The 60,948-nt window shown below is 38.5% G+C and overlaps 1 protein-coding gene across 1 annotated transcript; it reads right to left on the bottom strand.

Moving 5' to 3' along the window:
- Nucleotides 1-15,563: 15,563 nt before the first annotated feature.
- Nucleotides 15,564-55,273, bottom strand: LOC149796140 (calcium-activated chloride channel regulator 2-like). Its single transcript, XM_089966056.1, has 8 exons — nucleotides 54,727-55,273; nucleotides 53,594-53,876; nucleotides 42,296-42,585; nucleotides 41,624-41,866; nucleotides 24,616-24,805; nucleotides 23,475-23,606; nucleotides 21,247-21,480; nucleotides 15,564-20,553 (listed from the first exon to the last, which is right to left on the bottom strand). Exons 1-8 carry the CDS (start codon nucleotides 54,919-54,921, stop codon nucleotides 20,276-20,278), a joined length of 1,845 nt encoding a protein of 614 aa, XP_089822182.1. The 5' UTR covers nucleotides 54,922-55,273; the 3' UTR covers nucleotides 15,564-20,275.
- Between the last annotated feature and the right edge of the window lie 5,675 nt (nucleotides 55,274-60,948).

The raw sequence follows: 60,948 nt of genomic DNA on the forward strand, positions 1-60,948 counted from the left end.
GTTGCGACTCTTACCGCGATATCAGAAAATTTATTTATCATCAACAGCAAATTTATGCTTACATAAGCGAGCATCGACGACCGTAAATGCGTATACTGTGCTGATTCTCCGTCAAGGTAGCTAATCACGGTACCTAACTTCGCTCCGTCGATGATAACATTCTCTCTGTTGCAGAATATTCCTCGTGATACCGTATCGGCGATTATAAAATCCATCTCGGCGTCGTTGATAAATAATCTAGCGTGTCGGTGTTTATGATCAACGGATCCACCTTGAGTAAATTTACCAATTATCTTTCTTCCTATATCTTTCGCGTTGTCACAGTCCGTCGGCAACCACACATTAGTTTGTTTCCTATACGATATAATCGCCTCGCTCACTGTCAACGATACTAACATCGATGAATCTAGCATATATCTCAATAACACCGTAGGAACCCAACGACGCTGAGAGAAATGCCTACCAAACCAAATATAGCAAATTTTATGTAAATTTTCTGCAAACTCGAACGAAGTAACATAAGCGAATCCGGTCATGGCAAAATCAGGCAACGGTCCGTTAATCGCTACTCTTGTCATCTCGCTGGTAGGATGGCCGAATTTAGCAAAATAATCGGCACAATCGCCATATCCAAGGAAACTTCCAGGATAACACGCGCTCATGTCAACGGAGATCATATCTTCAAAATAATACTTGGTATTCCACAATCCGCCATGGCCGTATTCGATACAGCTAAGTTGAATATCAGTGAGAAATTCGTTCCTTGTAGGCTTCCACGAGTTTTTTTCTCTAGCAGCGTGAGCGGCCACAGATGGAACTGTAAAGCAATTCGTTAGCAACTGATCGGGATTCGACGAATATTTCACCGCGAGTTTTCTCATCGACTCGTGTAATATTTCCCCCCGGTAAATATCGCCGCATGGCAAAATAAACTGATCGTATTTTTCTTCACTCGAGAATAACCATGTCGATATTGGATCAGATGCGCTTAATTTTTTGATAAATCTAAACATGGCATCGGAATTGTCCTTCGCAGAAAATTCCGTAGAATTTTCCGCCGTGGAATTTTCCACGGGATAAAATTTAACCACACGATCTCGTGGAAATATCATTACCGACTGCGACCACGCATGTGAATTATGATCGGCAATCTCGATTGGTGCTCCTCGGGATTTATACGGCGATGAATATAATATTTCTCCCGATAGCGTTTTCACCGTAATAGGAAACTTAAGTTTTTTGCTCAACGCAGCTACATCGTCCACAGATGCACCATCAGCGACAGTTTTTGCCCACGCGTTAATTTTATTCAACCTCAACTGGGTCAGACCAGATCCGCGTCGGGCGTTTTTCATATGTTCGATAACACGCTCAGCCACGCAATTTATCATCGGCGACTCTTTCATCGCAGGTAGATTTTTCATATCCGGGTTATTATTTAGCCGATAAATACCATAAACAACAGCGCTAGATGGATATGCCCTGGCATAATAGGGACCATCGATTCCAAGTAACAATCCATGCTTAGAGTTTTTATCGAGAACAACATTTTTCTTACCGCCACGCACTGGATCTCGTTTATCGCGAATAATCCAAGTATCGTCGGGCATTTGTGCGATAAATTTTATTCCAAAGATAAATCGTTCTTCGGAATGTTCGTTTTTTATGTGCTCGATTATTTTCTTGGCTCGCTCCAGATTCATCGTGGCATCAACAGAATTTGTTTTCCAAGTCGACCAAGTGTGAACCGCTCCATCATCGAAAAACTCTCTCTTGGCTCGATCAACTTCAGGTATAATATATTCTGCTTCATCAAGATCAAATGCGTCCATAATTATATTTTAGACATATGTTTAAATTATAATAATGCATTGCAAGTGGATATTAATCGGTTCAACAAAATTTTGTGATAAATCCTGCAGAGGCGATTATTGCGGCGCTCACATACATGCGATTCGACGCGGCAGTAAAGGACCACAACGTTGCTTAATTTGTCAAGTTGGCACGCGAGGGAAAACTCGGTTGTGTTTGGCCTGCGGAGGAAAGAATTATCGAGAATTACGGCGATATTATGAAAAAAGATCCTCGTCGGTGATAACCTGCGAAGAAGATTATATTAATCGATTCAAGGCAAATAACGATTTAGACAAATAGATTATCATATATGGATCTGAAATCAACGATTCCAAAATCAACAATTACATGCGAGTTTAAATCTCATCCAACGATCGAGGGATACGAAGCGTCGTCTGATGGTGTCGTTAGGCATATCAAAACGAAAAATCAAGTCGGTAATGTTGATAAATTTGGTTACATAGCACATAATTTTAGTGGAGTAAATTATCTTTGTCACAGGTTTATATACGAATGTTTTCATGGGCCAATAAAAATCGGCCTGGTTATCGATCATATCGACGGAGATAAGCTTAATAACAAACTGTCCAATCTTCGCGCGGTAACTCCGAGTGAAAATTTAAAATTTGGTAATACCGGTGGCAGACGGCGACCAGCTAAGGCAGTTAAATCAGTAAATCGAGAAACAAACAAGGAACTTGTGTTTCCGTCGATGCATGCGGCTGCAAGATATTTCAGTGTTAATAAAGCCTCAGTAATACGTGCGGCAGAAAAAATAATCAGCGGAACATTTTCTTACAAATTCGGCGTGTGGATCGAGTTTTATTATATTCCGATAATTTCAGACTAAAAATAAGGATCGAAGATTCTTCAGGATTTTTGAAAATTAATTGAATATTATAAAAATTATATAATGAACGAAGAAAACGTAAATAACATCATCGAGGCCATCGAGGATTTAAAAAAGAAAAATGTAAATTTATCCTCAGATTTGGACACAAGTAAAATCCGGTCCGAATTTGAGACGATTGTCCAGGGAAAGCTCGAATACAGGTACACGCTACCGTCCGAATACAAGTTTATAAAGAAAATCCAGATTGCGATGTATCAGTCACTTGCGACTGTCAGCGATGATCAAATCGAGGATTTTGTTAAATTATCGACGCTGGTAGAAAAAGTTAGATCGAGTTTATCTGATGAATACGAGTCAAGAAAAATTACTAGCTCGCGCGTCAGGCAGCTAAAAAGGCTGGTCGATGAAAGCAGAATCGAAGATTCTTGAATTAGCGTCAAAGATTCTTAAGATTCTCAAAATTAGCGTCAAAGATTCTGAAGATTTTATCACAAAAAAAAACAAAAATTTCTGATTTTTATTATTTTTTTTAATATTTTACTGAAATTGCACAATTTTCTTATTTCTGACTACCATTTACCCCAGCAGATTTACTAAATTATATAAATTACTCAATTTGACGGGTATTTACCCCAGCAGATTCACGAAATTATATAAATTACTCGATTTGACGGGTATTTACCCCATCAAAAACATAAAATTACACAAATTTCTTAATTTCCCTGATTTTTATTATTTTATTTTTTTATTATTTACTAAATTAATTTATTTACTGAAATTGTACAATTTTCTTAATTTTGACGGGTATTTACCCCATCAAAAACATAAAATTATATAAATTACTCAATTTGACGGGTATTTACCCCAGCAGATTTACGAAATTATATAAATTGCACTATTTGACGGGTATTTACCCCATCAAAATTAAAATTTTTTACTAATTTTGAAAAATTTCCTGGTTTTTATTTATTTTTTTGGTTATTTTTCTCTGGCGGGCAGATTTAAGAATCTTAAGAATCTTTAGAATCTTCGATTCCAATTCCAATTCTACGATCTTACCAGCAAATTGATACTCAGTGTTTCTCCGCGTATATCAAGCAAATTTCCATTCTGATCCGTCAGTTTGAAATTTATCTTCGATAATAATCGATTGTGACATCGCAGATAAAACGGATTTACTGGCTCCTTTATTATCAAAAAACCCGGAGAGGCGCTAGGTGAAAACGAATATAAGATAAATCCCTGCTGTGCCTGCTCTGACACAGACGAATCCACGTTGTAGCTGTTTTCAACGACGTCCGCGTGAAGGTAAATCGCGATAACCTCCGTTATATTGACGATACCCGGCGAGATATGCCGCCCTTGCCCGGCAGGATCATTATTGTGTTTGAGAATCGATTCTGATTGTATTTTTTTAGTCCACGCGGCATGTAATTTCGGAAATAAATCATCGATGGTATCAGTGACGGATTTTCTCATTTCATCAACATCATAATCGGGAAATTTGAAATTTGGTAGCGTTTCCTCGGTTAATCCAAATACTCTCATGAATTTTTGTTATTCTCCTGAATTTCTGATCAACGTGAAGCTGCTAATAGGAAGAACATAATCGGCAATTGATATATCGTCGATTATCGCCCGAATGAACATACCGTGATAATATTCAATATCATTCGCGAGTTGATTTAAAATCTTCACGCGTCCGATAATTTCGCTACATAAGCCTGATTTATTTAAGATGCATTCATGAAAGGATTCCCGCAGTAAATTTAAATGTAATTTATGTGCTTGCTTAAATTCGTTGATGGTTCTTCCTATCGAGGTGCCTTCTATAGGGAATATTATCCTGTTAATATTGGTAGCGTCGAAGATTTTCGTGTCGGGGGAATTTTAGGAAGAACCAACCACGAGAGAATTCTTTCGTCCCTGAAAGTAAAAGCGAACATCACCAAGTTAAATTTATGGATATTCATGAGACTAATGGCATTGTGGATCAGAGGCTTGTGTTTGATATCTCCGTACCATCCTTCGTCGGTGATAAAATCTGATTTTTTTGGTTCCGGTTGCTCTGGAGGAGCTTCTTCGTGCCAACCTGGAATAATAAAATCAGATTTTTCTGGTTTTGCCAGAGGTGCGATTTCGGGCCAACCTAGAACTGTCCTAATCGATGACTGGTAAATATCGACGATATATGGCGATTTTACTTCGATTATCGATGACAGCGTTGGATCGTGCGAGGATATTTTTATTCCTGGAGTAGCATCGCCGGTTATATTTGATATTCTACTGGTAAGTTCCTTATCTAGTTGCTCAATTTCGTAACTGCCTGTTGGTATGCCAACGACGATCCAATCGGGAGCTCCATCGGGGCGGTTTTTATTGGCAAAAACAAGCGAATTATTCGATGATAATCTACCAAATGATTTCGATCTAACATTGGGCCAGCTATTATAGACGCGTAACTGTGACAGCGCAATTTCCTTGACGCTAATTGGTATTGGAAAATCGATACTAAATTCTGGTCTGGTTGAGCTTGCCGATATCAGCGTTGTTATCGGCGGTGTCGTGTTTGTCACGATTTGAGCTAGTTCGGACATTATTGATATTCATTTGTTCAATCTCGGAGTAGATATTTACCATCACGGAAAATTCTAGATCGGATATAACGCCATCGTTGAGACTCTCAGAAAGCAACGATGATAATTTCGAATACGCCTCGTTGACCTGGGATAATTTACTCGTGTATAGAGACAATTTTTCATTCGTGCATGAGGATATTTTTTTTGCGATAATATTGAGAACACCAGCGATTGTTGTTGTCGACGAGATTATTATCGTTGCTACGATTGGTGCGATTGTTGTTACCGCGGATAAGATTATACCTACGCCGGCGATTATTGCACTTACCGCGTACACAGCAACATCGATGGCAATTAATCTACGCTGGTATTTTTTTATTTTTACCTGATACTCGTCGAGGAGCTTTTTTAACGAATCCTGCCATGAACGCGCCTGATTGTATCGGTAGTCCGATGCGGTCATTTATTAGTTACCTATCTCAACAATTATCCATCCGGTTTGGCGCCACCTATCTCAACAATTACAGTCGATTCGGATTTACCAACTGTGGTCCATACCGATAAATATTCGAAAATTACAAAATATACAACCGGTCCTGTGGTGGTTCTATCTGGCGGTGATAGCGTAAATGTTTCCGTGGCATTTTCATCCATGGAAATAATAAAAAATCCGCGATAATATTCGTGAATTTTGTGGGCACCTGCTGTTACGCTGAAATTTATCGCCGAGATAATATATACTCGATATACACCCTGAATTGACGCGGTAAAGCCAAATACGTTATTTTCAGGTGTCCAAGTAAGATTCTGTGTCCTAAACACAAATGGTACATGGCAAGGGAGATTTTTTGTTACCACCTGATCTGGCACGTAAAAACGCGCCAATTTTGGAAGATTCAATGGCGATATTTTTGTGTTAATATCGCTAATTTTTGTAGATGCGTCGAGAAGTTTCGCGTTAATATCCTCGTTAATTTTAGTAATTTCAATTTCAATTTTACTAAGTTCCTCGTTGATTTTATCGATGAGATAGTCGTATAATTTCTTATCGATCTTTTGACGCGCCAATTCACGTACCACGTTAATTTCCTCGTTGATTTTAGTAATATCCTCGTTGATTTTTTTCGTTTTCTCGCTGACATCATCGTGCGATGTTTTATCGCTTTTCTGACCCATCGCGGTATTTATTTTGGTAATATCGGCGAGAATATTAGTAATATCCTCGTTGATTTTTCTTACTTTATCGCTAAGATCGTCATGCGATGCTTGATCGGCTTTTTTCTTTGCTAGTTCGTTTGCGGCGGAGGAAGTATCGCTGGATGTTTTTATATCTTCCTCGATTTTTTTACTAAATTTAGTTAAGGTATCGTCGAGTTTTTTAAGATCGTTATTTAGCCTGTTAAGTCTTTTTGTCACTCTGTCCTGAAGATCGTCGTGTAATGTTTTATCGGCCTTTAGAAGCAACGTTGCTGATAGCTCGTTGTCCTTTTTTTCCACATCCGCGATATTAGCCTTCAGGGGTAACTTCGCTATAATATCGGCGATATCAGCGATGGATTTTGATACCGAATCTGACAGGCTAGTAAATTGATTAATGCGATCGTTATATTCGTCTCGCTTGATTATATCAGTTATTTTGACGTTGCTTGTTTGTAATCTTCCTTCGCGGCTCTGAAAAACAGCAACTTCGCCAGGATCTACCTCTGACAACGACAGAAGATTATTAATATCATCTCTGGTGGCGAATTTTGATAGATCGACGTCAGCTACTTCTGCTTCCTTCTTCCTGTAGATAAATCTACCGTAAATATCAACCATGATATTTATCTATGGCATATTCAAATACGATTCTATGATACGGACCGGATGATTTTGAAATTGCGTCGAGGACATCAATTGATTCTGGGCCGCATATCGGTGGATCCATTAACGTCTGCGTCGGAAGTGTCGAGTACCAAATTGGAATATTTAACTTTGACACGTAATCGATAAATTCTTTTGGTGGAGCTAGTCCGTACGAGTCAAAGTAAACAACTTCGCGAGGATTAATCGCGTAGGCGACCCAGTGTGTGCCAGGACCGGTATTTGAATCGAGATTTATTATTCCTGTCTCGGTGGGGTTTGGTTTTTCTGGTAGTTGATCCCGCATAAATACGCCTCTGAAAAATTTTATTTTTTTATTTTTTGCTTCGTTGAATAAATCTAAATTTGAATAGGCCGTGCTAATCTTAGGCCGGATCCGTACGGGGGGCGTCTTAGATAAAGGCCGCTTCCCTTTTTTTTACCATATCGCCCTCCCATTACTTTGTGTACTAGTTTGTCGCCTACAGCTCCGGCCGCACCTAATCCTATCGCTTTTGCAATTGCCGGAAGAGCCCCGGATAATAATCCAGGAATAGCAGCTAGGAAAGGGAAAATTCCGCCCGTTTTGACCATGTCTCTGATGGCACCTATACTAAGATTCACATGAACGCCGGAATTCGCTGATTTGGCTTTGGTGAAACGTTCACGTTGACCCCTAGTTAGCGATAGTTTGTTACGACCGCCCTGAATTTGATCGTTTTTCAAGGTTAATTTCAAACCGCATCGCTTTGATATCGCTGATTGGAGCTTTTTCATCTGACCCGGGGTCAGAGTTACGCTGACGTGTTCGTATGGCATATTAATAATCGTTTAATCTAAATTTAGAAATCTTCGATTTTAAAGTTACATTTTCTCGACAGGAGCGTCAATGACTCTCATTCTGCCACTAATTCCCTCCAAGATCATTGTTCTATCGCTGAGAATCACCGCGATTGCTTTATATAAATTATTTCCCGTGCGAATTCTTGCTTTGAAATGGATATCAACGACAGATTGCTTTACCAGATCAAGATGCTCCAGGGGAAAGTAATAGATAGGATAAAATTTATTAAAATCTAGCTGCGATATTTGCAATCCGGTATCGATATTTTGATCACGACCCATGAAACTTAACAAGCGATGATATGCGCGGGCCGTCGAATAATTGGCAAAATCAATCGATATTTCCTTGGATGGTTCTTGTTGGCCATTTACTCTCAGAGACACATTCGTTGCGTGTATACTATCAAATATCATGTGGCTGTACATTTGATGATACCTTCGCGTGTGCAAAAAAGCGATAAAGATATGCCTAGGTGCAGAGGTACCTTGCTGAGATGCAATACGCCAGGTAAAATCACCATCAATATCGGTATTTGTGGAATCTGTTGTTGTTGTCAGCCATGACATGACAGATTTACCGCCTTGGTTCATAAATGACAATAATTTTTCTTCTTCGATTATTGATGGGGTTATCGCTGGCATCCACAAGGTAAATTTGAGTAATTTTACCTGGCCGCCATTATTCGCGGCATCATTGGCATGTGGCAAATTAGTAGCGGGATCAATAGTACCTTGTCGCCAGATAGCATCATCGCTATTTCCTTTTCTGACAAACGTTACGGTATGTTTCGCTCCGTAGATAATTTTCCTGAAATGCCTACAAAATCCGAATATATGGGATAACGGAATAGCACAAGAGAATCTTCTGCGACCTCCTTCTAGCATAAGTTTTCGCGTGGCAAATCCGAGATTATAATCAGGATTAGTATTAATAATCATATCTTCGACGTCAGCGTCAGCATTATTAGCGTGATTTCTCGGTCTCCTGACGGTATACTGGTTATGATCAGCGTTATTAGAATTATCTTTGGCGAACATCATACTAGGGCCAGCTGATCTAGTAAAATCATCCGAGTATCTAGCTAGGCCTATTATCGTTGTTGCTAAGTCAACATCATTAGTAATTGACTCAATCTCTCTTCCGTCGATCATGTAAGTGGCGTTTTTGAATAATGCCATAATGCCGTTGTTAACAAATCCGACCCTAAAATCTGCTGCATAGGCGGTATTATCCGTTTTAATAACTTCCCCGGTAACTTCAATATACGCCTCAGATGGAAGAAAATATCTTGTTGTATCGTGAACTTGAATTTCCAAGCGATTATTTGTATTTGGTTCAACTGCGTCGTATGAGAAATACTGGAAATCTCGCACGGATGTGTCTCTACCTACAGGCTCGTCCATGTCGAACACTTCGTTTGACACTTGTGCGAACATTTATTATTAAGAATTATCGTCTAAAACGAAGACCGCTGCCTGATATAAAGCTTGTGTTCGCTACTTCCTGTACTAGATCATTTATTTTTTTATTTGCTGCGTCGTTTATAACTTTACTAACATCAGCAGGCATTTCGCTGGTGCTAGGTAATTTGACAGGCTGCTTTTTTTTGCGCATTAAATTTGATATTTTGCTTTTGACAACATTGAAGCCTTTAGTGGCCAAATTACCAATACCAGAAATGACAGTCTCGCCTATCTTTCCTATTGATTTTGATGCGAATTGCTTAGCTGCGGGTCCTATTTTAGGGACTACCCGCGTGACGAAACTTTTAACGATGTCGCCGAGTCCATTGCCGTGAATATATTTATATACAGGCAATCGAGAGTTAACTATGCGGACCTGTCTAGGTCTGCGCTGATGTTTGTGAATAATCATGTTATTTCAATTGTGTTGTTTTAATCGATGAGTTCGTCAATGAGCTCTTTGTAAATGTAGGAGTCGATGACGCCACCGCGGAATAATCGCTGACAAATATCTGAGGCCTCGTTGATTATTTCACGAGAGTTATTTCCGGCTCGTTTTCCTCCGATTAATATTTCGAGGCGAGATACATCGTTGACGACGCTGTCAGGGCAAACGGTATATCCTTCTCCTGTCTTTGGATATTGTTTTTGCGGCAAAAATAATTTTCGTCTCCCTTGCCTTTCCCTTTCTTCATGGACCTCCTTTAAAAAATTTAAATATCCGATATCGATTGAATTCATCAGCTTTCCTAAACTGCCAAAATAAATTAACTGCGGCCATATTCCTGGGGAAACTGAATCAATATACTCTTCTTTCACTATAAATTTTTTATTTTCTGGAGAATAATTCGCGGCAGTATTTAATCTTAATTCTCTACTGGCGAGATAAAAGGAAGCGCCCTCGTTAAAATAAAGATTAGCAGGTTTATCATAATCAATTTTTCCTCTTGAAACAGGTACAATTTTTTCTTCTATTGTTCGATCTCCCTCGTCCGCAGATGGTTCAGGTTCGATTGGAGAAAATACTGGTTTCCAGTCGCTATCTTCATCTCTCTTTGGTTTTTTCCATTTTTCCTGAGGTTGACTTCTTTCTTTTGGTCTGGCCCCTAATTCCTGTGGTTGAATATCTTCTTCCTGTGGTTGAATATCTTCTTTTAATTTTGCTTTTCCCTTCCGTGAAGATTTAACTTTTTCTTCCTTCTCCTGTCGTCTTCTTTCTTTCGCTTGTTGCTTTTCTTCCTTCGCTCGTTGCTTTTCTTCTTACGCTTGTTGCACATTATAATTATATGTTCCCTTTGCGGCTGTTAAAAATCTTCTGTAATATGGATCCGTTTCTCTCGACTGTGGTTTTCCCGTGTAAACTTTATATAACATACTATACCAATTTTTACGGTTTGTGTATCTTTTTTTTCCTTCATCAGTCAGATATTCTCCTCGACCATCAAAATAATTTTCCGCAAATTGACCAAATTGATCTATATTACTATACAGCGTAGAGAGCGGCTGTGATATTATTTCCCATCCCGCCTCGGTGAAATTTTCTCTCAAATCCTCGATATTAAACTCTTTTTTTCCTATTCCAGGTTTTCCTACTCTAGGTTTTCCTACTCTAGGTTTTCCTTTACTTATTTTAAAACCAATTGCAGGTTGTTGTCCGCGTTGTTGTGCTAGTATTGCTAATCGTTCCGGTAATACTCGTGAATGTTCCTCGATACCTCTCAACACGGGAAGAATTCCACGTTTCCTGATATCCGGATCGTCCTCGTCGCCAAAAAAGACTCTTTCGGTTACTTCGGTAACTGGCTTCAATAATTTCGATGATAACTCGGTAAATCCCTGCTCTGCATCTTCGTGTGTTCAGACATTTTTCTTAAATAATTGTTTTGCCGGGATAAGTTTCTTTAGTGCCGCTAATTGTTCTCGCGCTAATCTAGCAGAATGAGGCTCTCCAACTGTGCTAGTTTTCTGACTCATATTATTTTCAAGTATATTATTTTAATGCGACGTAAAATTGGCCAAAGCAGCCCAACGTTGCAACAAAAAACAACAAAAAATTTCCTTCATTTATTTTTCCTGTCTTGGACGCTATATTTACTAACACACCGGCGCGACCAACCGATGCATCCGGTCTGAAATGCACGAAAATTAGCTTCCGTAGAAGGCTGTAAAAGTGAAATCCGAGGCTTCTACGGAGAAAGTTCTCATAGGAAGCTTTATTTTGTCTGTTCACCCTGGTCTGTACAACTTCCCTGCTGCTTCATCTATGAGTCTTAATAACTAAAGTATACCAGCTTTTCGCATACCGCTTGATATTGTTACGCCTCTATGGTCTTAAAATAAGTGACAAGAAAGAGTACAACTAACAAGTTTTGTATGATTGAAAATATAATTTATTTTACTAAAATACCAAGTGCAAAAAGTAAAAATAACTTACAGTATGGTGAATAAAATCCTAAAGTCCTAAATAGTTTTAGCAAGAAATCTGAATGAGTTCAGAGGTATTCCACATGATGGCCAATAGTGTTCTGAAGTATCAACATTACAGAATAACCACTATGATATAATCCCAAAATGTCTTTAAATGAATTTACAGTAGTCGAGTGATAGATGTGACTCCAAATAGTCTTTAAATGAATTCACAGTAATTCTGTACACCTATTATTCCAGTTAATCTGAATATTTCGAGCACTGTGATTCCAACGAATGATTATATCAAATAAATGAATCATCTCAATACAACTCTTCCAAGACTGGTTATACTAGTAAGAATTTTTAATTTCACGTAATAATTCTCTTATACAGAATGCTAAGTCATAATCACTAAATCATAAAGCCTGTTCAATGACTCATTTACAATGCACATCAAAATGGTAAACAGGGTCACATGGGCTAAACTAGCTAATCAAGAATTATGTCATCTTGACCGTTTGGTGGCGCTCTACAGTTTTGTATTTTGCATAAGGTTAGAATTTTTTAAAGAAAAATAATTTACCCGGGTTTCCTCGCTGGTTACACTGGCTATATATATAAAATACATTGTATATCTTAGGTATTGTTCAAAGAACCTTTATTTGATTGTATGATTGATGGGTGTAATAATGATTATAGATTATAAAGCTTGGCCTTGCTCCAGATGTGCGCCTTTCAAAGAACTGATAGTTTCACATGGTCATTTTCACTTCCTGGACATCAGAAGTAAATTGTAAAGAGTAGCCGATAACGTTTTTGATTATACATTCAGCCACAGTACATCAAAGTAGGATAGAGATAAGCCAACATTCTTTCCACTGTGCATATTTAAAATACAAACAATTTCACCTTACATGCGCCACTCTTATCAAAAGTGCATAATAACTGGTGAACGCCCTCTTTAGAAAACCCATGACATCCATTCACAACACGTGAGTTTTACTTGAATAATAGTACATCTCTTCCTTGAAACATATGAATGGATCTACGCTCTTCTACGGTAGAAACCCATTCATTTAGAATACTAATATTTAAAATATTATAAATTGAACAACCCTTACTAACTATAACCATCATATACATAATATAGATATAAATAACAACTCCCTCCCATAAAGAAAGAGAAAGATTTATGAAATGAAACTTTCTTTAGCTTATTACTCAAACATACACATAATTAATATTGCATAGGAATATATTTCTTGAATCATGCAACACACACACACACACACACACACACACACACACATATATATATATATATATATATATATATATATATATATATATATATATATATATATATATATATATATATATATATAAAATAATGGAATAGAATACTTCTGCACACGTGAAAGTGCATCAACAACTACTTTAAAATGAATGATTAATTAAATATAAAGCTCTGAGAAATTATAGGTCCATGGAATTCAGAGAAAAACCTCACCATTAACTACTATAGGTTTAACTAGTCTGAGTTTCCTCTGACCCTTGTCACCCCATTTTTGATATTTGGACATTTATGTTGGGGTGTAGGGTCAGAGTCCATTCCCTATCGAAAAGTTGGAATTCGCCGACACCATTTGGTGTCGGCATGGGGTGGCAAGGGTCAGAGGAAACTCGGACTAAGCTTTACCATGATCGTGTCCAATAACATGACCAAAAAATGTAACACAAGCACGGAAAAACTCACTTTTACTTAAATTAGTAGTTAAAACTGTATCGCTGAGTCAATCAATGATTTCCAAGTGAACTTTCCATGTGTCTATTGTAGATTATTACATCATCGATGTAAGCGTCATAATTTACTTATACCAGATATTATCATATTCAACAAACGTTGGAAAGTACAAGGGGAACCTTTTATGCAAAACATTGTCACTGTACATTGATCAAGTCAATCAGGAGTTACAAATGCTTCAATTTCCTTTGCTCTTTCTGTAAGTGGAATTTGCCTGAATCCTTCATGTCTCATGATGACTCATCCTACAGTATAAAGCCACTCAGGTGTTTAAAATACTATTCATTTAATAACCCATACTAACTTATTCATCAATGATAACTCACATAAAATAACATACATATCAGTATTCGCATCCCACCCTCTCACGTGAGTTGCTTTATATGACTCACAGTCAATTTACTGGTATAGAACGAGAAATAATTGTCTAGCTGAAAATTCCATCAATAAACATTTTCAACTTTTTTTCTTTACCAGGACCAGAAATTGCAATTGCTTCAATCCTGATTATTATTTTACTGACTTCTGTATCTTTTCCCTCATAAACATTGGCGCGTTTTTCTAAAAGGTGATACCGTTTTCGGCTCTTCTACAACACAAGAGGTTCTACATCTGTTGCGTTAATGCACACGATAAATACTTTATATACAGAGAGACAGAGAGAGAATTATAAATATATACCAGACAGAACGGTAAGTGCTGGATTCTATCGAAGAATGCTTGATAATGGTAGAATTAATATTTTAATACAAATAATACTATCATACACACACGAGCCCATATTCCCTCACGACTATGCATTGCAGTCTTTTCTTAAATATATTTTCAGTAAATTTATAACACGGCTGTTTTCCTTCAAGGTCTTTGTATAATTTATTCTCAAGGCCATTGAGTGTGTATGCCATTGTTATATTATTATTGAACTCATTACAATAATTGATTTACTATTTATTACATTGGATATCACTGGGGACGAATTCACTACTGATTTCACTATCTTTGCTGCTGATTTCGATCACTGATGACTAGGCTAATGTCTGCGACTGGAAGTTTTCTTGAAGATTCCTAAAGATTTTTGAAGCATTTTGTTATACGCGATTAGCGAGTTAATCTTTTCGGTAAAGTTACAAACACTTCATCGCTCAGGGAATGTGATTCCCGCATTAGATATACTCATAAATTTCTTTCCAAATATTAAACGCATTAATCTTTTTGCCATTATATATAATATACGCCGCGGTAATACTCTATTATAATATATTCTAAGATAATGTCGACAAAATATATTTTACCCACAATACTCACAGTCTCTGCAAAATATATTCTATCTAAATATAGTCACCATCAATATAAAAAATATTCTCACACAAAAAGAACATTATCTGCAAAATACTTTATATAGTATTGTCATGGTCAATAATAATGTATTCTGCTTGCTATATTTGCGGACAGAGAAAACAATATCCGCATAACTTATTTTATGAAGATAGTTGCGATCTATAATCGCAGTCGTAGGTAGCTTCATAAGTGTATTAGCCTGACTACTGCAACTAGTATAATAACTTCGCTTGTAGGCATCCACGTGGGGAGGCTCACCACGGGTTCATGTTTATCATGTATGCGATTCAAGGATGAATCCGTGATGAATAAAAGGCCTTCACATTATCAGTATAAAAAAAAGTCAGAATGCCTCATATTGATACTGCTTTACGTTTAAAAGTCTTGTGTATATATTTCAAGTGGTTGGTCATCGCATCGGTGCTACCGTCAATGTCGGAAACCTTTGAAGGACACTGGTTTTATTTAGCCTTCTGATTTCTGCTGGAATCAGAAATTATTAAATACTTCCAAACTGGACAGCGTTTGCCCTGATTACGTTCAGCCATTTTGAATAAAACAGAGATGCAAAATCACATTATTTTGCTATGTTCTTTATTTATCATTTATACAGATGACATATTTTGTAAATGTTTACAGAGCTAACACGAAATGTTCAAGTTTACATGTTGAAACAAACACATCCTTAGGGATAATATGAAGTCAAGTTGGCCTCTAAGGGGCCAATGAGAATTAACATTACGGCCGCAATTTTAAAATGAGTTGATATAAGGTCAATAAGAATTTGATGTTAAAAAGTACATAGCTTTAATAGCTTGAGTCGCTGTGGTATCAAGGGGGAAATTAACATTATCACCCCATTGTGTCATTTTTATTCTTAGGTGGATCAAAGAATGATGGGTAAAAGGAATAAGATTATGTTAAATATTACTTCATTTTTAGTGTCCAGCGCCCACACGTACTAATCACCACGCCCTCTAACTGACACCATCTACATTTGCGGACGAACACTCATTGATCTAGTGAACAACATCTACACGTACTTGCAAACTAAAAGAACGGGACTGATTACGCATATACAGAAACGTAGGATCATCATCGAAAAGTTTAGAAATGTAAACACACACTATACACACACGCATAATATAATATCGCACGCAATAGTATAGAAGTGCTTACACATGTACACAAAAAGTTCGGAGTGCGAACACGCTGTTAACACAAATATACTATCATACTGTCACACATAACAGAAGAGCGGAAAGGGGGTTTAAGTTTTAGTTGTGAAAGACATCTAAAGACATAAATATTGAAAATGACTGAATAGCATATCACTCTTTTTGAAAGGGCAGGGAGGCCCATAAAAGGGCAGTTGATTTTAGTCCCCAAAAAGCTATTATTTGGCCACACATTCCTTTAGTGGCCATATCTTGAAGATATTGGCCTCATCTGAAATTTAATCCAGTTTTGGCTGAAGCGTTCCTGCACATTTTCCATATTTACTCTTTCTCTCTTCCTTTTGCCCGCATCCCAACCTCTAAATCTTTATCTTATCCTCCCCCATGACTTCTCTAACTACATCCTTAGCTGCTGTTGTAAACGTGTCTTTTCTTACGTCCATTGGCTACAGAAGGTGTATAACTTCTTTGCAGTTAGCTTATAGCCTGTACTAACTTGCTCACTTCGCAATGTTGATTTGCCACGATGACAGAATTAACAAAGAAGCCCACAATGCGCAAAAAGCACCTGTATATAGAGTCTATGGGAGGATAAAACAGATTCGGAGGTTCCATTCAACTAAAAACGTGCGACATATTCCAGCCATGTCATGTTTTGCTTTACCCAATCAGAATTTAGGTTAAGATATGACGTCATTTTGAGATGAGTACGTTAAGGGACATTTTATATGACTTCCAGGGTCAAGGAGTGCCCTGAGACATTTTCATGCTAGCCAATCAATGCTCACACTGAAAGATTATCACAAAAGGCATAAGTGAAGAGGGTAGGGAATTTAAGTTTTTGTTTCATGTGGAAAACAAGACATACGAAAATACAAACATTCAGGCACAAAAACATATAGAATGTTGACAATAGTTTCAGTAGTTTCTGGCAGAGATGAGTGGCCCTAAAACGATTTTTGTTTTTAAAGTTACGGTCTACTTTAGTGAACACGCCTCTCAGGCTGTACTCCACAGTCAGTACATATATTTGAAAATCGGTCTCCACGCCAAGGATTGTCAAAGATGGAGCGGGAAAAGTTAGGCTGATTAGCATCAATTTCCCAATTCTCATTTATCAAGTTGATGGACTCTTCGTGTTTTGGCCATTGCTGCTCCTGTCGTTGAGGGAAGAACTGATATTGTACCTTTTGTTTCTCCTCTTCCTATTCCCATTTCTTTCCTTCCAGTTCATCATGCTGCTTGGAGACTACGAACACTGCTGCCAGAAGTACGATTCGTTTAGCTAAGTGAAGTGTACAACAAGAAAATAAGTGTTGTCCTTGGTCTGACCATTGTGACATTATGACTGCTTCTTTCTTCTCTTGCAGATGGAGTCTGTGTGTCACCTATGTCTGAGTCTGTGTCGTTTCATTTCTGGATGGAAAACACCATGTTCACTTTTATCCATGCGCCTGTGCTACAAGTTTGCTTTCAATAGTCTCGCACTACTTCTCTCAGACTTGATTTCCAAAATATTACCAAATTCTGCCTACAAGGTCACATTCACTGTTAGCAAGAGGGCCGATGTAAACTGAAAGTTCCACATGGGGTTGCCTAATTTTATAGGGTGGAATGTTCCTTGTTACTGCCTTGGTCTGGAATGAAAGTGAATCCACACAAGCATTCTCATCCTGAATAATCGGCGGTGAATCCAATGTTGTAATGTTGTCTCCCGTGGCTTCAAACAGAGTCAAATAAAATTTTAATGGGCAAAGTTAAGTTTAAACGAATGTTAAACAACGGGTATCCGTTTCGGATCACTTCTATATTGTACATGTTGAAGCGTTGCAACTTGAAAGGATTTTGATCGATGAGCAAACGTTGAGGCAGCTGTCCTTGGAAAACATGATCTTGGATCTTGGATGGGAGTTCAGAGGCAATAGTGAACGTTTTGACTTGCACTTGTACAGGATACTTGACTATCATTCTGGCCAGAGCTTGATTGATGTCGTTTCCATCTTGAGGTAAAACTTCCATTCGTCGTATATAGAGTATATCTTCTTCGATGATAGTTTTGTAATTGTTAGGATTTGACATCGAATGGAACACTGTGCTACTTCAATTCCATCTCAGTCTTACCTCTTCCATTCAACAATGTCTTTCAACCATAAATCCAAATGCAAACGATGAATAATTTCTGAGCTACGCCCTTCTTTGATTTTCTTTCCATGCTTATGAGCACAGCCAGATGGGTTTGTTTTCGTATATCAGGAAATTCTCAACGTAAGCTAGTTAAGAGTGAAGGTCCAAACTGCTGCTGACCAGTTTGTTGTTCAGGTACATATACACTTAGGATGCATGACAATTTATGAAAATGTTGACGGGAGCTGCTCTAGTATCGTCACCTGGATGGATTAGTACTCTCACTTTTGAGAACTTTAGCTTTCTGGTTGAAGTAACTGTTATTCATATCGATTTAATCATCAGTTTGTTCTTTGATTTCAAAGTCAATAGAAGCTGGGGTGGTCAAGGCGATTAAATTCATCAGAGGCATGCCATATAGATCAAGTTCTGTTTTGGGACATTCGCAAGAATATCGATACATCGTATCTTTTAGCAATCAAAACTATCCACACAATCGGGGAGTTGGACTCTGTCCGGGTGCATTTATAACTTCCCCATTGGAAAGCAAATGAACCATCACTTTATTTGAGACGAACGAAGCTGGATTTTGAGTATACTTCAGCACTATTTTCTAACCTCGTATATGTTGTATGCGCATAAACCAAAATCAATTCCAGCTTCTCCTCAGTTTGTAATACAGACGTTATATACACTTTCAAAGCTTTAAAGATATATTGAGGTCTCTCTCATAAAAAAATTTCATCTTTTCAGATTCCCTGGCAAAGCTTCAAACCTGACAACACGTTAGTATCACAGATATTACAGAAACATGGTGTGCTCATCCAATCTGGGAAATGTACGGTGTACTGTTTGCTACCTAGTCACATTTGTATGATGGGTAATTAATGACAGGGCAGATAAAGCTAATATAGATGCCCCGCAGTCACCCGTGTCTGAATGAATGATTCCATATACTGACTTCAAATATTGTATAAATAACATGGTTGTAATTACTTGGCAAAATATATTGCATGAAAACTTCACAAACAAACCTAAAGACATCGAACTCACTGCTGGCGAGTTTCATCTCTTGCTTAGAACAAAACCGCAGAGACGAAGTGGTGTTGTGCCGATTACACATTGGCCACACATTCTGACTAGAATTAATCATCTGCGTGATATACATATACTCTTTATTAATGAAATCGTTTCCGTGCTTGTCTGTGTAATATGTATGTAGATTGATCAGTTAACCACACTTACAATTCAGAGTATTTGAACTTCTGCACATTTTCTAACTCTTGTAGTAAAGCAACGACAAGTATATCCGAAAGACATGTTTTATCGAAAATTAATATAAATGAGATAAGACGTATTAACACTCCTAATTCTGTCAGAAATTTTTTTTCTTCTTCGTGTTTTAAAAAGGCAGATGATTTGCATCTAATTAGCATAACGCTGAAATTTCAAGCTCCACTGTTAAGAGCGAAGTATCACAATTTGTCAAATATGAATCTGTAATTTACTTTATATTTGATTCAAATATATTTTAAGATACTTTTCAACTGCCTTCGCATTACAGATTCATGATATTTTAACTTTTACGAGACCTATTTATATTATTCTCCACCCCCGGGCAAGGGAATAAATGAAAATGCAAAAAGTGTCATCTGTACTAGCAAAGATCGACATGAATGGACATGTTGCAGTTTCACTAAATCTAAAATAATGATAACAAATGTCGCAATAGACTCTCGTGTCGGTTTTGAGTGAATGTGAGTGTTTGCGTGTGTGATATGAAACAAAAACAATAATGATTCAAATATTAAAATAATTGCAGTATTATTATCTCTCTCAAATATGATATCCGCAGCCAAGTTCGCATATTGTATAATTTCATATTAACGGTATTTAAATATAAAGCAGGAACCTAATTTTCAGTTGAATAGATGTTCACATTAGCAATAGAGATATGCCACCGAATGTATGGTAAATTAAGTTTTGCCTATGACAAAGAAAATGTGGCAATGTTTGACAATTTCCCAGCATTTCCAATGCTATCCACACCGCGGATCACAATGGCGTAGTGAAGTTTGCAATGGAAGTCGACTTGATCAGGTGGAGCCTTCCAAACACAATGTTCCTGAAAACCAAACGTAACCCCCCTCGGCACAATATTGGTCCGAATCAATCTGTGCATGGGGAGGTTGTGCTTATTGGTCACTGAAAGTAGTTCTCGCACATCGTCAATGTTTACACCACTGAAAAGTTCATAGTGATCCACTGAAAATAGAAAGAACATTTTTGCACATAGTCATTTCATTATGAAATTTTAATTTACGACGGTTGAGTAATTTGACAAATATCCAAACAACAATGGTCAATATTATCAGATAATTTCTTGTGTTTGTGGTTGAGCCGCAGCCATTTCACCTAGAAGTTCTCTTAGAATCTTTTTTTTTTTTTTTATCTAGTTCGTAGGTAACACCCAGCTTGATTGGAATATATGTGTCGTGACATCGTTAATGTAATTAAGGAATTTACATGCATATTATTCCTGTTGGTTTCTTAGAACCATTTATTCCACATGAAGCTCATTTGTATTATAATATACATTGCGTGCGTAATACATTTTGGTGATTCTGTGGTACTACATTCAAATCAGATCTTTCGTGTACATGACGCATTCACCGAGCGTCTAAGCACTTTGCATTTGTTCTGCTCTGGAAATCCTAAAACTATTAGTTTCAGATGAAGAATGATTATCCAGTCTGAGCCAATCAATCGACACATGTCAAAACTAACGTATTTCGTGACTTAATGAAGCAAAGCCTCAAATTCAAATTCCCGCTCAAACGTTTTATGATCTCCAGGCATGCTCTATGCAAACCTGCCATAAAAACTATAAAAAAAATTAAATGGTATGTATACGAAAATTAGAAATCAAAAGAAAAAGATATCTTGCACGTGATATACCTTTATCTTCATCTAAATTATCACCAGGCGCTGTCCACGACAACATGGCTGTCTTGTTCACTTTCGAGATTTCTACCACATGCAAATCGGCGATACGTGATGGTGGAATTACGTCCTTTGTTGAGTTTAGATCTTCAGCCCGAGCGATATCAAAGATATGTCCTGTCAGCTGCCTCAAAGTTGGCGCATTAATTGATCGTTTTACGGTTTTTGATTTCCATGGAATATCGAAGTCTAAGAGGATAAAAAGTCAGTATAGCAAGGTCAAGATCACCCGTTATCTCTTACCATGTACTATTTTTATACAGGTATTCTACGTGACGCGCAATTATTACATTTTCTGTAACCGATTAATTTCTTCACATCATAATCTGTAACAAATCTACTTCTTTCTTAAGACCGCTCCTGTGGCCTAGTGGTTAGAGCGTCCGCCTCGGATGCGGGAGGTCATGGGTTCGATCACCGGCCGAGTCATACCAAAGACTTACAAAAATGGTACTAACAGCTGCTTCGCTTGGCGCTCAGCATTATGAGGTTAGTGTTAGGACGGGTCGTCCTGGTGTCAGGATAATGTGACTGGGTTGGATATCACGCTACATGTCTACGACATGATGCCCCACTGCTAGACATCACTATAAACTGTCACAATGCAGACATCGTAGCGATATGACTGAAAAATTGTTAAAGCTACGTTAAAAATCCAAATCACACACACAACACACACACAAACACACACACACACATTTCTTTCTTAGCCTGAATATAACTTAAGATGTAGTGAATAATTTTAAAACGTTCGTCAATACTTTAAATGAAATTGAACTGAACCTTGCCATAATAATTTGTTAACAAATAAATCCAACAACATAACTCTCTCTCTCTCTCTCTCTCTCTCTCTCTGATGTTAATATTCTATTTTGTATATGGATCATTCATCTCCAGAGTCATTCGTGATATATTATTGTTTCAATCTCGTTCCACGTGAAAGGAAGCTGACACACGAGTGCTTCATTTTTTTACATACTAAGCACAGTATTGTAATATACTTAGAGTATGTGCAATTTGTATCGTAATAAACCTAGCTTATGTACCATTTCTATTCACGTCTCCTTTTATTGCTTTGTTAGATTTTAGTGATTACTTGTTGATTATTGAGAGTCTGAGTTCAGAAGATATTTCTCAGTAAGAATAATTGGCCAATTTCTAGGTGCAGACTTCAAAATTTGCAAACTGCTAGTTTTGTAAAATGGACGTCCTTAACATAAGGAACTATCCGGGTACATTTAGATATGAGTGTCTTGAGATAGGATTCATTGCTTGTATTAGGTGTTTGGGTCGTGTTTTTTAATGCATGGCGTGATACACAAATATTCAGCTCGAAAAGGTTTACTAATAGGTCATACTAATATAAAACGTGAGAAAAACCATGCAAGTTTGAAATTAGAGTCTTGTGGTGTGTGGTCACAAGGTGGTTAGTGATAAATCACTGTACCGGTTGCGCGTTTTAAGAACAATTCAGAAGACAACGGCTGTTGTCTTGAGGTGCTTGGAAATATGGGAAAATGTGGACTATCAAATCACGCTGGTGTTTGATTCGCTAAGTATAAAATCCATTGCGTGTAACAACATGATTTTCAGATACACATGTAATAACACTTAGTGACGTAACAAATGGCGTTATAGCCTTGTGCAAAGGAAAAGTGTAACGACATAGACATCCGAATGTATTTCAAAATAATTTCACTAAGTTATTCTACGGTTTGGTCAAATAAAATTAGTAATTTTAGTCATGTCAGAATCAAAATCTTACATATGAGTTCATTTGAAACACGTCAAATAATTTAATTCTTTCACTAGCCAAAGATAGAATTTATTCGAATCGTTTTATAAATTTCTTGTAAACTATTGTAAGCTTGTGTATATATGATATTTTTACACGGTCTCCGTTCTAATTGGTTTCAATATTTTCCCGCTGAGGGGTATATACAATACACTGTATATATTTTTCTGCTTTATTGAAAATTAAACTGATAAACAATGTTCTTTTTAGGAAAATTAAAGTTAAAGAAAATTAAACCAAAGCTTGTAAGTTGGAATAAACCAACAACTCTTACGACAACAGCAATTAAATGTATGCAATTTGCAATATTTAGATTAAGCAATTTCACTGTAGCAATAGAAGATGTTTAACTGTATTGCCGATCTATCTATAATCTGTGACGACTTACCATCCACTACGCTGTCCAAGACAAAAGTATCTGCAGCGTTCTCGACACGGGCAGACACCTGGTAGCGACCTGGCAGGGACAGATTCATGAAGGCTCGTGAATAAATACCATCGTCTTTCGTCATGTCTATTCCTGTAGTAAATACAGACAAATAAGAGAATAGTCAGTGTTGATTTGGCGAGGTGTTCGGTGTTATTTCAGCTCGCAATGCAATCTGACATCTTCTTTACTTTTGTTGCACACAATAACAAATATTATCATGAAACATACAATTAATAGACTTCATTATACTTTGCACAACAATTTCGCCATACATTTGGTAAGTGTCTAAACAAACACAGTTGCAAGAATGTTTATATATGCTTATTACTTTGCCATGGGCGGATCACAATTTGATATACAAATTGTATTGGTATACCAAATTGCTTTATACCAACATTTTAAAAGCCATATTATTTTTAATGTATGTGGTATAAAGAGAGAGAGAGAGAGGATATGGAGTATATGCTCTGAATGATTGATATACTTCGATATGTATACATTTTTCATTAATAAGAAATTAGTCTTTTTACAACAATTGGTATATCAAAGATGCAACATTATACTGTGCATAAAATGTATTGATATCACATTCAAATAATATATTTGCATTTCCAGCGAAGCTAAAATTGGCCACAGGCAAATGTATATTGACAGAATGAATCAACTCTTCACATCCCAGCCCAGTGTCCGCTAAAAAAAAAATGTAGCTCTGTACCGTTTGCGGCGGGGGCCCCGAGTGGCCGAGTGGTCTAAAGCGCTTTCCGTTAGGGATCACTGCCATCTCACCTCTGTCTGCGCCGGTTCAAGCCTCGGATTCAGCCAATGTGGGTATGTGAGAAAGCTTTCCAGTAGCTTCTCGTGGGTCGGTGGTTGTTTCCGGGGTTTTCCCGGGTTCTTCCTCCACCATTAATACTGGCCGCCATGTATAGCCTATCGTGTGCTGAAAAATGGCGTTAAACCCCACAACAACAACAACAACAACCGTTTGCGGCTATTCACAATCCTCTTTGCAAATTGATCGATTGCTTATTTAACACATAGCTTAATAGTCACACATTTTGTTCGTGTAATAGATATCATGAAAGTTAATGTTTCTCACCTGCACCATTATCATACAAAACCATTGTTGTCTGCTTTGCATGCGGATCGTTAATTGTAGCCATGACATTCATGCCAACCACTGGCAAAAACCCGTGCATCACGTGCACGTAGAACTCTACATATGAGCGCCCCGTGTCAGCTTTTACTACGTGTATGTCTAGTCTAGTAAGAAGTTCATTCTGGTAGTTCTGGAATATTATTAATGGATATGATAAGAAACATTGATACAAGAGTTCAATAATGATCTCGTGCTATCCGACAATTTCCGCCCTTTAATCTGTACATTTGTAGCAATAGCGTCAAAATTGTAATGCACTATATTTACCTGATTGGTGAAATTTGATGGGTCATTTGTAAAAACGAGACAAAATCAATATGAACATTACATTTTGTAATTTTGTTTAAAAAATAATCAATTCATATGGTATGTGATAAGAAGTATTCTCCTCAACAAAAGGTAAAACTGTATAAAGATGATTAGGACCTTGCTTCCCATAACAAGCATTTATGGAAGCATAAACAAGCGAAAAAACAACTTTATTGTACTATTGCCACAAACCTATGTATTTATAATTTTGTCAATAATGTTATCTGTCGAAACTGAGTGACTACATGTTCACATTGATTTGGAAGGGTTTATCCTCCTAAAGATTTGTAAGCTTTTTTTACATTTACATTTTGAGAACATTTTTTCTGCATGATATCAAGCAGCAGAGAGACTGAGCCCACCAACTATTTCGTCAAACAGAACCTTCTATCGAAAACACTCTTGATAGAAGATTTGTCTTCACAAAATAAACCCTTCTAGTCAGAAAACACTGATAAATAGGCTTTCTCCGCTGACCAGAAGGGTTATCTCATAAAAAATATCTACCTATATAACTACTTCTCGATACAAGGGTCTACTAGACGAAACACTCGGTGTTGTTTCAGTCTCTCTGCTGCTTGAAATACAAAGTATTTCTAACTAAAAATTGTATCTAATCCTATTCGATACCGTGTCCGAGGATCATGTAAATTTATTGTTACAAATCCGTGTGGTTTTGCCTGAGCACGACTAAAGAAATTTCTGAATTTATTTATGTCCATGTCACCGCTGCACCAGTCTGATGAATATTTCGTAACGTGTGTGCGTCAACGCCGTTAAATACCGCAAGAACGTTACAGTTATCTCTGATCACTTTCGGGATTTGTGTATATCGTTGAGTTACATAAATCACATCAGTGTTTTTATGCCTGCCGCGTGAAAATATCCTGGTGGGGTTTGATTGTTTGTCCAACATGATATCATCGTACACAACTAAATTATTAATACTCCCATCAATATCATCGATACTCGGTGCTTCATCAATATCAGTTATAAAATCAACAACATCTTCTTCACTTATCGATTTTGCACTTTCGTTAAAATCTTTTAACACGCTGTAGCATCGCTGATCGTCCACAGATGGGGCTATCAAATATAATTTATCCCACTTCATCCACTTCATTATTAAATTAAGTAACAACTGCGTCTTACCCGACCCAGATGGGCCTATAATAATCATTCGAACAGAATTTGGTAGCACTGAGTTATGTTTAATTGGCTCTCGTCGCTTTGACGCAGAAAAGTCAGTAATCTCCATTAGATATATCATAAAAATAATATGGATTTATATTGTGTGAAATGCCGAGCACGTACCCCAACTGCGGATATGACAACAATTACAACAAAAAATAATCGACAAGCGCTTACAGGCAAGTGTGAACGATGTGGCACAAAAAAGTTTAAATTTATTATTAAAAAAAGGAGGTGATATCGCAGCCAAGTTAGCCAAGTTACCAGGAACACCATGGGCTAAATACCCAGGAGAAAAACATCTTCCAGGATATAATTACTGTGGTCCTGGAACCGGACTTGATATCAGACTTGATGCTCAGGATCAGCCAAATCCAGGTGAGTATCCGATAAATGCTATTGATAAGGCGTGTCATGCTCATGATGTAGCTTACCGAAGTAAGGATTTACAACAGCGCCATCTCGCGGACGTGAAATTAATTCATACGTTAAATGTCATCACTGATAAATCTTTCAAAGAAAAGTTAGCATCCTGGTTGATAAAATCCGCAATGAAATCTAAGCTTGTATTAGGCGCTCGTAATTAATTATAATGGAGTCTATTTATTATTCCCCAAGAGGATACTGGAGGGGTAGCGCAGCAATTAGTAAACTTGCCAGTGCAGCAAAAGTTACAAAAGTTGCTGCTAAAAATTGGTTATCCCGACAGGCAATATGGCAAATTTATCTATCGCGCCCTAAACAAATTCACTTTGCACATTTCGATGTTAGTGTACCAAATGAGGTTCATCAAGCTGATATATTATTTCTGCCACATGATACTATCCGAAGACGTACATACAAGTACGCGTTAACTGTAGTTGATGTTGCAAGTAGATACAAAGATGCTGAACCGTTAACGACTAAAACAGCATCTGAGGTTGCTTCTGCGTTTGAACGAATTTATCAACGTGGTCTGCGATGGCCAAATTTATTACAAGTTGATCCTGGCAAAGAATTTCAGGGTGCAGTATCATCGTTGATGAAGCAACATAACGTCACCATCAGACGAGGACATACTGAAATTCAGCGTGATCAGGCAATTGTTGAGCGATTTAATCGAACACTTGCTGAGCGGTTATTTGGATATCAATACGCGAAGGAATTTATTCAGGATACGAGATCGCGCGAATGGGTTGCAAGATTACCAAGCGTGATAGCTGCGCTAAATAATGAGATTACACGAACAACCAATATGAAACCTGCCATCGCGATCACAAAAAAACATATACCCGTACGACGTGATTCTTCAGCACAGCCGATACTGGGTGATGTTACAGTTAGATATTTATATGAACCGGGTGAACTTGAAGGTGGTAAACGAAGAGCGACTGATCCTATCTGGAGTGTTACCACACACAAGATATCTAACATAACAAGATCCACTGGTAGACCAGCAATCTACAGGTTGGATTCAACTGCTCCTCAACGTGGATTCACACGTGAGCAATTACAAGTAATTCCCGAGGACACACAATTACCACCGCGATCACTTAACTAGCGTTAGCACCCCGACGTCGATTGTACTCAAGACAGGTCAACATGATATTATCACGTGTATGACCGCGATTGTTATCTTTTCTGTCTACGGTAAATTGTCTTGAATTTTTATTCGAATACTGCCATAGCATTATACAATTACAGCTCGCGCAGTGATTATTCTGCTGTTGTTTTAACTCAATAATAAATTCAACATCAAGGTCGAAATCGCGATTACTTTTTTGTCACTCTGTTTGTAACCGGCGATTTTTTTTTCTTATTATGTCGCTGTTGTTTTCATTATTAATTTTATCAGCTATTGAATCTTCCAAGACAATTCTTCGCAGTTGAGATATTCTTCTGACTCTGGACACAGCCAAGTAGACTAAGTTTGACCATTCGATTCGATCATCAACAATCCAGACAGTTGTATCACTGATAGTTAGTCCTTGAGATGAATGAATTGTCATTGCGTATCCTAGCGTCCACGGGGATTTATTCATTTTTAGTGCATCTTTGACAGCATTAATATCAACTAACACAATATCATTCAATACTAAATTCTGTTTCTCTGTTTTCCCAGGAATATCAACATCTATATTCTGTAACCGCGTATCAGCTGGTCTATAACATAACGGCACTGGCAACATTGGAAACGTTTCTTGTTGTAATTGAAATAACTGCTGTTGAAGTGTGTTTCTGACTATCTTTCTACTTGCCACTATCAAATCGTCTGGTTTCCACGAATTCCAAAAGTCGCTCATTAAAGTTTCAGGAATCATCTCGCGCATAATTTCACATTGAATTTTATCCGGCTGTAATCTGATTAATGTTTTAAATTCTTTCAACGTTGCATCAAGTGCTCTATGATCATCAGACACTTCTTTGTAATAATCAACAAAATCTTTTAACCAATCATGAGGAGATGCGCCGACAAACGGAGGTGGTTGACCGTGATCGCCGCACATAATCACTGCAGTATTTTTCGTTAGCAGCCAATCAAGAAATGTTTTTAATGTTTCCAAGGGCACCGTACATATCTCATCCCAAATTATTTTCTCTGGAATATATTTTGTTCCCATTCGATCTGACGTCCACACACCGCCGCTGTATTTGAAAAAGCTGTGATAAGTACAAGAATTGACTCCTCGTTGTTTCATTTCCCTGGCTAGTGTGTGTGTAGGTGTTAGCACAATCATATCCGATTTTCCAAATAATTCAATCGCTCGAGTTGTCTTACCAGACCCACCCGGCCCGTTTAAATAAACGGTTCTGTGTCTAGTGGTTGGATCATGCACAGATGGCAACATTGACTTTGTCGTCGACATTTCTGATAATTTACAATAATCATCCTTAATTGCAACATCAGCGGATTCACAATATTCATGTAACATCTCCGCTTTTATTCTCCACGAACTCCATTCATCGTTGCTTGTAAAAGCCAGTGATTCTAAGTATCTTTTATTGATATAAAATGAATCCGTTGCAACTCTAACTGCGGTGTCAGGAAATCGATTTATCATTGATAGCAAATTTATAGAAACATAAGCCAGCATTGAAGATCTTAGATGTGTGTATTGAGGCGATTCTCCGTCGATATAACTTACAATTGTGCCCAACTTTTTCCCGTCGGACAAGAACACATCCTCCCGATTACAAAATATATTTCTCGCAACAGCGTCAGCAATTATAAAATCTAGTTCAGCATCATCGATAATCAGTCGCGAGTGATGTAGTTTGTGATCATATGCAGCACCTTGAGTAAATTTACCAATTATTCTTCGTCCGAGATCTTTTGCTATTTTTTCACTATTGCTGAGTTTGATCTTAAGAACTTTAGGAGCCTCATCAATAATGACATCCATCGGGGTATTTGGACTCTCTTGTGCATACTCGCTAATAACTTCATCTACACTGACACGCTCCGGTGTTGGCAACCAAACTGAGGTCTGCGGTCAATATGATATGATTGCTTCACTGACAGTCAACGATACCAGTATTCGGCTGTCAAGCATATATCGCAATAACACTATTGGTACCCAGCGCTTTTCACTGAAGTGTCTGCCAGACCAAACATAACAGCACGGATGAAGTCTCGCGGCGAATTCAAACGAAGTCACACGAGCAAATCCTGTCAGGTCAAAGTCGGGTAAAGGACCGTTTATAGCAACTCGTGTCATCGAGTTCGTGGGATGTCCAAATCGCTTAAAGTATTCGCGACACTCGCCCATCCCGAGAAAGCTTCCTGGGTAGCAAGCAATCATATCCACGGAAATCATATCCCGGTAGTCATACCGGGTATTCCACAACCCGCCATGCCCATACTCGACACAACTCAAATGTATATCCGAAAGAAACTGACTTCGGGTTGGTCTCCACGAATTTCTTTCTCTTGCGGCGTGAGCGGCAACACTTGGAACTGTAAAACAATTAACCAATAACTGCTCAATGTTTTCTTTCACATATTTCTCTGCGAGTTTTTTCATTTGTTGTTGCAACGACTCCGTCCGGTATAATTCACCGTTGGGTTTTACAAATTGATCATATTCGCCATCTTCGGAACTCCTAAATAACCACACCGACACAGGGTCGGTTTTACTCAGCGTGTAAATAACATCAAATATGTTTTCTGAGTAAAGTTTGACAACACGATCTCGTGGAAATATTGTAACTGCATCAGTCCAGGCATGAGAGTTATGATCAATAATTTCAATCGGTGATCCTGATTTTTTATAATGCTTCGAATTATATAATATTTCCCCGGTTAGTGTTTTTACTGTTATTGAAAATTTTAATTTACTTGATAGCACAGCAACAACATTTATTGATGCCCCAGTATCCTTGACTTGCTCAGCCCATGCTGATATTTTTTCACGTCGCAGATCGGTTAAACCGTTTCCTCGTTTTGCGTTTTTAAAATGTTCCATTACTCGCTCGGCTACACAATTTAACGCCAACGACGAAGTCATTTTCATCGGGGTGAGTTTATCAATTTTTGGTTTTTTTACCGGATAGATTCCATAAACGACTGCGGTCACAGGATACGCTCGAACGTAATATGGTTTATCAATCCCGGTCAGCATTCCTGGTTTGGAATCTTTACTTAACAGAATGGTCTCTCCGTTAGCAAGAACGGGGTCGAGTTTGTCACGGATAATCCACGTATCGGAATCTGCTTGCACAATAAATTTTATTCTGAAAAAATATTTCTTACCGCGTTGATGTTTATCAAGGGGAAGATAATCAATAATTGTTTTGCTCGGGCATCAGTCATTGTAGCATCGATGACTTCGTCAACATCAATGCTGTCAACGATGATTTCGTCAATGTCGCGGATAATTTTAAATGACGACCATACATGAGATGCGCCGTCGTCGCGGAATTCTTTTTTGGCATCCCTGATAATATTAAATAGATCAGTTAGATTCCGTCGTCGTGAGTCTCTGTTTAGTCTGTCAAGATCGAATCTCCCGGCGCCAAATAACTCCTTCATATTATATTTAAGACAAATATTTAAATAAGAAATATTATATATATATATATATATATATATATATATATATATATATATATATATATATATATATATATATATATATATATATATATATATATATATATATATAAATGAATAACTGCAAGTGGTTAAAAGTTGGATCTGTAACAGTCTGTAATAAGCCCTGCAGGAAGGAATTCTGCGGTGAACACATACAAAGCATCAAACGAGGAAGCACAGGACCGATACCGTGTCTTCGATGTGGCATTGGGGTCAGGGGTAAAACACAGTTATGTGCAGGATGCGGAGGAAAGCGATACCGTGAACTCAAGCGATACTACAATAAAAAAAATAATGGAGATGCGCTGAAATCCGAGAGTGATTATATAACTAAGTTTTCAGACAAATTATAAATTAGACAAATATATTATTATATAAATGAGCCAAGAATTTGTCCCACATCCAACCATTAAGAATTATGAAGCATCTCGCGAGGGAATAGTGAGACATCGTAAATTGAAAAAACCAGTTGGTGTTGTTAATAATACTGGTTATCTAAGATTTAGGGTTTCTGGAGGCAAAAACTATTATAATCACAGGGTCGTGTACGAGTGTTTCCATGGAGAGATCAAAGATGGTCTTGTAATTGATCACATTGATGGACAGAAACTTAATAATAATTTATCCAATCTGAGATCTGTGACGCAGAGCGAAAATTGTAGGGCTGGTAATACTGGTCGTAACAATAATAGCGCCAAGAAAGTTGTATCCATAAATTTAAATACAAATGAAGAAATAATATTTCAATCGATATATGCAGCTGGCAAGCATTTTGGTATTTGTAGTGCTTCGGTACGAAGAGTCGCAGAAAAAATATATAAATCCGCGTTGTCAAAAAAATATAATAAGTAGAAAATTATTTTTCATTATTGTTAGGTAATTTACTATAATCCGAGGATTTTCCAAACGGAGATAACTCTACAGCGACTGCGTAAAAGTCAATGATACAATTATTTCCCCCTTGTCACCTTGACAAAGTCAAGGATGACAAAGTCAAGGATGACAGCGCGTTATAACACTTCACAGGTAACAGCAGACGGTTTTCTGCACAAGGAAGTAAATAACTTCCCTTTATTTTATCACCTTGATAAAATCAAGAATGACAAAGTCCTTGATGAAATCAAGGGACAAACGCGTATTTATATTTTTTTCCTTGATGAAATCAAGGATGAAATCTTTATTTTATTACACTTGTTCGGGTTTATGGTACATCTGTATTTTTCACACGATCATATTTAAGAAAAGATATTTTAAACAAATCACGCTGAGCAATTTTTGAACTTCCAGGTATCAGTCGGTTTATATACAATATCGTCCGAATAATATACGGGGTTTCGAAACCCAACGAAGTTGCACAACTTTCTCCGTTATCGCCCCGTCAGGGTGGTCTTTTACCACCCAACGGGATTGATTTTGGGGAGGGAGTGCAACTTTGTTGGACGTAGAATATAACCCCGCATCTGTCTGTGTTGTCTATATGTTTGTACCGTCCTAGGATAAGTTAGAATTAAGTTATATGTTTGTACCGTCCTAGGATAAGTTAGAATTAAGTACTAGGATAAGTTATATGTTCTGTGTTGTCCCTATATGAACCTTGCTAGCATATCAAATGGTAAGCTAGGGGTTCACAAATGGCGAATGTCTCGTCGTTCGCAAACACACCCTCTGGGCTCTCTAGACTGTTATTTGACAGGTTAGGTGCTCATTGGGGGTCGTGTTTCCGCTCCTGAGTTTGGTAGGATGTCATAAGACACCCTAGAGACTCAAAGGAGATGTGATGTTTTTTTATTTTAAATATATAAAAATATATATAAATATGAATCACGAAAATATCAATAATGTGATTGATGCTATTAAAAAATTAGAAAAACAAGGATTTAATTTATCACTAAATCCTGAAACAATTCTGTCTGATTTTGAATCATTATATGAATCTAAATGCGCAGGGCGTTATATTCTTCCTGCTCAATATCGATTCATAAAGATGATTCAAAATAATTTGTATAAATCGCTGGCCAGCGTAGAAGAAGCACAAATAAATGAATGTGTTCCATTGTCTCGTGCAATTGAAAAGATCAGGCTGGCATTGGCAGTCGAGTATGAAACTAAAAAGATAATAAATAATCGCGTTAGAAAATTGAAACATTGTATGTCCCTTGATAAAATCAAGGACAAAGTCAGCGATGACAGCGTCAACGAGGAAGTAAATACCTCACCTTGATTTACTTAGAAATCGAGTACCTTGATAAAATCAAGGAAGTGAAATCGAAAGTAAAAAAAATATTACTTTTTTTTACCGTCCGATTTACTAGTAAATACCCCAGAATAAAGTATTTTTACTGCAATATCTTATCAAGATGATCCCGTGAAATACACGAGTGAGCATAATTCATGATTTGGTCTGGAAAACACATGATCATTGTGATATGATTCTCTTGTTGTTTCAACTGTGATTCTGTCAGTAAAAAATCATCATTACCGTATTTATCAATAACTATTTTAACTTCACCTATCAACGACGTTCCGCTGAATACTTTTTGATATATTCTTCAAGTACTTGTTTGTCGTGTATGAAACATTTCACGTGCTGATACATGCTATATTTTTTTTATCATTTAATATAATTTATTGTGACAGTGACGTTGTCACTGACGGTGATGACACTGTTATTGTTGCCGACATCACTGTCGGCGTCGGTGACATCACTGTCGTCACTGTCAGAGAGATCACTGTCACTAACAATAAAATCACTGTCGGTGCAAATGTCAGAGACACTTTCATCATCATCATATTTTTTATTTTAGGTATTTGACTTGAAAATCGAAGATTTTTTGGACATTATTATAACATGATATTATTAATTGAAAATCGTTTCACGATTTGAAAATCCTTGGAGTGGAAACACTCTAGGATTAAAAGTCCTTAGGACTTGAAAATCGTTTCACGATTTCACCAGCAAATTAATACTAATAGTTTCATGTCTCAGGTCCAAAAGTCTACCCTGTTGGTCAGTGACTTTAAAATTCATCCTTGTCAGCGTTGGATTTAAACACTGTAGAAATACTGGATTGATTGGTTCTTGTACAATATAAAACCCAGGTGGTTCTTTAGGAGTAAATGAGTATAGTATAAACCCTTACTGGGCTCGATTTGATACTGTTGTGTCTATGTTGTAGCTGCCATCAATTGCGTCACACACAAGATTGACCGCGACCACTTCAGTGATATTTACGATTCCCGGAGAAATATGTCTGCCATCGCTGGCTGTCGAATTGTCATGTCTGAGGATAGTTGGAGGTGGTAGTATTTTTTTGTGTTGATCAAGTATGTCATCGAAGTACTCATCGACGACATCAGTGACAAATTGTTTTAATATGACCGGGGAAACGTATCCTGGTAATTTAAAATTCGGTAGTTCAGCTTCTTTCAGCGAGAACTTATCCAAAAATAGTTGTTTAAAGATGGGTTTACTGTCAATTACTACCTGAATTGCTCGCTGGTTAAGATATTCAATATCTGCGGCAAGTTGATTTAATATCTCAATTTGTTTAATAATTTCGCTGCGTGAACTTATATCAAAAATATGTTCTTGGAAGCGTTGCCGTAGATGCGCTAGTTGCGCTCTATGCGACACATTAATAATTTTAAGATATTCAATAATTTCGCTTAGACGAATTCTAGATACACGATATTCTCCATCTGGATATTGAACACTAGTAAGCCACAACAAAAATTCAACGACACGATAATCACTAGACGTTGACTCTTTTATATTATCAAAAAGTTCTTTGTATGGCTGTATAAATTCATGATATGACTTATTATCGGTGATATAATCAGACTTTTTTGGTTCAGGTGGTATCGGTGGTGTCGGTGGTGGATTTTCAGGCCATCCTAATACTGTTCTGATTGAACTGTTATAAATGTCTACGGCGTAACCCGGTGAAGCGACTTCGATGATCGTTGACAACGTTGGCTCGTGAGCACTTATTGATATTTTTGCTTCTTTTTCCGTGATACGCTTTATTTGACGCTGTATTTCTTTGTTGATTTCTTCTATCTGATAAGACCCTGTTGGTAAATGAATGACGTCCCAATCTGGAGTACCGTCGAGGTTATTCTGATACGAAAATACAAATGAATTATCTGGCAACTGTCCGTGAAATGATGTCGACCTGATGTTGGGCCAACTGTGATATACTCGTAATTGTGCCAGTGCGATTTCTTTTACTGGAATTGCAGTTGGAAAATTAATATTAAACTCTGGTTGCGTTGAAGATATTGTTATCATTGATGTTTTTACCGGAGCTGTATTTGCGACTATCTGCTGAAGTAATTCCGTCATTATTTATCTTCATCGTTTTCAAATCAAAGTTCTTTGTGTTTTCGTAATCGTTGTATGCGCTGGACATCAACGTGAATTCGGAATCGGATATAACTGTATCATCAAGGCTGGATGATATCAACGACGACAATTTCGAGTAGGTGCTTGTGGCCGCGCTGTTTAACTTTTCATACTCGTGCAATTTTGTTAGCGCACACGAGGATATTTTTTTCGCAATAATATTAGCAACTCCTGCAATTGTCGTTGATGTTGAAACTGTAATTGTAATCGCGATTGCAGTTGTCAATGGTGTCAGCGCTGATAATAGCACCCCAGTAGATGCAACTACCGCGGATACCGAATACACTATTGTGTCTAATACAGTTACACGCCGTTTGTATTTTTTTATCTTTGTTGCGCATTTGTCAATAGTGTTTTTTAACTCTGACTGCCATTCGCGTACTTGATCATATCTATATTGCTGCGCACTTAATGACTCTGTCATTAGTGTTGTCGTTGATGCCATTTTATTATTTTATGCGGTAACCAATTGAGGCGTTTCAGCTACAAATTCCAAACACCACCAGTAAGATGTTGCGGTTAATTTCTTGTCTGCGGCTTCCAGTATAAATGTTTCTTCGGTTTCCTTGTTTAATATGATAGTCACAACCCCGGAATACTTATCGGTGGAATGTCTCCAGGGATATGTTGTGAAGATTTCAAACTTAGCGGCACTGAACACAGACAGTCTATACACGCCAGTGGCTGTTGCTGTATATTTGATAGTATTATTTTGTTTGGACCATGTTGCGAATCCCGATGATACCGTGTATACGATGTTGGTGATATGCCCGGGGGTAACTCCAGTGGGGACTTTAATCAGACTGGTTTTGCTAACGATCTCAGGAATACCCGATACGATATCCTGCTGTGTTTGTTTGATCGTGTCAATGCTATTTTGTATCAACGCGATTTGATCTGAAAAACTTCTATATGTTCTGACTACACCTAACCGGGTATTAATCTTGTTGATATCGTTGGCGTTATTAGTAAGATTTGGTATGATTTCAGAAAGTTTCATATCGATGACCGGAGGAATCCCAAAGAACTTATCCACGGCATCATCGGTTTTTGCGAAGTTTCTTCGAAGTCTTGTAAACGCGCCCACGTGAACATCATACTCTGCCCGCAACTTGGTTAGTTTACTGTCAACGGCGCTAGTGATTGTGTGGACACTCGTGTCTACATATTGTTTGTTTGCGGCATCTTCCGGGGATGTTGGATCTCTTAAAATGGTTATTTTGTTGCCGTTCATGCTGAGTTCACCTGTCATTCTATCACCGGACTTACTTACACGGGCTAGTGCAAGTTTTTGCATATCACCTCGGAGAGCTGCAATTGATATCAGCGAATCTCTGATTCTGCCGCTGTCAGTGAATACAACGATGTTGTCCGTGGTAGCTCCAAGGACCCTGCGAATTATGTCATTCCACTTAATGTTACTGGTTTTTAGCTTGCCATGTCGATCTTGAAAAATTACAACCTCATCTGGGTCTATTACGGTTAGATTTAAAAGATTATCAATTTCATCTTTGGTCGCATACTTCGATAAATCGATATCTTTTTTTTCTTCCTTTGTTCTGCTTGATCTTCCGTAAATATCAACCATTATTAGTTATGGGATTGTTTAAATTTGGAAATCACATCTGTGATTTCAACGTGTATTCATGCACGACTTTGTGAGGAGAAATCTTTGATTTCGAGATTGCATCAAGACCATTTAATACTTCACGGCCACATATCGGAGGATCGGTCAGTGTTTGTGTTGGTAACGTTGAATACCAAACCTTACCTGACTTTGTCCATGACTTTGTCAGGGGGATGTTTTTTGTATATCGAAGAAACTCAATTGGCGGTGCTAGCCCGTACGAATCAAAATAGATAATTCCACGTGGATCGATCGCGTAAGCAACCCAGTGAGTTCCTGGACCATCGCTGTTATCGAGATTAATAATTCCGGTTTTTGGATTATTCGGTCGTGCTGGTAATTGATCTCGCATAAAGACGCCTCTGAAGTTCTTTATATTTAATTGTTTAACAGCATCAAGCAAATCAAAATTAGAAGCTGGAAGCTTCAACATCGGTAGAAAATCAGCGGTTTTCAGAACTGTTTTGGGTACCATGATGGAGGAGTTCCTGGGAGTCTTAGCCCGCGTCCCTTTTTTTTGTATCCTTTTCCTGTGGCTTTCTTTAATGCCATTCCAGCAGCGGTTCCAACAGCCCCTAACGCGGCGGCTTTAGCGACTGCGGGGGCAACAGCAGCTATCAGTGCTGGTATTGCCGCGAGAAGAGGAAATATACCGCCTGTTTTAACCATATCTTTGACAGCTGCAGGAGAGAAATCAAGATGAGTTCCAGTCGTTGCTTGCTTTGCTTTATTGAAATGTTTTAGTTGGGTTTTAGTTAATGACATTTTGTTTGGACCGCCCATTAGCTGATCGTGTTTTAGTGTTATTTTTGTCCCACATGTGCTCGCGTTCTTCGATTGTAATTTCTTCACCTGACCAGGAGTCAGAGTGACATTAACATGACTGTATGACATTTTATTTAATACGAGATTGATCTAATTGTTTACACGTTGCTGCTAGCAATGTTACATATTTTCGGAAAATATTACATATTTTCTACTGGTGCATCAACGACTCTCATTCGTCCACCAGCACCTTCAAGTAGCATTGTTTTATCAGAGAGCATGACCGCGATTGCTCTGTAAGGGTTACCTGAATTTACGTTAGCTCTGAAGTGTAAATCAACAACAGATTGTTTAGCTAAATCAAGATGCTCCAGCGAAAAGTAATAAATCGGATACATACTCGTAAAATCCAACTGTGATATTTGCAAACCAGTATCAATATTTTGATCACGTCCCATAAATGTCATCAAACGGTCATATACACGTGCTACATTATTAGTGCCAAAATTCAATATTATATCCTCGGATGGTTCTTGATGTCCGTTTATTCGCAAGGATACTGCAGTGATACCAAGTTGATCAAATATCATATGAGAACGTTCTTGATTGTTTAATCGTAAATTAAGTTGAAACGCAACAAAGACATGTCTTGGTGCCGCAATACCTTGCTGTGATGATATATGCCACATGAATAGCCCATCAACATAATTTTGATTAACGTCAGTGGTTGTTAGCCAAGACAGTATTGATTTACCACCTTGATCCATGAAAGAAATTAACCGCTGTTCTTCAGCGAGTGACGGAGTCATCACCGGCATCCACAGAGCAAGTCTTTTTATATTTACTTTACCGTCAGCAACGCCAGCTGCTCGCCAGATAGCATCATTGTCATCACCTTTTCTCACAAGTACAACTGTGTGTTTGGCTCCAAAAATGGCCTTTCTGACATTTCTACAAAATCCAAAGATGTGAGACAGTGGAATCGCACATGAAAATTCTCTATTATCACCTTTCAACATTAATTTTCGTGTTCCAAACCCTAAGTTGTATTCAGTGTTGGGAAAGGGTAAATTTTCCACATCGGCATTAGCATTTTTGGCATTGTTTTGTGGTCGCCTTGCGATGCTAGGTCTTCCATCAGGATAGTTAGAATTGTCTTTGGTGAACATCATTGTTTGGCCAGCTGATCTAGTGTAATCATCTGAATATCTTGCCAGCCCAATAATTGTCGTAGCAACATCAACATTATCTTGAATTGTCTCAATTTCTTTGCCGTCTATGAGATATCTGGCGCTGGAAAATAGTGCCATGATGCCATTATTTACAAAGCCAACTTGGACATCAGCTGCATATGGTTAGCGATAACATTTGTTACGATTTCACCTGTAATTTCAATAAATGCTTCCGCGGGCAAGAAATATCTACTTGTATCCTGCACTTGTAATTCAATTCTCCCCCGCTGATCTGGTTCTCGTGCTTCATAAGAATAGTACTGATAATCGCGCACAGACTCATCCTTGAGTACTGGTGCATCCATATCGAAAGCTGGATCAGACACGCGTTTAAACATTTTATAGTAAATCATAGTCATCTAAAACGAAAACCACTTCCTAATATCATACTTGTATTTATTGGTTGATCCAGTATCTCTGCTAGTTTTTTATTTGCAGCTTGATTTATTACTTTACTGACATCTGCAGGCATCTCTGCGGTGACTGGTAATTTGACTGGTCTGCGTAATCGCGCTAATCTTTCCTTGATTGCAGTAAATGCCTTGCTGGCAATATTACCGATAGCACCAGGAGCTTTAACTTTAATAACATCAATAGCTTTCATTGATAGTTGTTTTGCAATCGGCGCTGCCTTGGGTGCTAGTCTTCTGAATAAACCTTGAATAACATCACCTAGTCCATCTCAGTAAATTGCTCTATAAACAGGTAGTCGTGAATTTATTACCCTGACCACGACGGGTCCACGGTGAGCGTTATGTATGATCATTATTATTTATTTTTTTATCTAACTCGATCGATACGCGTGAACATCCATGATACCACCCTGAAATAATCGCTGACAAATACCAGCTGCTTCATTAATTATTTCCGGTGAGTTATTACCAGCTCGTCTGCCTCCGATGAGAACTTCTAATCGTGATACATCATTGAGAACACTATCAGGACAAGTAATGTGACCACCAAGACCACTACCTGTAGCACCGGGAGGTCCCCCTTCTTCAAATTCCTTAGCTAACTCCCGCTGTTCTTTTTTCTAATGGTGGCCGAGGTGTAGTAAGTTGATATGAAGACGGTAGAGGTGTATCAAGCTGATGTAAAGGCTGCAGGGATGGAATACGTTGAAGTGAAGGCGGTAGCTGTCTTTCTACTGATGGCGGAGGTGACTGAGTGGATAGTTGTTGTTCTGCTTGTTTCACTTTCTCATTATAAAGTCTCTCTACTTCTTTAAAAAACCCTCTGAATTCTAAATCATCATCTCTGGCTTGCTTTTTATTTATATATATACGATATATCCATTTGATAAGACTATCATCGTTTATTTTTTCAAAGCCAGGCTTTAAGATACTGGATTTATTAAATATACTAATTAATGTTTTTTCAGGTAGTTCCTCACTTTTAGTATTTCTAATATCTTCGACAAACCCTTCTTTAAATTTTTTAATCATTGCAACATTTTCTTTTATTGGTTTAGGTGTAAGTTTTTCTTTTACTCCAGCTACTTCAGTACGAATTTCACTGACCCCTTTAAGTATTTCTTCACCAACAGGAGGATGAGCTGCAGCTATATCAGTTGGAAGTTTTTGTAAAATCTTTTTTGTTTGTTTAGTTCTCCTTGCAATTTTTTCAGTTTGCTCAGCGGCTCGTTTTAGCGTTGGAAGAATACCTTTTTTTTTTCCTCTTCCGTAATATCTCCCAATAAAGCTCTTTCAGTGACCGCCGCAGCCTTTTCAGTAGTTGTTGTAACGGGTTTAAATAACTGTTCTGTACCCGTAGCAAATTCAACTTGTGCTTGCTGTCGTTGTTGAAGTTTTTCTCTAAAACGATCGCGGACAGGAAGAAATTTTTTAATGCTTCTAATCGCTCTCGCGCTAATCTAACACTATATGCTTCTCCGATATTTGCCATTATTATTGATTTTATAATTTTTTAATTCACAGAAACGCTAGGATTTTTAGAAATACTTTGTATTAGAAATTCTAGAATTTCGAGCAGCAGAGAGACTGAGCCACCGAGTGTTTCGTCTAGTAGACCCTTGTATCGAGAAGTAGTTATATAGGTAGATATTTTTCATGAGATAACACTTCTGGTCAGCGGAGAAAGCCTATTTATCAGTGTTTTCTGACTAGAAGGGTTTATTTTGTGAAGACAAATCTTCTATCAAGAGTGTTTTCGATAGAAGGTTCTTCTTTGACGAAATAGTTAGTGGGCTCAGTCTCTCTGCTGCTTATCATTATATAGCCATGACTGGTTGTGCTGCTATGCATTACACATCACATACACATACATACATACATACATACATACATACATACATACATTTGTTAATATATTTCTTACAATTTTACCTTTGCTGGTGCAGATGACGGTATTCTTTTCTTTCTACTTGTAGCCTTGACGAGTCTAAATTGGGGCACCAGTTCTGACTCAACCATGTTTCTTGGCGGGTTCTTTCCGCCAGCAAAGTCTCCCGTGTGTGATATGACGTCCCAGGTGCTCTTGTGTTCACAGAGTCGGTTGTGTCGGCTGGGAGACTCGTAGTTATGCAAGGTTAGTTGATTCCTCTCGTCGTCTTCACAAAACGTTGTTATCTATATTAAATGGTTGTGCCTAGAACTGTTTTACTGTGTTAATTTGATAAGCATTTTCTTTTCATAATGTTTAAATGGTTGAGAAACATTAGCATATATTGATATATTTCACAACTACAGTAATTATTAGGCCTGAATATTGCTTATGGATACAGATAGCGCCAAATGTATTGAATAAATGTGAGAAGTATAAAACACATCTCCATAATCTTTTCGTCATAAAAATATGCACAATATCGGTTTTGGAACACGTAATAAAGAAGATTTCTAAAATAAAATATTTGAGCATGAAGTTAGATATCATGTATGACTTTTCGCACACGATGCAAATCAAGTTTGTCCATTTTAAACGTAGCTGGGTATGATGATGATTCCTATAAATGTTATTTGAAAGGGTTATTTGAGAGAGAGAGAGAGAGAGATAGAGACCTCTTTGATAAATTGGTAGTCCATCATGGAAGCCTGAATTCTCTGGTTATATGGATATGGACGCCATGCACAATAATCAAAATAAAGTCCGGTTTTCGGATCAACAGAATTTGTAGGCAAGCATTTTGAATCGTTTTTCATTGATACCATACCCCTCATGAAAAAAACACATCTAATGGCCTCAGGTCTGCCATACTTGACCGAAAAATAGAATGGGTTTTCGCCTGATTCTCCATACTCGTGGAAAACTCCCCATCGGAACTGAGCCCATGCATGGATGAAAAATTTCTCTGAAAGATACGATGGAATGCAATCAAGTCTTTTGCCACGAAAACAGCTGACAGTTCAGCTCTAAGGAAGAAGAGTATGGAAGGAGGAGGAGTTTATGACATCTTGTGTCTGTACCAGCTATATGGGATAGAATCACAAACGTGTGTGTGTGTGTGTGTGTGTGTGTGTGTGTGGTCAGTCATGGTATAATCACTAGAGTCATGCAATAAACTACAAACTAAGTTGATCCATGCTTGTAAATTTTACAAAAGGCTGAAATGCGATCCTGGCATCGAAAGAGTTTAATAAAGTTGTGATGAAGCTATTCATTTTTTTAATACTGTTTACTGTAAATATAATATATTCAAGAAGTTAAGGAACTTGCTCTTGGAAATCATATATTACTCGATGATTTGTAGTACATTTTTATTTTCATTATTTAAAATGTTTTCTTGCCTTTTTAATTTGTATCAGATAAATACCTAAGAGAGTTATCTGTCAGTGTTTGGAACAACAAAATTATACAAAAGACTAATGCCCAGTGTGCAAGCTATAACACTATTTAAATGTGTCGGGCTTTCAAAATGACTTAGAATGGGATATTTTAGCATGATTATTCAAAATTATAAAATGTTTCGGTATTATTGTTATGTGGTTTATTAGTGACCGGTACGGAAGTTTTCAGTCATTAGGAAACATATATTATGCTTGGCACACAGATCGGAAAACTGGTTCACTTGTATATATTTATTTTCATAGAGTGTGTTGGTAGCCTTTTTTATACTATGAATAGAAATGGACGCAAGTTCAAAACTGAGTTGAACCAAGCTCACTCAAACGTCCGGATGGTGACTTTGACCAAAGCATGTTGCTGGTCACAGGAGTAGAAGTAAATATTGTGCTCTCCTATCAGAGGAGGCAGGGACCTGAGAGCCTGTGGTAAAACGGGGGAACTGGTTGAAAGCGTGTTTGTCCAGCCATGGGGTCCGCAGGTTGGAGATTTGTGGTTAGCATGGGAGAGTCGGTTGCCTGGCCCCATCGGAACGACTGCTAGTCAGTAAGCCGGTTGGAGACCAGCGGTTAGCCTTATCGGAACGCGCGAGAGAAATGGGGTTTGTTATGCAGGCTGAACTCCCTCTGATGCTAGCTCAAAATATGTTTAACAATGCAGCCCTGCCTCTCATTGTAAAGTGAAACCAAGGAACGCATACAAGTGGATGTTATAAATATTGTAATAAATATGGAGTATGCGCATTTGGTTATAGCGCCCCGTTTTAAGGAGTTCTTAGATTTGTGTGATTACTTGTGTGATTATTGGAATTCGACGCAATGGAAATATTCCTAGTCCGAAATAATTATCCAATTATTAGGAGCAAACGTCACGAAGTGAAGTGTTAATAAGTTTCCACTAATAGTGAATTCAGGCCAAAACCGAATGAACGTCCATGTCGTAAGATAGTCCATATTAAAATCTAGTGGTGTACATTGGTGGTGTGACTGCAAGGGCAGTATTTACGGTAGGAAACCGGTAAATTACACAAGGGAATAAATAAGGGACTTGGCAGATACCGTTTATGTCGCCATGGGGGCAAATGTGGTGCAGTTATATTGGCGAAATGTGCCTGGAAAGCATACATTGACTGGCCTAAGGTGGTGGAGTTAAAATAGTTCCCAGTGTTAGGGGATACTCGTATAGTCTCTAAGGCGTGAACGGTTGACGGTACGGAAACATGATGAAGATAAAACATGCAGATTTGCGGTTGATAGATATTTGGCAGTTTGTTTTATCTGTGGTCTTGCATTAATTAGAGTAAAATGTAGATATAGAATGGACACGTCGGGCTTTCTAATTTACAACTGAAGTTGTATGGAAGTCTTTGGAAAGTTGGGTAAACTTATGACTTCTAGCGAGAATCGCGCCAGGGTTTGACAACCGCTCGGGCAAGTAAATACCCATGTGCGTGTAACAATATATACAATTTTCATTTAGAAATAGTGGTGTGCTTCATATTATTTGATAGTTCAAGGTTTGCATACGCGCGGAAAGGATGCTTATAGGCGTTATGTGTTGCAATAGTTCGTGGTAACCATAGCACAGTTTTACGGAAAGGTACTTCTATACCTCGAGCGGGTCAGTTTTGTAGGATTGGTTATAGGATCGGTCGTTGACTAATTTGATGTGAAGGAAATGCTCAAGTAATGAATCGTGTCATAAGAAAAATATGTGTGATGAAGCAATTTGAGCTAGTTTTAACAGAGCTAAATGGATCTAAATTTCAATGTAAACATTGCTTGCAACTAAAGTAAAGTTTGTTAGAGCACGGATACATCAGTACAAAAGCTAATATACTAGTGCAGAGTGGGGCAATTACCCCGACACCAATGCCAATAGGCTCGTGGTAGTGTTCTTGTGGCAGCGACACAAGTTTCAGCCCAGAGGTCACTGACAGGCGCGATATCAAGTCATATAAGAAGACGGGTCGATAGGCATGTTCCCTCAGTTTCTTCGAAACGAAGAGATAGTTTTGACGATTTGATAGACGAGCTTCTTAATGAGTGTCCAGTTCGCTTTTCTGCGCGTATTGTGCCCCTTATGCATATGGCATATGAGAGAGAGAAAGAGAGAGAGAGAGAGAGAGAGAGAGAGTCTCCTAGTATACAAGCTCTTTACTCGAAAAGTAAATTATGGAACTTGGTGGCTTGCAACTTAGCACTCGTGTTGAAAGCACAACTAGTTAAAGCTGTTTGAAGGTTACTATATATATATATATATATATATATATATATATATATATATATATATATATATATATATATATATATGTATGAAGCTGAGTTAAATGTTGTTAAAGTAGATGCTATTTCTGAAATAAGCTATTGTCGTACTGTACACTGATGAAATAACGAGGGAGACTGATCAAGCGTCACCATACTAGGTTATAGGCACGAGTGGATGGGCAGGATTGGTATTTGACCGATGCAATCGCTTAACTACAAGTTTCACAATAAAGATTATGCTGAGGTAATAGCCACATTCAATTTGCATTCCACCACGGTCAGTTATATCAATGTAAATAACAAGGAAACGTTTTCTTTCAGTGGGAATTGCTGTCGATTCTTTACGCAGCAGACGATCACCATGTTGATTTGCCAGGAAAGTACCACCAGCATTTGGGCTAACTTGACTTTACGGGCATAGACTTTCCTATGAAGCTGAGTGATATTGACAAGTTTTAGTACCGCAACAAAAAGCTATCGCAGTTAGTTTTTCTGGTTAGAAATGAGGCATATACCCACTGCGCATTAGTGAATCGCAACACACGAAGTAATAATATTCCTTATACCTCTTAGCTCACCGCTTTATGAAACACAAAGTGAAAAGTGCCACTATGTACGAATAAGGAACCTTAACCGCCTGATGCGCCATCAAAACAAACACAACGAAAAAAGCACGCCTGCCGCCAGACCTATTGGTGTTGTTGTTGTGGGGTTTAACGCCATTTTTCAGCACACGATAGGCTATGCATGGCGGCCAGTATTAATGGTGGAGGAAGAACCCGGGAAAACCCCGGGAAGAACCACCGACCCACGAGAAGCTACTGGAAAGCTTTCTCACATACCCACATTGGCCGAATCCTGGATTCGAACCCACGCAGACAGAGGTGAGATGGCAGTGATCCGTAACGGAGAGCGCTTTAGACCACTCGGCCACTAGGGGCCCCCGAGGCCTATTGGAAACCCGCGCTAAAGACTACTGCGGTACAGGCACACACCCCCTCCATCTTGTGACCTTACCAGACCAATGCAAGAACATCCTAGGTTTCTAGAATCGCCACCGTCAGATGTACATTATTAATAAAGATTTCGAGCTACTGAGCTCGCCATTAGAAGTCCCTGTCAACAATCTAAAAGAAAGCAAAACAAAAAATAAAGTGCTGCCCAGGTTTCATGTAGATTTTTGCTGCATATCTGTTCGCAGTGACTGCGTTTCAAACGAGGAAGTGTTATACTGCGGCAAAGATGCTGATGTCACTTTCATCCAGAACATTGAGCATGAGATGGAAGAGACCTGTTAGGAGTTTCCTTATCCGGTTGGGATTTAATTGGATGGAGGCAATTGAAAGGTTTTCTATAAAACCACAATCTGTCACAATTGTGGCGACAAATTTTGTAATGATAAAGGTGCGAAACCACTTTCATATTACCGGCAAGTACCACGGAGCGGTCCACAAAGCATGTAGAAAAAATAAAGGTGTTATTTGTATTTCATAATGATCGTAGCTAAGATGTTCACTGTATTATGAAGGCTATTGGATCATCCTCGGCTGGAAAAAGCAGCGGAATGGCAAACAGCACGGAGAAGTACGTGATGTTCTCACTAGCACAGCTACTGTTTCCTGGCAGTCTCCAGTTTATACAAAGCAGGGTGGAAAAGCTGGTAGCTAGTCTGTCTAAGGAGGCAATATGCGCAACATCAAGGTACACAAAGCTTAGAGCTGATATTAATATCATTACATACAAAGGCGTTTACCCATGCGAATACACGAGCCGCTGGGAGCAACTCGAAGAAACACAGCGTCCACCGATAGATACCTTTTTCTATCCAACCTAGCCGTACCGGTATAGCTGAATAAGGCTATGGGCATGCGCAGAGCTTGTGAGAGAGATTTGACTGCCAGAATGCGGGAATCTTCAATGACCTCTACCTCAAAACCGACGTGCTTCTGCTAGCGGAGGTGATCGAGGCATTACATGAAACACCTTGTTAAAGAACTGCGGCATCGCCAGGCCCCTTAATATAGAGCACCAAGAATGAACAGGGATGCCCTGCTAAAAATCATAGATACTAAACTTGAACTGAGGACAAATATCGACATTCACCAGTTTCTTGACAAGAACATACGTGCCGCATTTCGATAGTGAGACGGTATTATGTGCAAGCGAATACCTCAGTGTGTCTGATTATAACAGCAAAAAGCCAAAATCCTTGATAACATGCATTGATCCAACAACCTGTAATGATGAGCCATAACGCAGTCTACCAGCTAGTGGTTTTAGATAGCTCAGCCCTCTTGTACTTAAATCAGTTGTGGCAGACTCGTCCAAGGATTAAATCATCGATATCGAGTATCCTGAGGAGCTTCGTGACGCAAACAGCGACTTTCCGCTTGATATTTAAACAGTGAGCATTTCAAAGGATTGACTGGTAACTATCAGCGTGATTTTGTAAACAGACGAAAGTTCTCAGCCTACTTAAAAAAAGAACTGTATGGTACATTGCCGAAACCTCTAGCTCTATACCAAACTTGAGATGTACGTCACCAAGGTTCATCGGGCGAGAGTTTGATCAAAGTATGTGGATAACGCCATACATACAACTGAATACAGACTTCAAGCTCATGAACTACTTTGTCTTTGAGAAGACCATATAAAACCTAAGAAAGCGGATTCAAGTGGATCTTTTGATTCTTTGAAGGTGAGAAAAGAAGCTGCGTAGAATAATTGCTGACCCAGAATTCAGTCGCGTCAAATCGTTACGGAAACCTTTTCGCAGTTTGTTCCACAAACGCCAACCAGAAGCTCAACCATTCCATCTATACGGAGCAGACAATTTTTGATTTAAGCAAGTAACTTACGGATGGCTTCTACTACAATCAGATAAAAATGTGCTACGGTGATAATACAGAGCTGCTCTAAGAGTTCATTAGGTACCGGAGTTGATGCAGTGCTCTTCCAGACCACAGACGCTGAAGACGTCCCTGATCTCTGAAAACATAGCACGAATGGCATCAATAAGTTTCTTACTCGTGAGCCCCGGTATTTCACAGTTTCCGATCTCCACAACAACAGGTAGGCTCCAAACCCACGCGATGTTACTCTTTGCAGTTTATCTTTCGGAAATCAGCATCTCCTGAACATTTAATGGTACCCATACATCCATTCAGGCAGAGTATGGTTGAGCATATGCACAATTCCCTAGCTCGCCAGCCATATAAATTAGAGACCTGAAGGGATACGGTAGCCAGTGCTTAGCAAAGAGTTGCAATGATATGCCCATGAACCAATGGTCTGTGTTGACCATCAGCAGACTTGGTCACCTAGGCGGTCACAGCTTGCTGATACGAACCACTATCAGCAACCTTGGAAGCCTCCTTGGTAGTAAAGGGCTCGGCTTCATCGTAACGGCTGAGGAGAATCTTACGTGGTTCTGGCTGGTAAATTTGCTACATGGTCTGCTTATCAAGCCATGCCGTGGCAATATCTGGCTCGACTTTGGTGGTTTGACCGCTGACAAAATTTTACAGTAACTTAGCATGCTATCGTATTTCTTCGCAAGTTTAGTACCCATTGATCTTACTGTTTGCATTGATAAAGAATGTCGTCGAAAAATTGGCACTGCTGGAACAAAACCTAGAGTGTGTAGGTTGCTCTGTTGTGGTTGAATATGTCTTCACACTGCTAGCTGGCTTTTCATGCAGACCTTAATAGCCAACTGCCGAGGCATTCACCGACTTTGGCGTTGTTCAGGTTGTGAATCAGGTTCATATTCGCTTTTACCTGTCGTGGATGTCGCGACTGTGCATGTATGCATGGCCATATCGGTAACACTCGGCTTCTACACATTTTATTGCTTTCTCGACAAATTTGGTATGGCCGTTGGCATGTAGTCAAATCTCAATCACTGTCCATTAGTTGTGTCGCAGTATATTATTTTCTCCAAGATATTTGCTCCAGGGCAGCATCGAAAGCATTTTAAGATTTAAAGCAATGTCACCGCATTGCCCTTGCCTGTGCTCTCGTGTCTTGTCATACCGACCTGCAGCAGCAAGCGGGACAATGGTGGACTTTGTTACCCTGAATCTCGTGCAAGTTCCTTGGATTACGTGTTACTCATTGACTATCCGCACCTTATGTCTGTCTACAGTCTCATTATTTTGTTATTTTAAAGGACGAAGCGATCCTCCTTTTGCGTGCACATCATGCGAAAACCCACAAAAAATAGCTATGACACCACACGGTCCTGCCGCCTGATCGCATATGGGCGCTGCTCATTGGCACATCTTTATGTGGAAAGAAGCAGACACGGTTGAGCCTCCTTATGTTCTGGGCGAATTGGAACAGGTTATACGTGATACGCGTATGCAGTCTCTAGGAAATGCTACGGCAAATCAATCACGCCACCGTTTGCGAGTAGGACCTAATGCTAGCAGAAGCCACAAGCAAAAGGTCGAGCGACTCAAACTAAAGAAGCGCCATTGAGGATCCCCTGACATTGAACTCCAATGTCGAAGAGGCACAGGCCGTCATGATCTGTGCCATGACTAGTAGAATGTCATCATTTATGAATATGTTATGCTAGAAGGCAAAATGACCCTACGCATATCTTTAGGCTCGGACGGACCAAGATACTTGACTCGGCACTACATTTAGATAACATGTTATTCGCGTGGACCTCTTCTATTTACAAAGCAATGTGTATACATCACAGCTTTTTGCCTCCATATACCAGACAACCAATGGCCCAGTACATATTTGGGTTGGACTTATAAGTACGCATGTTATGCCAAATTGAAGTCTTGCGAATACATTTAAAGACATTGTAAATACTTTCAAAGATTATACCATTTATCAAAATGTCAAGAGCGAAGGAAAAAAATAAGCATACTTGAGCGTACGCTCCCGCATCAACGATCTGCTTGACATGCTAAATGTTCTTACCTAAAAACTGGCAAACGCTGCTGTCTTCGGAGAAGGACAAGCAGGTAACTCGAAAGTGCCTAGAAGACAATTGGCCAAAGTGTGCGTTTCGAGAGTTAATTGGAAAAAGGCTGGTAAATGGCCCCGAGTTTGAGCAAGTTATGGAAGAATTTATTGCCTTGAGGAGAATACTACCTTAAAAGCCTATACAGGGAAGGCCCGTCAGCTAGCAGCTAAGAGTGAACGTGTGCACCAATGACAAAAGGTAAAAGCACTTGTTACTCGAGGGTTGACTGGCAGATATGCAGAGAACAGTACCAGCACAATTATCTGCTAGAGCACACCGGACAAGCTGGCCAAACTACTGGAAACGCTGATTGGGTATTACTGGGCTGGCAATGAGGTTAGTATCATTTGTCGACGCCTGCTAAAGGATGGTATCATAGACGCTGCTACATTTAAAGCGCTCATTAAAAAATTAGGTTAATGACTTATACTAGCGTAGAATAGAAACATCAATGGACACAAGCGGCACAATGGTAAAAATACCAAAACAGATTGGTGAGAACGTATCGTCCGGCCTTCGGATTCTTCAAGAGCACACCACACCCATACCCGGAAAACACAAAGGTGTTAGTAAGCTCAATAAGCCGACGTTTTGATGTCATCTTTCTGATGCTAATTGAGGCACAAAGGGGCACGAACTTGGCATTGGGCTGGAGTCTCTCCGAGTTTACTAATCTGACGCAACATCAGCTTCTGTCCTTTCCAGGGCCTTCCAGCCAACAATAACTAAGTGTTTTCCTCCAACAATGGCGCCATCTGGAAGACCTTAAAACTGCTAACTGGTGCCTGGGAAATAGACTCCATTAACCAGAAAGTGCAGCAGCAGAGTACAGCCCTAAAGCGCGACTGCACAAAAATTAGCATTGTTGACAATATGCTAAGTCTTTTCGTAGCAATAACTGTCAGTTTCGTCGTCAAACGTGTCCACATCGCAAACTCAAAGTTGCGGCAGGTGTTAGAATGATTAGCCGCGGTAGACCCCACGAATGCCATTCCCTAAACGGGATTTTACGACAGGCCTGACATAGTGCAGATCACCACCATGATTTCTATATATCTAACATGCGATGCCGTAAGCGGTTTCTTCGCGACCACAAGCGCCTGCGTTAAGACTAGTCATCGATACTTGTTAAACAGCTTTACTTCGGACCAGAATCCCGCCAAGCTACTGTCACTTGCACCACCCACACCTGTCTACATTAACGTCCGCTGTATGTACAATATGGTAATCTACTAGAGGATATAATCCAATCCCTAATCCGGGAAGAACAAACGTAGACAAACAGCACGTTTATGCGTGTGTGTGAATGTGTGTGTGTGTGTGTGTGTGTGTGTGTGTGTGTGTGATTTGGATTTTTAGCGTAGCTGTAACAATTTTTCAGTCATATCGCTACGATGTCTGCAGTGTGGCAGTTTATAGAACTGGGGCATGATGTCGCAGACATGTAGCATGATGTCCCACCCAGTCAGATTATCCTGAAACCAGGCGGACCAGTTCTAGCACTAACCTATTAATGATGAGCGCCAAGCGAGGCAGCTGTCAGTACCATTTTTATAAGTCTTTAATATGACTCGGCCGGGGATCGAACCCACGACCACCCGCATCTGAGGTGGACACTCTATCCACTAGGCCACAGGAGCGGTCTGTCGTTTATGCTATCAAGACGGTCGTCGTAAGTGCAAATGAAGCACTTCCAGCTAATGCTGTCGCCAAAGGCAATAAAAGACCATGACAGTATTACGTGATCGTATCAACAATTAATACTGGCCGTCATGTATAGCCTATCTTGTGCTGAAAAATGGCGTTAAACCCTATAACAACAAAGTATCAACAAAGTAGCACTACACGTGGCGAAGAATATGCCGCCTGACATTCCTGATGATGTAAATGACGTGACCCGCCAAATGGTTGCTACCCTGGTTCTACCTGTTGTTGAAAACATTACCTGAGCCAAACCTATGCCGTCCGAAACCCACGAAGCTATTGCGGCAAAATTTGCCATTGACGAAGGCCTTTGCCACTCACCATACTGAAAGATGCTTACACGAGTGCAAAAGGCAACATAACCTTCTTGCAATGGCATATTTCGAAGAAGTACATGATCGAGCCCTCGACATGGGGGTCGTGATCTCTGTGACTGCCGAATCCTTGACCTTCACAACTGCAATTTTATCAGCTGGCAACTGTGTGAAAGTGAATACGCAGGATGAAATCGGCATCTTAGCCAATTCAAAACTCAACACAATCGCAGATCACATAACTAAGGCGCTATGAGACAACACCATCCGTGAGGAATAGGCCAACTTTTGAAATCGACCAATTCACAAGCATGAAAAATGAAATGAAATACGGGCTGTGTCGCAGAATGTATACACTTTAGTTGTAATCGACGAAGTGGAAAAAAGGACTCAATATTCCGCAAAAGATCCAACGCTCGAGAGAAAATCATGAAACTTTACAACCCCTATTTTTCCCTGCCGTTCATTGTAATAATTTTAATAATGATTTTTTAAACGAAAACGCTAAGGATCTGCTTCAATACATAGACAAATATGAAGAGTATGATACAATGAAACTATCTGCAAAACCGAGTCGGCAAGGATTTAGCCAAAACCAAACAAAGGGCATTTCGTTTATTTAAATGAATATGGGCGTAATCAAAGCAATAAAATACATGTACGTTTAGGCTTGCAAATGGATGCCACGCAGCTGTTAGTGTCCATCATTTCTTAGAAATAAGAATCAAACTTGATGCTGTTCATATTCAGAGTCATGTTACCCTTCATGGTGCACTACTTACCAGCACCATCTCCGAAAGAAAGTTCACATTTGTTTTAAAGGAATAAAAAACACTGTCCAATGACTGTATGAACAAATATTTAATGAATCGTTCTACGAGCAAATTTGAAAGCGATCATTTTAGCCGGCCTTAAAGGGAGAGTGGGGCATAACCCCTGTTGTCATATGCCCTTAATGCTAACCACTTGGCTCTCAAATGGTTTACTGTTGGCTAGCCACCTACCTGGCCTCCAACCGGCTGACTGTCGTTCTAATGGGGCCCTCTAGCCGGTTCCCTTAGACTCACTACAGGCACCTCAACCCTCTAATCCCCCAACTGAGGCAAATCAAGCCAACAACCAGCTCCCAGCCCAAGGTTCACCATAGTTTCCCCGTCCCTCTAGCTGCTCGCTGGTTTGAGCAATCACTCCTTATACATATACTAGCACCAACATTATTCCTGGGCGATACGCTTGTATAAATACCTGCTTTTCCGTAGTAGGGTTCTTTCAGAGGATTGTTGAGAAACTCCTTCGGGAGCAGCACATGAATACCTTGCTGACCACACCCTCGATATGAACGTGCTCGAGGCAGATTCTGTGTTGATTCGTCACTTACAATAACGTCAGCCAATTGCAGGGTTTCTGTTGTAGCACTAGTGGCGCTGACAGTCTTCCATGACGCAGGCAACAAAATAGTTATGTCTCTGAAGTATGCTTGTTTTCTTGTGGCATTGTACAGAACTTTTGATGATTCACTGAGGATGTGCTTGAAGTAGCAAATGTTAAAGAAACAAACTTTATTTATTAAATATTGGCAATTGTGTGTAGGATATGCTAGTCGTGCGATTAATTATATCAATTTCTTAATTATCATATTTAGTCAAAACTATGTAATCAAACATATAAACTTATGGCGAACCTATGTAGATGTAGTAAGATAATCAAAATTTCTTATGAATGAGATTCGAGAAATTTATATGGTCTAAACGTCATCCCCTGTGCATAGTTCTTGGTTTGTTTTCTCTCACAATTATACACTTGCATTGTTTGATTTAAAGATCAACTGAATAACAAGCACTGTATAGGACATTCAGTGACATAAGAATTCCAAATTTCTTAGGTATAAGTTTTTACTAAACATTTACAAGGAAGAATGCTTAGATGCTTCTCTTAATTTTTCATAAGATATATTTTTATGAAGTTTCATTTCAACTCTCGAAGAAGTTTCTCTATGTACCTACTTTCCTAAAATTGACATAATGACTAAATCATAAATTTCAAATTTCATCCGGATCGAATCATTGGTATGAAATCAAGTTGCTGTTGTTGGAGACGCAAAAATAAGTTGCCCTTTGTTTGCTTTGCCTCGGTCGACATATAAACTTCTACGGGTAACGTTAAGTCTTCACAACCTACTCCGTAATCTACCATATCCATATGAATAATGTACAAACCGTTTTTAGGGCTATATGTGTAAATCTTCTTTAGGAGTCATTTCGTCATCATGTATTTCAATTAAGCTGGATAGCCACTGATATAACTATTACAATACGTCATTGGTCGACATACCAATAAAAGATTGAACAATAGTTTCTTATTCCTTTTTATACATATACCTTGATTTTGTCGATCAAGGATGCATCCTCTGTCACGCTATCATGAATAGCGACTACGATATTCGTATATCCATTGTTCTCGAGGATAATATTTGACGGTCTAGAAAGGCTACTGCACGGTTCACTTTGGCACAGGAATACAATCAGAAGCAGCTGAGGTGCTGCACGAGGTCTCGGTTTCCATCGGATCCACATCACTCCAGTAAATGAATAGTTTTCTAAAGACGGTTCCTGGCTCTTTCTGAAACAATGTCTCAACTCCACGCTAGTTCCAGCACAATGTTTCAGTTCCTTTCAGACCAAAGCCAGAGCATCACACTCTTTCCAAGACAGTGAATCAACTCCACGTTTGCTTTAGCAGATACTATAGGCACCGTTCAGAACAATGCCGTCCTGTCGTACTCCTTCCAGTACAATATCTAGAAACGAACGTCTAGGCCGATATCACTACGCCACAATGCCGTAGTGTCGCGCTCCTGTCAGTACAATATCTACCCATCATATGCCGCTTTTGATGAGATCATATCATGCACATGCACAAATATGATCCTATTTTATCTGCTAATATACATTTATGTTAGCTACTGAAATATTGAACTGAGCGTTATCGCGTATAGTGAGTTAACCTGGTGTATGCACATAGAATGAGATAATTCCTATATTTCAACAAACCAACGCGAATAATCCAGTTTATCGAATGTACTTAACCTAGAAACAAATGTATCTCCTTTCATACAACTGTAACAAAGCCCAGTGTTTTTAAATGATTACTACCGAAGTCACGTAGAAAATAAAACAAACCTGCAAATGACGAGGGGGCTAAATATCACTGTTTGATTTTAATATGAATATTCTTGAAAAATCAACTGAGTTTTTGTTGTATTTTCACTGTGGTATTTTACTGATATTAGCTTTCATCGGACAATTAAGTTTATTCGATATGTGCAACTAATAAACGAGAAAGATTAAAAACATTCAAATTAACTAACACTTTAACTTCGTTTAAAATAAGTATTTTTGTTGGGGAAAACCCATTACTTATCCCTACGGGTTGTGCGATAGATAATCAATCACTTTTGATCGAATGAAGAAATAATTCGATAATATTTACCCATTGTCGTTTGTCACCCTGATTAGAATAAAGAGAGTGATTAGTAAAACGAATATCATTGTGTTCAGTACCTCTCGATCGATATATATGAGGAAACGTGACCTCATCAAAAGCACGACCAAGAAATGTGTCAGCTTAAGCAAATATTTCCTGATCAACATCATTTTCAAGAGCCTTCTTTGCCAAAAATCTCGTAACTGCACAAATCGGTTATAAATCATGAATTTCTTTTTCAATACGATGGACTTTCTGATCCGAACAAGTTTTGTCAGTTACAAGTAAATTAACCACAACCTTATCTCCAGGTAAGCCACTGCCTAGTAATAAATCAATATCCTCGATGTGTAAAGACGTTATTGTTCCGAATTAGTATGATGACAAACTTACACAGTGGAGAGGAACATCAACAAAGCCACACTCTACTCATTGAATTAGAACACTTCATTTTAAGAAGACTTTTCAGAAAAAGTCTAAGTGCCTGATGTTAAAAGACTCTAAGAAGCTCATGTGTCCTTTAAAATTTTAATAGAGAGAGGATTGGCAGAATCATTAATAGGTTATATCGAACCTTGCGAAGTGAATTATTCATAATTTTCTATAATATAGTCAGACTGGGGTTTGTTTGACCCAACACATGTATTCTTTTCAATACGTGATCCTGACCTTGACCTCTTAGAAATAAGAGCATTTGGAATAGGTCAGTCTTGATTTTGTTGATTTTTTCAATCTGAAGCACGTAGGAATAGATAAGGATTTCTGATCTGTCTTATCAGAGACTTGATTCCTAAAAGTTTGTCAGATTGAGATTTATTTGTGCTCATATGAGACTGAAATGGCATTTTACCAAACCACTACTGAGTGGACGACCAGTTGACAACAGAAACTTTGCAAGTCAAGGAATAATCGTCAGCTGTAATCATCAAGGTAAGTCTTAACATCACTGTGTATGCAATTCTTGAACTCTTCAATTAATATGAGTTGTCTGAGGATATGGTAGTCTTGACCGTCCTTCTTGGCTGAGCACCACCTATCAAATAATTTGTTCTCTTTCTCTTGAAAATTCGACACATGTCGGTCAAGTTTCTTTTTACAGTTACTAACCTTTGTCGATATGCCTCAGATACCAACTAATAACTCTTCAAGATACATTCCTTATCCACATCATAATCAGCACTTTGTTGTACTGAGACTGAATTTTAGACTTCACGAGCTTTGCCAACAAGTACAATTTGCAATAATGGAACACAATGCTCTCTTGGCCATTTCTAATTTTCAGCAATTTTCCAAGTTGATGAATACATTTATCTACTTCCTTTACTTTAAATAGGGGTATTAACCTAATATCCCTGGTACCACCAAAAACTGAACTTGAAAGTAAACGGGAGGGGTGTTTTCCACTTGCAAGCTCTAATTCTTTTCATCTAGATTGAAATTCTCTTTTTTCTTTTCTCTTTCTCTCTGCATCTGTATTTCCCTCTTGATTTTCTCTTTGTATTTGTATTATCCTATCTTCTCTTTCTCTATCTTTTCTCTTCCTGCAACTGCAGTTCTCTTCTTTATGTACCTACATTTGTCCATCTATCTCTTCTTTCTGCGACTTCAATTCTCTTTACTATCTCTGTAGCTGCTTTTATCTCTCTCTCTCTCTTTCTCTCTCTCTCTCTCTCTCTCTCTCTCTCTCTCTCTCTCTCTCTCGTTGTTCTCCAATGGCATTGTCTCCTTTCTCTTTCTGAAGCGGAATCTTTCTTAAATCTGTTTTCCATCTTGTGCTTTAATTTCAATTCTATTACTATAATATCAGTTCCAAGTAGAGACTTGTTAATCAAAACCCAAGCACTTTTATCCAAATATTATTTTCCACCAAAAGCTGGACAACATTATTTTCTATTTCTTGCTTCGTTAAAGAAGCATTCGCCTCGGAGAGATCATACTGTCTGGCAAGCTGAAGTAATTCATCCTTGGTCAAGAGGACTCTAACCCTTCCTAGGTAGGATTTAAAATAAAGTTCTCCACATTAGATGACATTTTGACAGCTTGTTGGTTTCAAAACAGATTTCTTAACTATGTAAAATTAAATACCTAGGACTAGTTTTTTTTAAAACTGAATTTAAGTTTTTAAAAAAAGTTTTCTGAAATATTTTAGACAAATTCTTATCACGTGAATGAGCCCCCTAATTTTATGTAACGACTTTATTGTCTTCACCAATGTCATAGAAAAGAGCGAAACCCAATAAGGTTTGTAACATTCAACAATTGATTTATTTTCCTATAATACAAAGTGAAAATTTAAAAGGAACTTACAGTACTGTGAATTAAATCCCAAATAGTCGTAAAAGTCCTATTTCAGTTTCAAATGTATAAAGTTAAAACTGAATTCCAGTAGTATTCCAGATAAGTTCAAATATTGAATGTGTTAATGTGCTTGTAGTTTCGAACGTGCTAATGCGTCAGTAGCCTGGAGTGTACTGATCTGTTAAGACTTTTTATGTATCATAATAATATAATCCAAACTGTTCTAACTGAATTCACTATAATTCCAAATTGATGTTCCAGTCCAAAAGTATTATTGATGAACACTTTGTATTTCCAGTAAATAATAATTTGAAGAAACAAAATCCACCTAAATGAGAAACTGAACACAACAATAAGAAGGGTTCTACCTCAAGATGTTTAGACAAGAATGATCACATTTACAAGTAAATAACGTTATATAAGCAGGTAAGACACCATACCAGAGCCCGGATGTAGGTCAGCCTCCTCTCTAAAACATTCAAAGTTGTCAACAACATTAGGAATTTCCAAATGAAACTCTGCTATCGTACACACATACCTAAATAAACATGTTTACCTCCATTGATATTGATCTAAATATTTAATCCACACTCATTGAGAAATATTTGCTATATATTATGTTGTTTACAAAGTAGTTGTCCCTGGTCAGGTACACAGTGAACTTTATTTTGTACAAGGTCAAATACAAATTACAAATGTATACAGCGTATGATCATTAAGAAAAGCCAACAAATAATACAAATTAAATATACATAACAATAGGCGCTCATGAATATTGCATGTCTTTTTTCCAGACAACTGGGGTCTCGTTTTGCACGGGGCTCTCATCACGCCCATTGATAGGTTTCTGAGTTCGCTGATTCGCTGTGACTGGACTTTAAACCCAACACGCTCTTCGTTAATTCGGCCATACCAGAACAAGGTATAGTCGGCTCCTACTTCATTGACTTGTCCTTTCTCACCGAGGCGAGTTAAACTCGGGACCACTGTTTGGATGTTGAACCTGTCCAGTTCTTTACCATCTAGAACTCTTCTAGATCCATTTGTGTTCTCACACTCCAGGCACCGACGATTAGTGGCGTCACTTTTGGACTTTTGTGTGATTTTCTCCTCAAGACCTGAATCCCCATCAGCCACGCTAAGCTGATTAGGGGTAAGGAAAAGTAAGCATAATTTAGGGCACCTATTCAAGCCCCTTCCTCGTGCTATGGAGATTAGCAGTGTGATTCTAAATAGAACCGCTCAGTCATACAGGGGCTGCCGGGTTCCACTGCTACTTCGGTTCCATGAAAGCGACCCTATACTCTGGCTCACCTGTGTACAGGTCTTCAGCTATAGCTTCCAGTGTATCCATGCAGAATACTTTGCCGCTAGCCCATCGCCACAGGATTTGAAGATATCTGGTGGTGGGAAATGATAATGTTGTGACTTCCGAGTGAGTTAGATTTAAGTGAGCGTACGTTGCACAGTCTCTCTCTCTCTCTCTCTCTCTCTCTCTCTCTCTCTCTCTCATACCTGTATCAGTCCACTAGCACGACACTGTCGAGACCTCTGGAGACGAGTCTGGATGCCATAAGTTCCTACTGCACCGGAGCCGAGCAGACACCCTGAGCTGTCCACACAGCTCTTGTCATGGCGGGGGGATGAGCGTGTCGGTTCGACTGCCTGATCCCTCAGAGGGAGACTGGTGTAACTGTCTGTTATTGTGCAACGTTTGTTGAGATAATTCCGCAGTGCATTATATCGTGGTCGGCGTGACACAGCCATTAAGATTGGCGTATATGCTTGGCTCGCAATAACTTGGCAATTTGTAATAGTTAACCTGTCTTGTCGTAAGTGAAGTTTAATTAGAGTTCATTCAATAACGGTCAGACAGATGGAAGAAGCCAATTTTAACGTAAGATCAAACAGTGGAAAATGACACAGCTGGACAAAGCCAGAGAAAATGTTTGGAATTCTTGTATCATTTGAAATAGCTGTCAAAAAATTATATTTTCCAGAATAGTTATAGCTATTAATAAAGACGGTGTGGAAAAGATTATTCTGACTTCGATGGGAAGGTTAAAATTTTATAGATAATGTAATCCTCATTGGCTAATCTAAATGGGGGGGGAGGGGTCCCAGACGAAATTTCATGGTTTAAGTATCATGCAGTGCAGCGAAGTTTTATGCAGGCAATGTCTATCTGCCGCATGGAAACGTCTGAAGGACTCCGAGAAAAAAATAATAAATAAATTTCTCTCGTTAAATAAATCGTCCAAGGACAGGCGGGTCTGAAAATTGTATAGACCCGGAATCAAGAAAAAGAAGTAGGAAATTCTCTCATGTTAAGTGAGCGAGGGCTAGGGAAGCACAAGGTTAGTCTTAGTCACATACGATATGCATTGATGTCAGTTTGTAATTATTTGTTGAATTTTTCGGTTGAATTCATGTGTAAATTTTCCATGAGTTTAGGAAGAAAAAATGTACATTCATGTCTTGAATGTAACAGAAACCTTTCAGTGTAGGACTTTCATGCATTGCTCTGATACGCATTCTGAGAATTAAGTTTTTCTTGAATGTTATAGGAATCATGTATCCTTAAGATTTCTTTCATTTCTTCTGATACAAATTGTGAGAAGTAAATTATCTGTCTTAAATGATTTTATCAGTTACGTTGAGAATTAATTTTTTCTGTATCTGTTAATATATGTAAATGAATCGCTAATTAGCAGAGGAACGTGTTTATGGCTAGGTGCGAAGTCCGTTATTTCGTTTGTGAATTAGGTCGTGAATTCTTTTCAACAGGGAGTCGATGGTGGTAACATTAGGAACGTGTG

The sequence above is a fragment of the Sinohyriopsis cumingii genome, chromosome 7 (genome assembly GCF_028554795.1).
Source record: "Sinohyriopsis cumingii isolate HCF-2022 chromosome 7, ASM2855479v2, whole genome shotgun sequence".
Classification (NCBI taxonomy): Eukaryota; Metazoa; Mollusca; class Bivalvia; order Unionida; family Unionidae; genus Sinohyriopsis; species Sinohyriopsis cumingii.

Excerpts from the sequence above, each read along its gene's own strand:
- LOC149796140 (XM_089966056.1), bottom strand. The coding sequence starts at position 54,921 with ATGTGGATCCGATGGAAACCGAGACCTCGTGCAGCACCTCAGCTGCTT. Across the intron at positions 53,877-54,726 it reads CCTTGATCGACAAAATCAAG|CACATCCTCAGTGAATCATC; the intron begins GTATATGTATAA and ends TGCTACTTCAAG. Across the intron at positions 21,481-23,474 it reads CTTGGACAGCGTAGTGGATG|ACTTCGATATTCCATGGAAA; the intron begins GTAAGTCGTCAC and ends TTATCCTCTTAG.